General features: G+C 44.2%; 1 protein-coding gene across 1 annotated transcript; it reads left to right on the top strand.

Annotated features, from left to right (window-relative positions):
* Positions 1-5464: 5464 nt before the first annotated feature.
* napgb (N-ethylmaleimide-sensitive factor attachment protein, gamma b) lies at positions 5465-58993 on the top strand. Its single transcript, XM_070896204.1, has 12 exons — positions 5465-5850; positions 19348-19415; positions 22112-22196; positions 25930-25947; positions 30554-30584; positions 32931-33040; positions 45771-45837; positions 48726-48796; positions 49945-50023; positions 52289-52368; positions 55147-55276; positions 57731-58993. The coding sequence occupies exons 1-12, from the start codon at positions 5798-5800 to the stop codon at positions 57869-57871; spliced, it is 933 nt and encodes a 310-aa protein (XP_070752305.1). The 5' UTR covers positions 5465-5797; the 3' UTR covers positions 57872-58993.
* The last annotated feature ends 5392 nt before the right edge of the window (positions 58994-64385 follow it).

A 64385-nucleotide genomic window follows, 5' to 3' on the forward strand; every position in this document is an offset into this window, starting at 1 on the left:
GGAAGCCCATAGCGAGGCTAGTTTACGAGGCAGAGGAACCAGACGAGGGGTCTGCAAGGCAGGGTGATGCTTGGGGCAAAGCCATGGATGCCAAAGTCCAGCGGGTTCATGTGGCAGACGTCCACAGCTCGTATACCAAAACGCCACCTATGATGATGAAAGTTCTATTAAATGGCATCCCGGTACACATGGAGCTGGACACAGGAGCCAGCCAGTCACTTATGAGTGCCCAACAATTTGAAAAACTATGGCCACTCAAAGCTAACAGGCCCAAACTGGAACGCATTGACACACAGTTACGGACGTACACCAGAGAGATCATCCCAGTACTAGGCAGTGCAAACTTGGTGGTCACACACAATGGATCGGAGAACCGGCTGCCACTCTGGATTGTCCCGGGGAATGGTCCCGCGCTCTTGGGGAGGAGCTAGTTAGCCGAGATGAACTGGAAATGGGGTGGTGTGCACGCCATTTCATCTGTGGAACGAAGTTCATGCTCACAGGTCCTACAGAAATTCGAGCCACTCTTTCAACCAGGTGTCGGGACTTTTAAGGGCACCAAAGTAGTGATACGCACACCTCGGACGCCAGACCAGTGCACCACAAAGCCAGAGCCGTGCCATATGTGATGCATGAGAGAATTGAGAGTGAGTTGGACAGGCTGCTAAGAGAGGGCATAATTTCGCCTGTTGAACTCAGTGACTGGGCAAGCCCCATCATTCCTGTCCTTAAAGTGGATATCTTGGTCAGGATTTGTGGCGACTACAAGGCCACCATCAACCGAGTGTCACTACAGGACCAATACCCGCTTCCGAGAGCAGAGGATCTTTTTGCCACGCTGGCAGGTGGCAAGCTGTTCACCAAGTTGGACCTTACTTCAGCCTACATGACTCAGGAACTGGCTGAAGAATCCAAGCTTCTGACCACCATCACTACGCACAAGGGGCTATTCGTTTACAGCAGGTGTCCGTTTGGCATTCGTTCAGCGGCCGCTATCTTCCAGAGGAACATGGAAAGCTTGCTTAAATCCATCCCTGGAACAATCGTATTCCAAGATGACATCCTAATCACGGGTCGAGACACCGAGGAACACCTCCACAACCTGGAGGAGGTGCTACCCCAACTGGACCGGGTAGGCTTGCGACTAAAGAAGTCCAAGTTTGTGTTTTTGGCCCCAGAGGTTGAGTTTTTGGGCAGGAGGGTTGCTGCAGACGGGATCCGGCCCACTGAATCCAAAACGGAGGTGATCCGTCGTGCGTCCAGGCCCGGCAACACATCGGAGTTGCGGTCATTTCTGGGACTACTGAACTACTTCGGGAACTTTCTACCGAACTTAAGCACATTGTTGGAGCCGCTGCACGTGCTCCTGCATAAGGGCTGTGAATGGTTTTGGGGGGACTGTCAAGAACGGGCTTTCAATCGAGCACGGAATCTGCTTTGTTCTAACAAGCTGTTGACCTTGTACAACCCCTGTAAGAAACTGGTTTTAACGTGTGATGCATCATCCTATGGGGTTGTGTGCATGTTGCAGCTGAGTAATGATGAGGGCCAACTCCAACCTGTGGCTTATGCCTCCAGGTCGTTCTCCTAGGCAGAACGGGGTTATGGGATGGTTGAAAAGGAAGCACTCGCATGTGTCTATGGGGTGAAAAAGATGCATCAGTACCTTTTCGGCAGAAGGTTCGAGTTAGAAACGGACCACAAACCGTTAACATCCCTGTTGTCCGACAGCAAGGCTGTCAATGCCAATGCGTCAGCTCGCATTCAGCGGTGGGCCCTCACGCTGGCTGCGTATGACTACACCATACAGCACCGGCCAGGCACCGAAAATTGCGCTGACGCGCTCAGCAGGCTCCCACTGGCGACCACAGAGGGGGCGTCGGAGCAAAGAGCTGAGATGGTCATGGCCGTTGAGGCTTTTGACACAGCAGGCACCCCCATCACAGCCCACCAGATCAAAATCTGGACCAACAGAGATCCCCTCCTATCGCTGATAAAGAAATGTGTCCTGACCGGGGATTGGGCGCCCGCACACGGAGCGTGCCCCGAGGAGGTCAGGCCGTTCCACAGACGGATGGACGAGCTCTCCATCCAAGCCGACTGCCTGCTATGGGGCAACCAGGTAGTCATGCCCCAGAAAGGAAGGGAAGCATTCATCAGGCAACTCCACAGCGAGCACCCAGGCATTGCCCGATCACATGTATGGTGGCCAGGAATTGACTCAGACCTGAAACACTGTGTTCGCAGGTGCACGACGTGTGCTCAGGTGGGAAATGTCCCCAGGGAGGCCCCACTCAGCCCGTGGCCCTGGCCCACCAGGCCATGGTCACGTGTTCACGTAGACTACGTGGGCCCGTTCATGGGGAAAATTTTCCTGATTGTTGTCGATGCATACTCGAAATGGATCGAGTGCATCAGATTGAATTCGTGCACGACATCCACCACTGTGGAGAGTCTGTGTACGGTCTTTGCGACCCACGGGCTGCCGGACATCCTTTATTAGCGACAACAGCCCGTGTTTCACTAGCTATGATTTCCAGGAGTTTATGTCGGGTAATGGTATCAAACACGTCAGGACAGCATCGTTCAAACCGGCTTCCAATGGCCAGGCAGAACGTGCGGTTCAAGTCATAAAACAGGGTACACTCCGGATTCAAGGACCCTCCCTTCAGTACCACCGATCGGCCTCCTGCTGGCCTATAGGTCCCGGCCGCATTCGCTCACGGGAGTCCCGCCCGCGGAACTACTCATGAAACGCACGATTAAAACGCGGCTGTCCCTCATTCATCCAGTCCCGTCAGACATTGTTGAGGGCAAGCGCCAGTCCCAAATCGAGTGCCATGATCGCAATGCAGTGGGGAGATGCATAGAAATCGATGACCCTGTATTCGTTCTCAATCATGTTTTAGGACCCAAGTGGCTTGAGGGTACTGTAATTGGCAAAGAGGGGAATAGGGTCATAGTGGTCAGACTTAACAATGGGCAGATATGCCACAAACATCTGGACCAGGTAAAGAAAAGGTTCAGCATGGACATTGAAGAACCTGAGGAAGATCATGAGATGTTACCCACACCACTGCCAGTGAACGAGCAACAAGGACATTCACCAGCATGCACAGTCCCTGCGGCCAGCCCGGACAGGCCGGAATCACCACAGGTGACAGAGATGCATGCCAAGGCCCAACAAGCAGAGCCCCAACTGCGGCACTGCACGAGAGAGCGTCGACCGCCTGAAAGACTCAATCTTTGACCCAAAGACGTTGGCGGGGAGGTGATGTCATGTTTGTAACCTTCACATAACTGTAACCCTTATGTAACAATACTGTACACTGTATACACCTGAGTAATGCACACCTTGACCACAGGGGTGAACTTGTGGGAGACACTCCTCACCTGGTCATCCAGGTATATAAAGGGAGGTCCCACGCAGGGTCAGCACTTCTTGGTCCTGGGAATAAAGGTTCAGGTCACGTAATGACTTTGCAGAATGTGCCTCGTGTGATTCTACAGTAAGGTGTAAGAACACTACAGAATGCATAATCATGTCATCCAGTACGTCCACGGCAACCATAGAGAATCTCAATGTCATGTTCGCGACACATGGTCTGCCTGACATAGTGGTGAACAACAATGGGTCGTGCTTCACCAGTCAGGAGTTTCAGGAGTTTGTAAAACTTAACGGCATAAAACATGTAAGGTCAGCACTGTTCAAGCCTGCGTCCAACGGGCAAGCAGAACATGCAGTACAAATTATCAAGCAAAGCATGAGGAGAGTAACCCAAGGGTCACTGCAGACCCGCTTGTCTTGCATACAGCTGAGTTACAGGACAAGACTCCACACACTCACAGGGGTCTCGCCTGCTGAACTCATGATGAAAAGAGGTCTCAAGACCAAGTTATCGCTTGTACACCCAGTAATCATGTTGACTACAGAAGACAGAGTCAACAAGTGTACCACGATCACGTGACTGTGTCACGTGAGATTTCTGTTAATGATCCTGTATATGTGTTGAATTATGGTCAGGGTCCCAAATGGATCGCTGGTACGGTCATGGCCAAGGAGGGCAACAGAGTATTTGTTATTAAGCTCAAGAATGGGCAAACTTGCAGGAAACACATGGATCAAACAAAGCTGAAGCACACAGACGAGCCAGAGCAGTCGACGAAGAAACCGTCGACGACCAACCAACCTACCAGCAGTCTTCAGTGGACTCAAGGGTCATCAGTGAACCCGGAATTTCCATCACGGACTTGTTCAATAAAAATGGACTTGCAATTCCTGACATTGCCACTGCCACCCCCAACAAGTCAGCCATCCAGCCACTAGCCACAACAGACTCCGCACATTCACCCAAGGCCGGAATCGAACTGAGACGGTCAACCCAGGAGCGTAAAGCATCGGACCGTCTCAACCTGTGAAAGACTGTGATAAGATCTCAGAGGAGGATATTGTCATGTATGTACATGCTGTTTGTAGCCACCAGATGGCGTCATTGTTGGAGGCCACTGAGCAGCACGCACATGGTGCTGCTCTGGTATAAAAGGCCAGCCATTTTGTGAGTCACCTTGGGACTAAATAAAGCACAGGTAAGGTCGTACCTTGCTTAGTTAAACAGTACTCAGTTTGAACCTTTATTGCATACTTAACAGAGTCCATGATCAGATCAGCCATGATCTTATTGAATGGCAGAGCAGGCTCGGGGCCTATTCCTGCTCCTATTTCTTATGTTCTTATGAAAGAGGTGTAGCAGACTCTTCAGTGGTGCACATGGGAACCATCTTGAACATGCTGTGCTTAATGTGCATTGATGATGATGTGATGACTTCAAACTTTAATTTTCATGACATCAATAAGATAAGGAGGGAGATAGCCTATATACTTCACTTTTCTGATAATGTCTGCCAATGTTCACTTGTCAGGAAACATGGGTGTAAATTCCCTTTGGTAAGAATGGGATAGAAACTAGTTGGGATGGTATGGGGGGCCTGCTATGTTTAATATTTTGAGCGTAAATGTACCCCAATCATAACTGGCGTAAGTGCAGGAAACTCGCATTCTCTGGTTTTATTATAAAATGGGGCGGAGCAATGCATAATTAACTAAATGGGATTACATTGGAGGCAACTTGCGACCTGCGTAAATAATTGATGGCAATTCGCTGGTAGTGATGCTCTGATGTAAAAAAAACCGTGAAATGCCGTCAGATGCGCCACGCCTTGCACCAAAAAAAAATTACCATCAATTCCAAGCTGCCTTTGCTCCACAGGCTGCATTGCTGCAAGATCAACAACATGGGCAGGAGGGGGCACTGCGTTCCTTTGCTGGCTGCAAAATCCCCACCTCGCGCGAGCTGGTGGGACCACTAGAGGGGCGGATGGGTCTGCGCCTGCGCCTGCGCGGCTGTGGTGGTACACCAGGGGGCAGTCGGGTCTGCGGCTGCGCAGCTGGTGGGACACCCGTGGGCAGACGGATCTGCGCCTGCGCGGCGAGAGGGACAACCTTGCACGAGAGCGATGGGCCGCCGTCAAATTCTTTTTTGACCATTTGGTTGCGTCGCAGCGCGTCCAAACGGCAAGGGAACCGGGCGAGACTCCGTAGTATCGCGCGAAGTGGGAGTGGGGGAGGCCAGTGTTGTCGTCAAGCCGAGGGATTTTGATTTTTTTAATCCGGTCATTTAACCAACAACAAAAAGACGCCGAGCCTGTCGTCCGTCCGGAGAGGGACCGTTGAATTCGCGTCTGTTTTATTTTTTAAACTGGGGGGAGGGAGAAAAAGCGAGAAAGAGAGGCACGCGTGATGGCTCAGAAGATAAACGAGGCGTTGGAACACATCGCGAACGCTGAGAAATGGTAAACGAGTCAAGCGGCCGTGGTGAATGCTTTTCCCTCAGCGGTTCGGGCGGGCGCTGGCCCCAGAGTTTCGGGCTGTCCACGGTTACCGGCCGCATCAGATGCAGCGGAGCGGCTCGCGCGGGCCCAGCAGCATTCTGGGAGTTGTAGTCTTCTGCCCCTTTGGCTGTTGCTGTCCGCCACCGGCTGACGCACTACAACTCCCGACAGCCTTCGCGCACTGGTGTGTTTCCTAGTCTGGTTCTGCTCTGAAGATGATCAATGCAGATGCGGAAACATAGAAAATAGGTGCTGGAGTAGGCCATTCGGCCCTTCGAGCCTGCACCGCCATTCAATGAGTTCATGGCTGGTTCATTCCTTCAGTACCCCTTTCCTGTTTTCTCTCCATACCCCTTGATCCCCTTAGCCGTAAGGGCCATAATCTAACTCCCTCTTGAATATAGCGAATGAACTGGCATCAACAACTCTCTGCGGCAGGGAATTCCACAGGTTAACAACTCTCTGAGTGAAGAAGTTTCTCATCTCAGCCCTAAATGGCCTACCCCTTATCCTAAGGTTATGCCCCCTGGTTCTGGACTTCCCTAAAAACCTGAACCTTCTTCCTGCATCTAAGCTGTCCAGTCCCGTTAAAATCTTATACGTTTCTATGAGATCCCCTCTCATCCTTCTAAACTCCAGTGAATAAAGGCCCAGTTGATCCAGTCTCTCCTCATATGACAGTCCCGCCATCCCTGGAATCAGTCTGGTGAACCTTCGCTGCACTTCCTCAATAGCAAGAACGTCCTTCCTCAGATTAGGAGACCAAAACTGAACACAATATTCCAGGTGAGGCCTCACCAAGGCCCTGTACAACTGCAGTAAGACCTCCCTGCTCCTATACTCAAATCCCCGAGCTATGAAGGCCAACGTAACATTTGCCTTCTTTACCGCCTGCTGTACCTGCATGCCAACTTTCAGTGACTGATGAACCATGACACCCTGGTCTCATTGCACCTCCACTTTTCCTAATCTGCTGCCATTCAGATAATAATCTGCCTTCATGCTTTTGCCCCCAAAATGGATAAACTCACATTTATCCACATTATACTGCATCTGCCATGCATTTGCCTAAAAGGCATTCGATAAGGTGCCACACAAAAGGTTACTCCAGAAGATAAAGGTACGTGGAGTCAGAGGAAATGTATTAGCATGGATTGAGAATTGGCTAACTAACAGAAAGCAGAGAGTCGGGATAAATGGGTCCTTTTCAGGTTGGCAATCGGTGATTAGTGGTGTGCCACAGGGATCGGTGCTGGGACCACAACTGTTTACAATATACATAGATGACCTGGAAGAGGGGACGGAGTGTAGTGTAACAAAATTTGCAGATGAAACAAAGATTAGTGGGAAAGCGGGTTGTGTAGAGGACACAGAGAGGCTGCAAAGAGATTTAGATAGGTTAAGCGAATGGGCTAAGGTTTGGCAGATGGAATACAATGTTGGAAAATGTGAGGTCATCCACCTTGGGGGGGAAAAAAAAACAGTAAAAGGGAATATTATTTGAATGGGGAGAAATTACAACATGCTGCGGTGCAGAGGGACCTGGGGGTGCATGAAACTCTTTTTGGAGTTTACCTGCAAAACAAAAACATTAATCGGTGCCACCCGCCCTGGATGACACACCAGACATTTACAAGGCCCTCTTTTTTTTTTTTCCTTTTTTTGGGTTTTTTTTTTGGGCACTAAAATCAAATTTTCCTTTTTCCAGTGCCCCCTATAAAAGGGGAGGGGGACACTAAAAGCACCGGCAATTAAAACAAATTAAACTTTAAAACGTAATATCAAATTAAAATTTGGTTGCCGGGCGTGATGATGCACTCCAGTCCCTCCGGTGCCCACCTCTCGCTGGGGGTGCATGAATCCCCCCAAAAAAAAGTTAGTTTGCAGCTGCAGCAGGTAATCAGGAAGGCGAAAGGAATGTTGCCCTTCATTGCGAGAGGGATGGAGTACAAAAGCAGGGAGGTCCTGCTGCAACTGTACAGGGTATTGGTGAGGCCGCACCTGGAGTACTGCGTGCAGTTTTGTTCACCTTACTTAAGGAAGGATATACTAGCTTTGGAGGGGGTACAGAGACGATTCACTAGGCTGATTCCGGAGATGAGGGGTTATTTTATGATGATAGATTGAGCAGACTGGGTCTTTCGTTGGAGTTCAGAAGGATGAGGGGTGATCTTAGAATCATTTAAAATAATGAAAGGGATAGACAAGGTAGAGGCAGAGAGGTTGTTTCCACTGGTCGGGAAGACTAGAACTAGGGGGCACAGCCTCAAAATATGGGGGAGCCAATTTAAAACCGAGTTGAGAAGGAATTTCTTCTCCCAGAGGGTTGTGAATTCTCTGCTCAAGGAAGCAGTTGAGGCTAGCTCATTGAATGTATTCAAATCACAGATAGATTTTTAACCAATAATGGAATTAAGGGTTACGGGGAGCAGGCGGGTAAGTGGAGCTGAGACCACGGCCAGATCAGCCATGATCTTGTTGAATGGTGGAGGGGCTAGATAGAAACATAGAAAATAGGTGCAGGAGCAGGCCATTCAGCCCTTCTAGCCTGCACCGCCATTCAATGAGTTCATGGCTGAACATGAAACTTCAGTACCCCCTTCCTGCTTTCTCGCCATACCCCTTGATCCCCCGAGTAGTAAGGACTTCATCTAACTCCCCTTTGAATATATTTAGTGAATTGGCCTCAACTACTTTCTGTGGTAGAGAATTCCACAGGTTCACCACTCTCTGGGTGAAGAAGTTTCTCCTCATCTCGGTCCTAAATGGCTTACCCCTTATCCTTAGACTGTGACCCCTGGTTCTGGACTTCCCCAACATTGGGAACATTCTTCCTGCATCTAACCTGTCTAAACCCGTCAGAATTTTAAACATTTCTGAGGTCCCCTCTCATTCTTCTGAACACCAGTGAATACAAGCCCAGTTGATCCAGTCTTTCTTGATAGGTCAGTCCCACCTATCAGTCTGGTGAATCTTCGCTGCACTCCCTCAATAGCAAGAATGTCCTTCCTCAAGTTAGGAGACCAAAACTGTACACAATACTCCAGGTGTGGCCTCACCAAGGCCCTGTACAACTGTAGCAACACCTCCCTGCCCATGTACTCAAATCCCCTTGCTATGAAGGCCAACATGCCATTTTCTTTCTTAATCGCCTGCTGTACCTGCATGCCAACCTTCAATGACTGATGTACCATGACACCCAGGTCTCGTTGCACCTTCCCTTTTCCTAATCTGCCACCATTCAGATAATAGTCTGTCTCTCTGTTTTTACCACCAAAGTGGATAACCTCACATTTATCCACATTATACTTCATCTGCCATTCATTTGCCCACTCACCTAACCTATCCAAGTCACTCTGCAGCCTCATAGCATCCTCCTCGCAGCTCACACTGCCACCCAACTTAGTGTCATCCACAAATTTGGAGATACTACATTTAATCCCCTCGTCTAAATCATTAATGTACAATGTAAACAGCTGGGGCCCCAGCACAGAACCTTGCGGTACCCCACTAGTCGCTGCCTGCCATTCTGAAAAATCCCCATTTACTCCTACTCTTTGCTTCCTGTCTGACAACCAGTTCTCAATCCATGTCAGCACACTACCCCCAATCCCATGTGCTTTAACTTTGCACATGAATCTCTTGTGTGGGACCTTTCGAAAGCCTTCTGAAAGTCCAAATATACCACATCAACCGGTTCTCCCTTGTCCACTTTACTGGAAACATCCTCAAAAAATTCCAGAAGATTTGTCAAGCATGATTTCCCTTTCACAAATCCATGCTGACTTGGACCTATCATGTCACCATTTTCCACATGCGCTGCTATGACATCCTTAATAATTGATTCCATCATTTTACCCACTACTGAGGTCAGGCTGACCGGTCTATAATTCCCTGTTTTCTCTCCCTCCTTTTTTAAAAAGTGGGGTTACATTGGCTACCCTCCACTCGATAGGAACTGATCCAGAGTCAATAGAATGTTGGAAAATGACTGTCAATGCATCCGCTATTTCCAAGGCCACCTCCTTAAGTACTCTGGGATGCAGTCCATCAGGCCCTGGGGATTTATCGGCCTTCAATCCCATCAATTTCCCCAACACAATTTCCCGACTAATAAGCATTTCCCTCAGTTCCTCCTCCTTACTAGACCCTCTGACCCCTTTTATATCCGGAAGGTTGTTTGTGTCCTCCTTAGTGAATACCGAACCAAAGTACTTGTTTAATTGGTCTGCCATTTCTTTGTTCCCCGTTATGACTTCCCCTGATTCTGACTGCAGGGGACCTACGTTTGTCTTTACTAACCTTTTTCTCTTTAAATACCGATAGAAACTTTTGCAATCTGCCTTAATATTCCCTGCATGCTTCTTCTCGTACTCCATTTTCCCTGCCCTAATCAAACCCTTTGTCCTCCTCTGCTGAGTTCTAAATTTCTCCCAGTCCCTGGGTTCGCTGCTATTTCTGGCCAATTTGTATGCCACTTCCTTGGCTTTAATACTATCCCTGATTTCCCTTGATAGCCATGGTTGAGCCACCTTCCCTTTTTTATTTTTACGCCAGACAGGAATGTACAATTGTTGTAATTCATCCATGCGGTCTCTAAATGTCTGCCATTGCCCATCCACAGTCAACCCCTTAAGTATCATTCGCCAATCTATCCTAGCCAATTCACACCTCATACCTTCAAAGTTACCCTTCTTTAAGTTCTGGACCATGGTCTCTGAATTAACTGTATCATTCTGCATCCTAATGCAGAATTCCACCATATTATGGTCACTCTTCCCCAAGGGGCCTCGCACAATGAGATTGCTAATTAATCCTCTCTCATTACACAACACCCAGTCTAAGATGGCCTCCCCCCTAGTTGGTTCCTCGACATATTGGTCTAGAAAACCATCCCTTATGCACTCCAGGAAATCCTCCTCCACCGTATTGCTTCCAGTTTGGCTAGCCCAATCTATGTGCATATTAAAGTCACCCATTATAACTGCTGCACCTTTATTGCATGCACCCGTAATTTCCTGTTTGATGCCCTCCCCAACATCACTACTACTGTTTGGAGGTCTGTACACAACTCCCACTAACGTTTTTTGCCCTTTGGTGTTCTGCAGCTCTACCCATATAGATTCCACATCATCCAAGCTAATGTCTTTCCTAACTATTGCATTAATCTCCTCTTTAACCAGCAATGCTACCCCACCTCCTTTTCCTTTTATTCTATCCTTCCTGAATGTTGAATACCCCTGGATGTTGAGTTCCCAGCCCTGATCATCCTGGAGCCACGTCTCCGTAATCCCAATCACATCATATTTGTTAACATCTATTTGCACAGTTAATTCATCCAACTTATTGCGGATACTCCTGTTCCTATTTCTTATGTTCACTCACCTAACCTGTCCAATTCATCTTGCAGCCTCTTAGCGTCCTCCTCACGGCTCACACCGCCACCCAGTTTAGTGTCATCTGCAAACTTGGAGATATTACACTCAATTCCTTCATCTAGATCATTAATGTATATTGTAAAGAGCTGTGGTCCCAGCACTGGGCCCTGCGGCACTCCATTAGTCACTGCCTGCCATTCTGAAAAGGACCCGTTTATCCCGACTCTCTGCTTCCTGTCTGCCAACCAGTTCTCTATCCACGTCAGTACATTACCCCCAATACCATACGCTTTGATTTTAAACACCAATCTCTTGTGTGGGACCTTGTCAAAAGCCTTTTGAAAGTCCAAATACATCGTTCACTTAAATGGACCTGCGGCCCTTCTCTCTCTCCCACCATTGCACCTTCCATGTGTCTCTTGGCCGTATGACCGACTCCTGCTCCTGTTTTGTATGTTCTTCTTGGGTCCATTACAGTGCAATTTCATCATCATGGGCAGTCCCTTGCTTCCACACCAAAAAAAGATGAGTTCACGGGTGTTTCAATGAAGGACCTAATATTGCAGATCCCGAACTACATGTTGAAGGGTGGAAGGTGCCTGTGCGTGGAATTTTTTACCGTGGTGGCCGTTGCACACCAGCCACCACACGGGCTTGACAGAGCTAGGCCTTGGTCCAGTGGCAAGGATTAACCAAGACGACTGGAGACCTGCTCTGCTGCACAGGCCCAGTGCGCGCACACAACACAGTGTGGGCTGGACCGTGCTGCCCCTGGGCCGAAGCCTCTAATGGGCCTGAACTCACTCCTCTCCTGGGCCCCGATCACGTCGCTCCACGGTCTCTCGCCGCTCCTTTGCCCCAACCTCGCCGCTCCTGCTGTACCTGCCCACGCTCCAATCAGCGACCCAGACCTTGATGAAGTCCAATCCAGTTGTCCTCTTCGCTGCTGTCGCCCTCCTGCACCAGCTCGCACTGTACCTTGCAGTGGCATGACCGCCATGCTGTCCATGGCCGCCGCTCACCACTCCTTTTATGGCCCCGACTTGCCGCTGATGGTCTCTCGCAGACTATCAGCGGCAGGTCGGGTCCATAAAAGGAGCGGCGGCTTGGAGCAGCGGGGAGTACAATTTATAGGACTGGTGTACTTGTAATGCAAACGTGGTGGCCATTAACCGGTCCAGGTAGCGGGCGGTCGAGGGGGTCGTTCAGCCCGACTGCCTGCCTCTCTTTCATGGTTAAGTTTGCGCCAGGGTGTCCCTGGAAATGGAGCAAGCGGTGTCCATTAGTAAGCTCACAGCCTTCTGCGAGAGGTGTGCACCGGAGCGACTGGAGTGCATCATTACCCCCGGCAACAAAATTTTAATTTGATTTAAGTTGCAGTTGGTTTTATTTGGATATTTGTGGGCTCTCGTGCCCTTGCCAAAAGGGGCATTTGATTTTATGCTCTGCTTAAAATAGTGTAATGCAAATGTATCCTTAAATGCTTTTTGTCCCGGCCAATATTAATCCCTCAACCAACAACTAAAATAGATAATTTGGTTGCCGTGTTTTGCACATTATAACAGTGACTACTCTTCAAAAAGTACTTCCTTTGAGTCCGGTGGTCGTGAAAGGTGCTATATCAGTGCAAGTCTTTCTTATCTTTCGGATGAGACTTTAAACTGAGGCCTCGTCTGCCCCCTCTTGTGTATGTAAAAGATCCCTTGGCACTATTTTGAAGAAAAGCAGGGTAATTATCCCTAGTGTCCTGGCCAATATTTATCTTTTGATCAACATAACAAGAAGAGATTATCTGGTCATTACTGTTTGTGGGACCTTGCTGAGCACAAATTGGCTGTCACGTTTCCTACGTTACAACAGCACTTCAAAAGTACTTCATTGGCTGTAAAGAGCTTTGGGACCCCCTGAGGTCATGAAAGATGCTGTATAAATGCAAGACTTTCTATTCTTTTAGCCCCACTAAAGTGAGTTTGTTATTCTGTGTCCTGGCCAATATTTATCCCTCAATCAACATTACTAAACAAAAAACGATTATCTGGTCATTATCACGTTGCTGTTTGTGGGAGCTTGCTGTACGCAAATTGCCTGCTGCATTTTCTACATTGTGACTGCACTTCAAAAAGTACTTCATTGGCTGTAAAGAGCTTTGGGACCCCCTGAGGTCATGAAAGATGCTGTATAAATGCAAGACTTTCTATTCTTTTAGCCCCACTAAAGTGAGTTTGTTATTCTCAGTGTCCTGGCCAATATTTATCCCTCAATCAACATTACTAAACAAAAACCGATTATCTGGTCATTATCACGTTGCTGTTTGTGGGAGCTTGCTGTACGCAAATTGCCTGCTGCATTTTCTACATTGTGACTGCACTTCAAAAAGTACTTCATTGGCTGTAAAGTGCTTGGGTTGTCCAGTGGTCGCAAAAGGCGCTACATAAATTCAGGTTTTTCTTTTTTAATCACTACCCTGCCCTGATGTCCATTCTAAGTAATAAGAACTCACTGACATCAGTTTGTCTTTTATCTTTTTAAACAAGACCTTCGCGGCATACTTTAGTGCCTTGCATTATATCTTTTCTGTGCCATTTATATATGAAGTGTATATGGAAATGTAGGGGATGGGAAAAGATAAGTTTATCCTCTTAATTCAGTCCTCTTAACACGAAAGATCAGCTTCATGGCTCTTGCCACTTTCAGGGCTTAATGTTTTATTTTTATCTTGGTATCCAGATGACACAATATTCCAAGTGCTCTGAGAAATATAGTGGATTTCTTGTCGGTGATCTTTACATATATAATGTCCATTTTAGAATTGGATAAATAATTGAAGGGCAAAAATTTGCAGGGCTGAGGGAAAGCATGGGAGTGAGACTAATTGGATAGCTTTTCCAAAGATCCGGCACGATGGTTGAATGGCCTCCTTCTGTACTGTATCTATGATTCTGTGATCACCAGTGGTGGTGTACATGGAGACCCAAGACCAAGCATAGTCTTGAGGTTAGATAGTGTTTAAGGGCAGAGAAAAATACAGGTTTAATTCAGTCCCCATTTTAAAGTCATTAATCTGTCCTTGTTTTCATATAATATTTAATTATTATTAAGTTAAATAACAAAATATGCAACAAGCTGAGAGAGTTACTTTATCATATACACTGGAGAGAATTGCTGGAATATTAATGCTGCACAACATCATTATGGAAAGAACCATATACCATTTGTAGGACAGAAATAACAGGAGGAGCAGAAAGATGACGACAAATAATCTTTATCTACTAGCTATCAAGTACCTTCATTTCTTTAGGTTGCAATTAGAGAAGGATATTGGATCAGTTTGGGTTAAGTGTACAAAGATACTCAAGCAAACATGTCTTGTACCGTTGACATAATATCTCTGCCAACTTGGTTCAGTTGGTAGCACTCTTGCTTCTAGAGATAGAAGGTTATAGGTTAAACTCCTTGACTTGAAACTGGTAGTGCTGGGTTAGAATCACAGAATGGTTACAGCACAGAAAGCCATTCGGCCTGTCGAGCCCGTGTCGGCTCTGTTAGTCCCTTTCCCCGTAGCCCTGCAAATACTTCAGATACTTATCCACCTCCCCTTTGAAAGATAAAATTGAGTCTGCCTCCACCACTCTTTCAGGCAGGGCATTCCAGATCTTAACCACTCGCTGCGTAAAAAAGTTGTTTCTTCCATCGCCTTTGGTTCCTTTGTCAATCACCTTAAATCTGACCTCTGGTTCTTGACCCTTTTGCCAATGGGAACAGTTTCCTTCTATCTACTCTGTACAAACCCCTCATGATTTTGAACACCTCTATCAAATCTCCTCTCAATCTTCTCTGCTCCAAGGACAACAACCCCAGCTTCTCCAATCTATCAATGTAACTGATGTCCCTCATCCCTGGAACCATTCTTGTAAGTCTTTACTGCGCCCTCTCTAAAGCCTTCCCATCCTTCCTAAAGTGCAGTGCCCAGAATTGGACACCTACTCCAGTTGAGGCCGAACTAGTGTTTTATAACGTTCATCATAACTTCCTTGCTTTTGCACTCTATACCTCCTATAGAATACATCTAGTAGTGCAATGACACCTCTATTGTTCTTTAACGCTAGTCATATCGATTCATATCCTTGACCCATCCAGGACATCCTCCCTTTCCAGCATTGTAACCTTTCACAAGTCAGATGAGAAGGACCTTTTGGTTAATTTTAATTCATTTATCCAGAGAGATCCTAATGTTCCGTTCATGCATCCAATTGTTTCTTAAATGATTCGGGGTTCTTGCTTTCACTGCTCTATATGGAAGTTTATTCCACATGTTGATCATTTTGTGTGAAGTAGAATTTCCTGACATCAGTCCTAAATTTGCCTTTAACTAGTTTGAACCCATGTCCCCTCATTCTGCTCCTGCAGTTTAATTTAGAGTAATATTCTGGGTTAACTTTTTCTATACTCATAACAATTTTATATACCTCCTATAAGAGCACCTTTCAGATATCTGCTTTCCAGGCTGAAAAGCCTAATATGCTCTCCAGTCTTTCATCATACCTCCTCTTAGTTTAATATCATATCATCTCTAAATTTGGCCACTTTGCCTTGAGTTTTTAAATCTAAGAGAAAATAGTGGTGCCAGTACAGAGTCATGAGATTCCACCCCTCATTTCCAATATAACTCCTCTAATAGAGTACTCACTGTTTCCTACCCTTCAGCCAATTTTTTATCCATTTCAACAGTTTTGAGTCTAATAAGCCTCTTGTGTAGAATTTCATGGGAAGCCTTTTGGAAGTTGAGGTGTATGACCGCTTAATACTTACTACAGTTCACTTGGATTATGATTTCCTTTCAGATGAAACCTTAAAGCAAGGCCACGTTTCTCTGTCCAGGTGGGTGTAAAATATTCCATGGCTCTTTGTGAAGAGCAGGGAGTTCTCTCTGTGTCCTGGCCAACCTTCCTATTACTGCCGAATAAAATAGAATCTCTGGTTATTCATCTCATTTGCTGTCTGTGGAACCTTGCTGTGCGCAATTGGCTGCTGTGTTTGCCTAAAGAGCAAACATGACTGCACTTTAAAAACAATTGGTTGTAAAGTGCTGAGTCATCCTCAAGACAAGCTAAAGTCCTAATATAAATGCAAGTTTGTTTGTTCATATGCTGATAAAGTTAAGTTACCGGTGGCAGTCTCCATCTATAGCTGCCTACATTTTTGTACTTATTCTCACCTACCACTTATTTTGCTTCAAGTCTGACATGTTCTTGCAGATATCCCTCCAACTTACACAAGTACATTTCCATGTTGACTTCCAGAGTGATGGCCTCCCATACCTGCTTACCCTTTGGATACTAATGGATACCTCTCTGCACCTAGAATAGTGGAGGTCAAGCTTTTGTCCTCGTGTGCTGAATAGCTGTGCACCATTGAGTCTCTGGCCACATATAAAGTTTAAATTCAATGGTTTCTTTAATTTTCTCATATCCCAAGTTGCTCGTACTAACCGAGCTTGATGTTCTGATTGAGAATTAATCCACCAGTGAGGTAACAGCTTATAAACAACCCTTTCCAATCCTCCAGGCCTGCACAATTGAAACTGGATGAAGCAGCAAGTAATAAGTGCCAATCAGACTAATTTTCAGCTCAAGGACCGGATTGGTAAATGGCTATTAAACTAGTTGAGCAGCATTCTTGCAGATGCTGATTTGTGATCCAGTTATGCTTTAGTTTTAGCACTTGCTAATGCACCCAAACTTAAAGTTGAGTTCCTGTGAGAGTTAATTTTTTTACCTTTTTTAAAAAAAAAACTTCTATTTTAAGTAGTGCTTTTAACATAGGAAAATGTTCCAAGGTGCATCACAGGAGCGTAATTGGACAAAAGTTGACACTGTGCCAGGAGAGGTTTAGCGAGCAAATTCAGATCTTGGGGCCGATACAGTTGACGGCACGGCCGCCAATGGTGGGACGAAGGGAGTGGGAGATGGACAAGAGGCCAAAGTTGGGATAATAATTTAAGATTCTATCCGCACTGAGGAATTTCACTCCCACTATGATTGATTGGTTGCTAAGTGTACTAAACCTGTGGATTAGTGCTAATTCTTTGTGATTGTAGTATTTTTGCAGCAAAACCTGTATCTCGCACCAAAATTTGGTTAAGACTGAATACTTCAGTTCATAATATTTCATAATAAATTGTTATAGATGCTGAGCAATAAAAATAACCCAGCTATCTGAAAGCATGAGTTTTCTTGCGTTGTGCTAGTAACTTAATCAAAAAATTTTTAAATGGTAACTAACATAGTTTTGGAGACTTGTTGCATCAAAGGCTGTTAATATAAAACCAGGAGACCTAAATTAAGAACAACATTGGTCACAACAATAGAACCTAGCCCATTACCAAAGCTTTTGAATCATAGAATGATACAACACAGGAGGCCATTCAGCCCATCGTCCCTGTGGTAGCACTATCCAATTAATCTCAGTCCCTGCTTTTTCACCATAGCCCTGTATTTATCCAATTCTCATTTTGAATGTTACTATTGAATCTGCTTCCATCACCCTTTCAGGCAGTGCAATCCAGATTACAGCAACTTGCTGCATAAAAAAAATGTTTTCTCATGTTGTGATGTCAACCTATGTTCAATTGGTAGCACTCTTGCCTCTGAATCAGAAGGTTCAGGGTTCAAGTCTCACTCCAGAAACTTGAATGCAAAAATCTAAGCTGACATTCCATCGAAGTACTGAGGGAATGCGACACTGTCGAAGGTGCCATCTTTTGGATGAGATGTTAAACCGAGGCCCCGTCTGCGCTCTCATGTGGGCGCAAAAGATTCCATGGCACCAATGTTCCCTTTAAATTTCTCTGGACCTCTCGCATAGCCGATTCGCCAGCTTTTCAATGCAAAACACTGCTCGTTTCTGGTATTTTGAATCGACCACACAGCCCCTTGAAGGGGCCACGCGCCCCCAAAAAATAAGAGGGAAAATTGCATGACACTATTTCGAAGAAAAGCAGGGGAGTTATCCCCTATGTCCTGGACAATATTTTTCAGTCAATCAAAATCATTGAAAAAAAAAATGATCTCGTCATTGCCACATTGATGTTTGTGGGAGCTTGCTGTGCTCAAATTGGCTGCCACGTTTCCTGAATTTGCAACAGTAACTATACTTTAAAAGTATTTCATTGGCTGTAAAGCACATTGGGATGTCCTGGGGTTGTGATTGGCGCTATATAAATGCAAGTCTTTCCTTTTTCTTTCTCATGTCGCCTCTGGCTCTTTTGCCAATCACCTTAAATCTGTGTTCTTTAGTTGCCGACCCTTCTACCACTGGAAACCGTTTCTCTTACTCTTATCAAAACCATTCATGATTTTGAACACCTCAATCAGATCTCTTAACCTTCTCTGCTTTAAGGAGAACAATCCCAGGTTCTCCTGTCTCTTCACAGACGGAAGCCCTCATTCCTGGTACCATTCTAGTAAATCTCTTCTGCACTCGCTCCAAGGCCTTGACATCCTAAAGTGTGGTGGCAAAAATGAAACACAATACACTAGCTGAGGCCTAACCAGTGTTTTATGAAGGCTTAGCATAACTTCCTTGCTTTGTACTCCATGCCTCTATTAATTATGTCAAGAATCCCGTATGCTTTTTTTAACAGCCTTCTCAACTTGTCCTGCCACCTTCAAAGATTTGTGTTTATAGACCCCCAGGTCTCTGTTCCTGCACCCCCTTTCAAATTCGACCATTTAGTTCATATTGCTGCTCCTCATTTTTCTTATCAGAATGCATCACTTCACACTTTCTGCATTCAATTTTATCTGCCACATGTTTGCCCATTTCACCAGTCTGTCTATGTCCTCCCTGAAGTCTGTTACTATTCTCCACATTGTTGCCGACATTTCCGAGTTTCATATCATCTGCAAACTTTGAAAGTCCAGGTCATTAATATACATCAAAGAATCATTGTATGAGTATTTTTACTACAATCCCAATTTCAATCTAATGTAAACCTGTTCTTGTAGCTGTGAAAATATATTAACGCACTATTAAAGTACATGGAATAAGATTCACAAGATTGATCCTGTTTTATTTGCAGTCTGAAAACAGGCTTTCTAAAGTGGAAACCCGATTATGACAGTGCAGCATCTGAATATGCAAAGGCAGGTAAGAGACGCTCTTAATATCTGAAGTTACTTTGTGGGGTTTCAATCTCGCAGTTTAAGTTGATCTCATTCTAAAATGTAGCTGTTCCCTTTGTAGTGTGTTACTGTAATCAACACTGGGTTCCTTTTTATGCAATAAAAGCTACACGTTATTTTAATGGTTTGTGTGATAATTATATGTAAATCCATGGCTGACTTTTCAGGTATTATGTTAAGATTTTGGAATTGTAACGTCCATAATTTAAAATGCAGTGATTTTTCTTTTTAAGTTTACAATTGGAAAAACCTCTGTTAAACCCACAATTGAACTTTTTGATAAAATAATGTAAGTTTCTTTCTTTCTTTTATACTGCTTACTGAGCCATTCTTTGAGAATTGGTTACAACTATTTAAAAAAAAAAACACAATCCTGTTATGAACAGATGTGAGTTGTGCAAGGATGTACGGGAGGAACGTGGTCGTTCATGCAGTACCTCAAAGACACTTTTTTGCCACGTGAATTACATTAATTACAGGCCTGGAAAAAAATCCCCTTGTTTTAACTTTGTTCTGGTAGTGGTTAAGATAAATCTCAGAATGCTGCATGCCATGTTATGTGCATGGCAGAAAAGTCTGAAAGTAGAGTTCAACTTTCACAGAGTTTGGTTTGGAGTTTCCGCTCATGTTATTCTGGCTCCCCAGCGTACATTAAGTGGACTCGGGTGGCAAATGTTTCAAGAAACACTCTGTTGGGTCTCCACAGCTTTTCTGGATTTCCTTCCAGAAATGCCAGGAGATGACAGTATGTTTGTTAATATATGAATGTGCATACTATGATAGTATGCAAATGACTTGGAGTTCAGTCTCTGTGCTCAGACGCATGCGTCGTCCGCGTACTGTCGCTCGAAGACAGAGGTTGGAACGGTCTTGGATCTGGCCTGGAGTGTGAGGTGGAGCATTGTAGTGAGGAAGATTGAGAAGAGGGTTTGCGCGATGACGCAGCCCTGCTTGACCCCGTCCGGACGTGGATTGGGTTTGTAATAGATCCGTTGGTCGGGATCACGGCATGCATGTCGTCGTGGAGCAGGCGGAGGATGGTGACGAACTTCTGGGGCAGCCGAAACGGAGGAGGACGTTCCATAGCCCTTACGGTTGACCGTGTCATTGGCCTTTGACCAGGCCAACATCCCCAGCCTCGAAGCACTGACCACACTCAACCAGCTCCGCTGAGCGGGCCACATTGTTTGTATGCCTGACACAAGACTCCCAAAGCAAGCGCTCTACTCTGAACTCCTACACGGCAGGCGGGTCCAAGGTGGGCAGAGGAAATGTTTCAAGGACAACCTCAAAGCCTCCTTGATGAAATGCAACATCCCCACTGACACCTGGGAGCCCTGGCTAAAGACTGCCCTAAATGGAGGAAGAGCATCTGGGAAGGCGCTGAGCACCTCGAGTCTCATCGCCGAGAGCATGCAGAAACCAAGCGCAGACAACTGAAAGAGCGTGCAGCAAACCAGGCTCCCCACCCACCCTTTCCTTCAGCCATTGTCTGCCACACCTGTGACAGAGACTGTAATTCCCGTATTGGACTGTACAGCCACCTGAGAATTCATTTTTAGGATAGAAGCAAGTCTTCCTCGATTTCGAGGGACTGCCTATGATGATGAACCATTTTGGTAGGTCACCAACATCATAGAAACATAGCATCATAGAAGTGACAGCACAGGAGAAGGCCATCTGGCCTATCACACCTCTGCTAACACCAGCTCTGTGGGAATGATTCTCTTTGCCCTTCTAATGATAGTGAGTTAATGCCCCCTTACAGTAAAATCTGCAACCAATGGAAACAAACTTTCATTATGTACGCCCTGAAAGTATTTCAAAATATTGAAAACATCTTGGATTCCCCCCTTATTGGGGGGGGGGGGGAGGAGAAGACCGAATTTATTTTTTTGAGCCTTTCTTCATAAACATAGCCACTTATTCCTGGTATTCTAGTGGATCTTTGCTGTGCCTTCCAGAGCTCTAATATCTCTTCTATAAAGCAGGGTCCAAAACTACATGCAATACTCCCATTATGTTCTAACGAATGCCTTGTACAAAATTCAACATCATTGCTTTGTTTTTATATTCACTGCCAGTGATGATGATGATGAGTATGCAAATGATGAAAATACACCATCCAATGCCATAACAGCATTGAGTGCTGTTTTGTCCTTTTAGTCCATAGTCGCTGTGCTCAGCAGAGTGGCTTTAAACATTAAAGGGCCAAAAAGCTTAAGGTGCCTCTTTTGAAAATTTTAAAACATGATATTTTTTAATTTATCAGCTATCAAGAGGCTGCCAGCGACCCATCCTGCAGATTCCCTAGCAGAGTCTGGGAGCTTGCTTAAAATCGACAAAGTGACCTAACCCCGGAAAATTGGTTAGCATCAAGCTTGCGTCTTTATGCGAGTTCTGCAAATTCTTTCTTTTTAGTTAAAACTCATGATGCACTAAAGATACGTCCGGATTCTGCAATAGCGGGCCATCCATGCTTCTGTATTACTGTGATGCATATTGTAGGGAGAGGGAACTGAGTAAATGAAAATTGCTACTATATAGCTTTTTGTTCACTCTTGACCCTTCTCCATTAGGAGCTAGAAAAAAGCTGGTTCCTTTTCACTATAATGAGTTATAACAAATATATAATTCCTCTTGTATTCTGTTTCTGTACAGCTGTTGCATTCAAAAATGCGAAACAATATGACCAAGCGAAGGATGCCTACCTACGAGAAGCCGAGTCACACCAGAACAACAGGGCGTATCCTCTTATTAGGTTATTGAAGAATAACCGACCAGCTGCTTGAAGCAAACACTTCTTCGTTTTATAAAGTATTATTTTAAAATATTTTTTGCAAAAATACTGATCATAGTTTTTAAGGAAAGTAAAGTATATCAGAGGATGTTATAAAGCCTTCAGTTCTGTACATACCAACTGCTAAATAAGAAATACAGTGGGAGTGAATTTCTGTGGGTGCTTGTTCACCATTACTTTGGCTGAAGAGCCATGAAAACCCCGAGGAAAATGGTGCAAATGCTGTTATCACTGCTGATATTTCACTGAAGTTATGGTGGATGAGCAGGAGAGCCCTCGGGGAAATTCACTCCTAGTGTTCTTTCGAATAGATGCCTGTTGAGTGTCATTTATAAGCTGCATTTTGTATTTAAAAATATTTCAAATTTGGTTTTAAATTGGTCAGCCTTGCAGCTTCCTGCTCTAAGAACCATCTCATTTACATTGCTGATGGCTTTGGGAGCAAGTAGGCAGAGGCATTGCCTTTCTCTGACTGTCTGTTGAAAGTGTCAGACTTGGCTCTGGTAGCAATTTGGCCTCTGAATCAGAAGACTGTGGGTTCAAGCCTCACAGAGACTTGAGCATATAATCTAGGCTGACAATCCAGTATAGTATTGTCAATTTGGAAGGATAGACAGAATGGAAAAGGAGATGGGGTAGCTTTGTTAATAAAGAATGAGATCAGTGCAGTAGTGAGAACAAAGAAATGGCAGACCAATTGAACAAATACTTTGGTTCTGTCTTCACGAAGGAAGACACAAATAACCTTCCGGAAATACTAGGGGACCGAGGGTCTAGCGAGAAGGAGGAACTGAAGGAAATCCTTATTAGCCAGGAAATGTTTTAGAGAAATTGATGGGATTAATGGCCGATAAATCCCCGGGGCCTGATAGTCTGCATCCCAGAGTACTTAAGGAAGTGGCCTTAGAAATAGTGGATGCACATTGGTGATCATTTTCAAACAGTCTGTCGAATCTGAATCAGTTCCTATGGACTGGAGGGTAGCTAATGTAACACCACTTTTTAAAAAAGGAAGAGAAAAAACGCGGAATTATAGACCGGTTAGCCTGACATCGGTAATGGGGAAGATGTTGGAATCAATTATTAAAGATGAAATAGCAGCGCATTTGGAAAGCAGTGACAAGATCGGTCCAAGTCAGCATGGATTTATGAAAGGGAAATCATGCTTGACAAATCTTCTGGAATTTTTTGAGGATTTAACTAGTAGAATGGTCAAGGGAGAACTAGTAGATGTGTTTTTGGACTTTCAAAAGGCATTTGACAAGGTCCCACACAAGAGATTGGTGTGCAAAATTAAAACACGTGGTATTGGGGACAATGTATTGACATGGATAGAGAACTGGTTGGCAGACAGGAAGCAGAGAGTCGGGATAAACGGGTCCTTTTCAGAATGGCAGGCAGTGACTAGTGGGGTGCCGCAGAGTTCAGTGCTGGGACCCCAGCTATTTACAATATACATCAATGATTTAGATGATGGAATTGAGTGAAATATCTCCAAGTTTTCAGATAACACTAAGCTGGGTGGAGGTGTGAGCTGTGAGGAGGACGCTAAGAGGCTGCAGGGTGACTTGGATAGGTTAGGTGAGCGGGCAAATGCATGGCAGATGCAGTATAATGTAGATAAGTTTTGGGTTATCCACTTTGGTGGCAAAAACAGAGAGGCAGAATATTATCTGAATGGCAACAGATTAGGAAAAGGGAGGTGCAACGAGACCTGGGTGTCATGGTAATCAGTCATTGAAAGTTGGCATGCAGGTACAGCAGGCGGTGAAGGAGGCAAATGGCATGTTGGCCTTCATAGCTAGGGGATTTGAGTATAGGAGCAGGGAGATCTTACTGCGGTTGTACAGGGCCTTGGTGAGGCCTCACCTGGAATATTGTGTTCAGTTTTGGTCGTCTAATCTGAGGAAGGATGTTCTTGCTGTTGAAGGAGTGCAGCGAAAGTTCAGCATACTGATTCCCGGGATGGCAGAACTGACATATGAGGAGAGACTGGATCGACTGGGCCTGTATTCACTAGAGTTTAAAAGAATGAGAGGGGATCTCATAGAAACATATAAAATTCTGAGGGATTGGACAGGTTAGAGGCAGGAAGAATGTTCCCGATACCGGGGAAGTCCAGAATCAGGAGTAGCAGTCTAAGGATAAGGGGTAAGCCATTTAGGACCGAGATGAGGAGAAATTTCTTCACTCAGCGAGTTGTTAACCTATGGAATTCTCTACCGCAGAGAGTTGTTGAGGCCAGTTCGTTCGATATATTCAAGAGGGAGTTACGGCTAAAGGGATCAAGGGGCATGGAGAGAAAGCAGGAAAGGGGTACTGAGGTGAATGATCAGCCATGATATTGAATGGTGGTGCAGGATCAAAGGGCCGAATGGCCTACTCCTGCACCTATTTTCTATGTTTCTATACCTGCCTTTGGCTCATATCCCTTAATACCTTTGGTTAATAAAATGCTATCAATCTCTGATTTAAAATTAATAATTGAGTTAGTGTCAATTGCCATTTGCAGAAGAGAGTTCCAAACTTCTACCACCCTTTACGTGTAGAAGTGTTTCCTCATTTCACTCCTGAAAGACCTAGCTCTAATGTTTAGACTATGACCACTAGTCCTAGAATCCCCAACCAATGGAAATAGTTTGTCTCTACCCGATTTGTCCGCCTTGATATCTTGAGAACTTCGATCAGATCACCCCTTAACCTTCTAAATTCTAGGGAATACAACCCTAATTTGTGTAATCTCTTCTTGTAACTTAATCCTTGAAGTCCAGATATCATTCTGGGAAACCTACTCGCTCCAAGGCCAATAGATCCTTCCTAAGATGTGGTGCCCAGAACTGAACACTGTACTCCAGGTGTGGTCTAACCAGTGTTTTGTATAGCTGTAACATAACATCTACCCCCTTGTATTCTAGTCCTCTAGATATAAAGGATACTCTTCTGATATGCTGGCCAACATTTATCTCCCAACCAAAAAAAGTGTAGGAGGTGGTGGCAGCTAAATCTTCAAACATGCAGGTTTTGGACTTGAGTTGTCTCCGAGCCCTGAGCTTCTTGAGTTGCTTCAGCATCAGTTTCACCTCAAGATTCATGCATTGTAGCCATAGTCAACAGCAATATGTATTTCACAAATTTCAGGACAAGCGGCTAAATAAAATGGAGGTGAATTTCCGCAGGGTTTCTCCTGCTAGTTGGCAGAAGAGCTGCAGAAACGAGGTAAACACCATGGAAATCCACCCCCATTGTTTTCAGAACAACTTCCTAAGCACTTCTAGGACATGCCTCTTACATACACTATCCAGTCATAATATAAAAATTGCTTGCTTTTCAGAATTGAAATGTGGTATTAGCATGATTGTGAAGTGCTATGAATTAAATGGGCGAAACAATATATAAGGTTTTGATTGTTTGACAAACTTTTTTAAAAAAGCAGTGAAACACAGTTAATTTTGTAAGATCCTGAACTTAGCACAGTAATGAAAATGGCTTCATAAACTCAGTGAGCCCTTAAAGGTACTAATGTCTTCTCGTTGCCATATTTTAAGCAGTTCAAGATCCAGATGAGAAATTGGTCTGTCTGGTGAGGTCGAACTGCGTAGTTGAACTGGTAATATGTGTAATGATTTGTCTTTGTTGCTGACATTGTTGATCGTCTTCCTTAACTGTCTCTTCACTCTAGTTTCTTCCATGCTGCTAAGTAAGTACCGTTCTAAGTTCCGACTCTGTTTATTTTCATTGCATCACAGAGTTGTAGTTGCATTCATATAACTGAATGAAACCTAGTGTAAATGATGAAGTTGAAGGCTAACAGGTTCAAATCTGATTTTTCTTTCCCTTTTGTTGGGATTGATTTCCACGGGCTCGACGTGCTGTAACAATTCTGTGGGCTCAAAATTTGCCAGGAATTGCTCTGGGTTTTTTTTTGAGCATCTTGATTTTTCTGGAGTATCTTTAAAAATCGCCATTTTGCACCTTCAATTTGTGCCAGTGTAAGTGAGTTAGTTACAATTTTTTTTAGTTTAGTTTAGTTTTTCTCAAAAGGGGGCGTTACCAGCCACCTAAGAGAGTTTTGGCCATTTAGGTCACTTTGGCCAGCCAATAGTTACTCCAAATCTACTTAGGCCAGCGTATGTGACCACTTCAACCTTTGCAAGAAAACCCTCGCAGAGAGTTAAGAAATCAGCGCAGGTAGGTACATCGGAGGCCAGCAGAACTTAATGACTTGACTAAAGAATGTGTATAGGATCAAACAGCTGTACAAGACATCAAACTTTGCAAAGTTAATTTACTGTACAACAGAAGCATTCATGGAAGCTTATACTACAAAAATGAAAGAAGTAAAAGATAGTTGAATTCAATTGCCCTAATCTCACAACTAATTTAAACAACTATTTGTTTGCAATGATTATACTGGGCCAAAATTAAGCCCATATTATCGAAATAAAGTCTATTTCAATAAATAAGATATTCTCTGTGTTCCTTCGTCACTTATGTTCTTCTGTCACAATAGCCCAGCCCTGCCCGCCCGCCCCTATCCCCTGGCCGAGTGGCCGATCGATGCGATTTCTAGATGATTAAAGCTGCAAATCAAATACCCCTACTCACAGAAACATTTACTGGTATCGGGTCCCACGCTGCAGCAACACACTGAGAGGTTAGGGACGAGGAGCTACTGCGCATGCGGCACACTCCACTGCACAAGTGCAGACTTCCCGGCACTGTTTTCAGTGCTAGACGCTGGCTCCGCCCCCGACTCGACTGGCCACGCTGCACGAAGACCCGGGAGAGGCCGAACAGCGGCCAAAGTGGGGAGCAATTTTTTTTTTTTTTTTTTTTGAGCACTTTTCAACGCAGAAAAGCGCTGCATCTCCGGTGAGTGTGCCCAAAAGGGTGGGCCAATTTTGAGCCCTTTGATTCTATGATAAGATTAGGGATTTACAGAAGACGGGTAGACTGTAGACCACATTAGTTTTCAACAAGCTGGTCTAGTGCAAGTCTACAGAGAGGATTGTCTGATTGTGCCTATATTTACAAACCTCAAGTTCCACAAGACTTTGATTTCATGCTCTCTCTTTCTTGTACATTTGACTTCAGTTACACCTATTACTGCTCGGTGACAAAGATCCATTTTATTTAATTTTGAGGGCAAACTCTCTTTTTCTCATGGTCCAGCTTTTTAGAAGTGCTCTTGTCCATGACAATAATAAGAAAAAGATATTGCAAATGCCATATATATTTTCATTCTGCAGTGTCCTGCTCTCATGCAGTTTTTGCTCTCATGCAGTTTCTCACCAACTTTCTTGCTGTGGGATTGTAAAGTATAGAACAAGAAAAGGACGTTGGGCCCCATTTGCATCTGATCTTTTCTACAGGCTGTGTGCAACTCACTGTTGTGAACTTTATCTCAGTTTCTCACTAACTAGTTCACTGATTTCTCATTCTAGGTTTTGTGCAAATGGGGACCCATTGATTGCTCTAATCATGCAGGTTCATACGAATCACTTTCATCCCATAGGTTTCTAGTTGAAAGTGATAGTTTTGCTCAGAGCATGAGGTTAGAAGGAGAAATTAAGGAATCAATGTAGGAATAAGGGGCCCAAGTTTCCACACGCGCCGAGAACGGCGCAGTCCCGACCTGGACGCCCGTTTTTCGCGCCACAAAGTGCGCCTAAAAAAATCCTCCGTATTCTCCACCTACCTGCAGGTCCTCTGGCCCTCGGCGCAGCCAGCACGAGCTGTGGGGGGGCGGAGCCAGGTCCCTGCACTGAAAACAGTGCCGGGACCTCTGCACATGCGCGCGACAGTGGGCACGCAAGTGCAGTAGCTCCAGGCGCCCGAAGCACGCAGCCCCTAGCCCTGGCCGAATGGCCTCACTGGGGCTGCGTGAATAAGGCTCATCCCACGGCCAGCTCCTGCTTCCCCCCCCCCCCTCCCCGGCCTGACCGCCCCCCCCCCTCCCCGGCCTGACCGCCCCCCCCCCCCCCCCTCCCCGGCCTGACCGCCCCCCCCCCCCCTCCCCGGCCTGACCGCCCCCCCCCCCTCCCCGGCCTGACCGCCCCCCCCCCCCTCCCCGGCCTGACCGCCCCCCCCCCCTCCCCGGCCTGACCGCCCCCCCCCCCTCCCCGGCCTGACCGCCCCCCCCCCCTCCCCGGCCTGACCGCCCCCCCCCCTCCCCGGCCTGACCGCCCCCCCCCCTCCCCGGCCTGACCGCCCCCCCCCCTCCCCGGCCTGACCGCCCCCCCCCCTCCCCGGCCTGACCGCCCCCCCCCCCCCTCCCCGGCCTGACCGCCGCCGCCCCCTCCCCGGCCTGACCGCCGCCGCCCCCTCCCCGGCCTGACCGCCGCCGCCCCCTCCCCGGCCTGACCGCCACCGCCCGCTCCCCAGCCTGGGGGGGCGGGGAGGATGATGAACGGGAGTGTGGGGGGTGGATGAACGGGAGTTGGGGGGGGGGGTGGATGAACGGGAGTTGGGGGGGGGGGTGGATGAACGGGAGTTGGGGGGGGGGGGGTGGATGAACGGGAGTTGGGGGGGGGTGGATGAACGGGAGTTGCGGGGGGTGGATGAACGGGAGTTGGGGGGGGTGGATGAACGGGAGTTGGGGGGGGTGGATGAACGGGAGTTGGGGGGGGTGGATGAACGGGAGTTGCGGGCGGTGGATGAACGGGAGTTGGGGGGGTGGATGAACGGGAGTTGGGGGGGGGGGGGGGATGAACGGAAGTTGGTGGGGGGGATGAACGGGAGTGGAGGGGGGGGATGGGGATGAACGGGAGTGAAGCGGGGGGGGGGGATGGGGATGAACGGGAGTGGAGTGGGGGGAGCGGTGAGGAGGCTGAACTGCAGAGCGTCGGGCTGCGAGTAGCTACTGCACATATACGCACACTCTAGCGCGCATGTGCAGAGGTCCCGGCACTGTTTTCAGCACAGGGGCCTGGCTCCGCCCGCCCACACCTTGTGCCGCGCTATGCTGAGGCCGGAGAGTCACAAGGTAAGTTTACGGCGCCCTTTTTATTCCAGAAAGTCGGCGTACCTTTTGGAGGTGCGCCGTTTTTACGGAGGGTGGAAACTTGGGCCCTATAGGAGGTTAAACCTTAGAGACTTTCATAAGAAACTAAAGATTTAAAATTATCTGATGCATTGGGTAAATCCCTCTGTACTGTTGCTGAGACCATAGTGTTGCCATGACTATTCTGTAACTGAGCTTTCTAAACCAGGCTTACAGATTTTTTATTTTTTGGACAACACAAGTTTCTCCCCAGTAATGATGACTTCCTGAAAACCTTTTTAACCCAATTTCTTTCAATACAAGAGGCAGTCTTTCGAGACTACATTTAGAAATCAAATTGTTAAAGAACTTACTTTAGAATATTTGATTCCAGTTGTTTGCAAATATTTTTCTTTAATAGGGAATGCTGATAACATAATTAAGGAAAATATAATGTGTCTAACTCTGGTGATATTGGAGAATTAAATCAACTTCAGTAGTTAATCATTAAACTAGATGATTTGGCAATCTTGTCCCTACAATGCATGTATGTTAACCGCTTCACTTCCTGTCAAGTCTGTAACCCCCTTCAAGCCAGTTTTGTTCTGCAAAAAGCTATTTTGTTTCAATTTTACTCAAATTGTTGTGCTGAAGGTGAGGGAAATCTGTACTAGGACATTTCCCCACTTTTGGATTCCACTATTGGTATTGTGCATCTCGCCTCTGAGTCAGAAGGTTGTGGGTTCAAGTCCCACTCCAGAGACTTGAGCACACAAATCTAGGCTGATACTCCACTGCCAGACTGACTGAGTACTGCACTGTCGGAGGTGCCGTCTTTCAGATGAGACGTTAAACCGAGGCCTTATCTACGCTCTCAGGTGGATGTAAAAGATCCCATGGCACTATTTTGAAGAAAAGCAGGGGAGTTATCCCCGGTGTCCTGGCCAATATTTATCCCTCAATTAACATAACAAAAACAGATTATCTGGTCATTAACGCATTGCTGTTTGTGGGAGCTGCTTGTGCGCACATTGGCTGCCACTTTTCCCACATTACAACAGTGACTACACTCAAAGTACTTCATTGGCTGTAACGCGCTTTGAGACGTCCAGTGGTTGTGAAAGGCCCTATATAAATGGAAGTTTTTGGTTTTTTTATTACATGGATTAGTACATCCTGTACTCTACCTGGGACTGCATCAGCTATCGTTATGATCTGAGTGAGACTGCCAGCTTGTACTAAATTACAGCCAGTTTTGTGGTGTGGACTCGCGTTGAATTGTATCTTCGTGCTGTGATTTCTTTCTCTCTTTTCTCCACAGAGCATTTGAACAGGCTGGAATGATGCTAAAGGTTGGTCCCTTGGCGTTTTTTTTCAATTCTAAAATCTCAGTGATTTATCTCCTTTTCTTAAAATAAAGATACATTTTTCATTACAAGCAGGTAATGTGTAAAATTCCTTTTTCGACTAAAAAGTAAGAATATCCATTTTCTCTGTGATTAACCTGCTAACAATATGTCAGAAATGACCAGCTATGAAATGTGGGATTTCTAAGAATGCAATTTTGTTGGCGTGGACTTATTTAGGGAAGAAAATGTATTTTTTTTTTTATTGAGAGAAATCTTGCTGTCTATGTTTCAGATAACTTTGTCCATGTGGGTACTGTCATTGGGGTTCATTGTCTTTGACATGCAATCCTAACAGAAGTGATATTACAGTTGGTTCCACCCTGCCCTGACACTAAAAGCATCTCAATAATAGATAATCAAGGGGCTATATGCAGGGGGGCACTTAAAACAATCACTATCACTAGAGAAAATGTACTAAGCAAACTAATGGGACTAAAGGTTGACAAGTCCCCTGGACATGGTGGCCTGCATCCCTAGGGTCTTAAAAGAAGTGGCTGCAGAGATAGTGGATGAATTGGTCGAAATCTACCAAAATTGCCTGGATTCTGGAGAGTTCCCAGCAGATTGGAAAACCTTAAATGTAATGCCCCTATTTAAGAAGGGAGGGAGACAGAAAGTGAGAAACTATAGACCAATTAGCCTAACATCTGTCATTGGGAAAATGCTGGAGTCCATTATTAAAGAAGTAGTAGCAGGACATTTAGAAAATCATAATAGTCAAGCAGATTTAGCATGGTTTTATGAAAGGGAAATCATGTTTGACAAATTTATTAGAGTTCTTTGAGGATGTAACAAGCAGAGTGGATAAAGGGGAACCAGTAGATGTAGTGTATTTGGATTTCCAGAAGACATTTGATAAGATGCTACATAAAAGGTTTCTGCACAAGATAAGAGCTCACAGGGTTGAGGGTAATATATTAGTATGGATAGAGGATTGGCTATCTAACAGAAAACAGAGTCTGGATAAATGGGCCTTTTTCAGGTTGGCAAACTAACTAGTGGGATGCCACAGGGATCAGTGTTGGGGCCTCAACTATTTACAATCTATATTAATGATTTGGATGAAGGGACCGAGTGTAATATAGCCAAATTTACTGATGATACCAAGATAGGTGGGAAAGCAAGTTGTGAGGAGGACGCAAAGAATATGCTAAGGGATTATAGATAGGCTAAGTGAGTGGACAAAAATTTGGAAGGTGGTGTATAATGTGGGAAAATGTGAGGTTATCCACTTTGGTAGGAAAAATAAAAAAGCAAATTATTATTTAAATGGAGAGAGATTACAAAATGCAGAGAGATCTTGTACATGAAACACAAAAAGTTAGCACACAGGTACAGCAAGTAATTAGGAAGGTAAATGGAATGTATGTCTTTATTACAAGGGGGATGGAGTATAAAAGTAGGGAAGTCTTGCTACAACCATAGTTGGTGAGACCACACCTGGAGTACTGCGTACAGTTTTGGTCTCCTTATTTAAGGAGGGATATACTTGCATTGGAGGCAGTTCAGAGAAGGTTCACTAGGTTGGTTCCTGAGATGAAGGGGTTGTCTTATGAAGAAAGGTTGAGCAGGTTGGGCCTATACTCATTGGAGTTTTGAAGAATGAGAGATGGATCTTATTAAAATGTATACGATTTTGAGGGGGCTTGACAAGTCTAGATGCGGAGAGGATGTTTCCCCTCATGAGGGAATCTAGAACTAGGGGGGCATAGGTTCAGATTAAGGTGTCGCCCATTTAAAACGGAGATGAGGAGGAATTTCTTCTGAGGGCTGTGAATCTGTGAATTCTCTACCCTAGGGAGCTGTGGAGGCTGGGTCATTGAATATATTTAAGGTGGAGCTGGACAGATTTTTGAACGTTAAGGAAGTCAAGGGTTATGGTGAGCGGGCAGGGAAGTGGAGTTGAGGCCAAGATCAGATGTCATGATATTGAATGGCAGAACAGGTTCGAAGGGCCAAATGGCTTACTCCTGCTCCTATTTCTTACGTTCTTATGCCCTGATGAGAAGCAGTTAGGCATGCACCCTATCCCAAGTACTGCTGCTCATTCATGTATTCACCAAACATTTTTTTAAATTTCCACATGGAACTTTAGCTCTGAAGAATTGTAAGTGACGGTGTGCCCCTCTTCACTTTCAGAGTCAGTAACCAATTTACTCTCCTCTCCTTGCTGCAAGGCTGAAAATAGGTCTGGCTGAGCGTGAGCTGGTGTTCTGTGATGCTGAAAAGGCCAAATGAGTGTGAAGGTTGCCTAATGAAATGTGTGTATAATAGAATTTTTTATAATAGGAAATGCAAAGGTTGCCAGAAGCAGTTCATCTCATTGAGAAAGCCAGCATGATGTTCGTAGAGAATGGAACGCCCGACACTGCTGCCATGGCACTAGATCGTGCTGGAAAGTAAGAAATATAAAACAATAATAATTAAGCTATTCATGATTATATATAGTACAAAAATGTGATGCTGGCATTTAGATGAAAGATTACAAATTTCTGATACTTGCTGTAACTACCATTTTGAAGTATAATGGGAGAAATAGTCTACACCACTGCAGACTGTACATTTTACTTCTACATAAACCTCTCGGGTACATAATGAGGATTACTTTTACTGTGCAGTGCTGTTGTTACACTTGAAGATAGGTGAACAATTTATACAATAGTAACAGTGCAAATATCTTAATCTAAGCTTTAAGCAGTCTCAAGTATAGTGAATATAAAACGGCATCCTCCTGTTGAACACCGATATTCTCACTTGCATCATCACTTATAAAAACTGATTTAAAATATTTATTTAATATCTCTGCCGTACCTTTATCCTCCACAACTGGACTCTTTCCGCTTCCCTTGAATCAGTGGTAACACTCCCACCTTTGAGTCAGAAGGTCACGAGTTCATGGCCCACGCCACAAAATTGAGCACATGATCTCAGCTGACACTTCAGTGCAGTATTGAAGGAGTGCTTCACTTTTGGATGTGCTGTCTTTCGGATGAGATGATAAACTGAGGCCCCATTTGCCCTTTCAGATTGACATTAAAGATCCCATAGCACTATTCAAAGAAGAGCAAAGAGTTCTGCTGGTGTCCTGGCAACAACTCATCTAAGGTTACTTCTACAGCATCTACCTCACCTGTGACCTCTACCACCAAGAAGGATTAGAGCAGCAATGTCGTGGGAACACCATCACTTCTAAGTTCCCTTCAAGTTGCATACCATTCTCACTTGGACATTTATCGCCATTCATTCATCATCACTGAATCAGTATATATCTAACACCATTGTGGGAATACCAGCAGGACAAAGACTAGCAGTTCAAGGAGAGGGCCAACTACCACCTTCTCAGCGCAACTATAGATTGGCAATAACAGTCTTGCCAATATTGCCCACATCTTGATAAATGTTTTAAGAAGTTTTATCTCGCCTGACCTGAAGGCCTCTTTCTTTCCCTCTGATATTTTCTCTGTTTATTTCAGCTAAACCCTCTGCTTCGATTCCAACAGCTTTATTAATCCTACTCTTTCTCTCTGGCATAGCAGGCGAAGCAATCCAGAGCTTGCCTTTTTTCAGTTTAGTACGAAACTCCTTAAACTCCTTCTGTAAGACCTCAAACGTACTTTAATCTATGGTTAAAACGTGGACGAGGCTGCTCTTCCTCCTGTCCAAGAAGTTTTTCCAGCTGTTCTGTGATGTCCCTCGCCTTGACATCAGGAAGGTAGCATACCATTCGGAATTCTCAGTCATGACTGCAAAAAAAGCTGTCGATTCACTTGCTGATAGAATCTTTCACTACTAGCAATCTCCTATTCTGTAGTCTATCTGCTTGTCACCCAGGTAGTTCTGACTTTACTTGGATACATAGAATGTAATAGCACAGAAACAGGCCATTCAGCCCAACCAGTCCAATGCCGGCGTTTATGCTCCATTTGCACCTCCTCCTCATCTAACTCTATCAGCATATACCCTCTATTAGAAAAGGTTAATTAATACCCTTGTAGTAAAGGGGCCTTTAGCGAAGAGTGACCATAATATGATAGCATTTATATTGAGTTCGAAAGTGATTTATTTCAATCCCAAACTAGGGTCATAAATCTAAACCAAGCAAACTATGTAGGTATGAGAGACAAGTTGGCTAAGCTAGATTGGGAAACTACATTAAAAGGTATGACGGTAGAAAAGCAATGGCTAGCATTTAAAGAATTAATGGGGGTAAAATTGCGGTCGAAGGCTTCCTTCGTACGAACGTCTCCGACCCGAAAAAAATCTACGAAAGTACCTGGTGGTCCCAGAGGAATGTAGGATCCCGGTCGGAGGCCTAGATTTTCTGCACAGCGCATGGGGAGATGTCTTTCAAGTATGTATGTACGTACGTACGTACGTACGTACGTGTTGGAGTCACGTGGGCCTGGACCACCAATCACTCTGCCGTATTCTCATTGATAGAAATGGAAACTCCCTTTGTACGAGTTCCCTTTACTATCAATGAGAATAACCCCCTAAAACACCGAAACACAGCATAATAAATAAAACGCTCATATTTAAAATTATTTAAATGTTTTAAGAGGAAAAAAATATACTTTTTGGAATTTTTTTTTTACATGTTTTAATAGGGTTAAAATAAACTTACCTTAATGGACAGGCTTTTTAATATAAAAATTAGTTTATAAATTTAATTTTTATGTTTTAAAAGTGTTACGCTGGTAAAAGTAAGCTATGTGCCTGCTTATACCATCCGTAAAGGTTTGAAGGACATTCACTGGGCGTGAGTTGGGCAAATAGCTCAATCTCTCCCGCGTGTATGTCCTTCTCCCAGGGATGAGGAGGATCAAAAAAGCCGGTTTTCGGCACATGCGCTCCCGAAAAAAGGCTTTTGGGAGGCCTCGTCGGGTCTGTGCGCACTTCGTACGGACCCGGTGAGGTCGGAATTTCTAGCCCAATACATAATTTACAACAAATATACATTCCTTTAAGGCACAAAAACCCCACAGGAAAAGTGGCCCAACTGTGACTAACAAGAGAAGTTAGATAGTATTAGATCAAAGGAAGAGGTTTATAATGTTGTAAGTCTGAGGATTGGGAGGATTTTAGAATTCAGCAAAGGAGGACCAATAAATTGATAAAGAAAGGGACATAGAATATGAGAGTAAACTAACGAGAGACATAAAAACAGACTGTAAAAGCTTCAATAGGTATGTAAAAAAGAAAAGATTAGTGAAAGTAAATGTGGGTCCCTTACAGGCTGAGACAGAAGAAATTATAATGAGGACCTGATGACCGACATGCTAGGGTTTTGAAAAAGGTGGCTATAGAGATAGTGGATGCATTGGTTGTCATCTTCCAAAATTCCATAGATACTAGAATAGTTCCTGCGGATTGGAAATTAGCAAATGTAACCCCACTATTTAAAAAAAGGAGGGAGAGAGAAAACGGGGAACTACAGGCCAGTTAGCCTGACATCAGTAGTAGGGAAAATGCTCGAATCTATTATTAAGGATGTGGTAACAGGGCACTTAGAAAATATTAATAGGATTGGGCATAACCAACACGTATTTATGAAAGGGAAATCGTGTTTTTTGAGGTTGTATCTAGCAGAATAGATAAGGGGGAACCAGTGGATGTGGAGTATTTGAATTTTCAGAAGGCATTTAATAAGCTGCCACACATGAGGTTATTAAACAAAATCGGGCTCATGGGTTTGGGAGTAATATACTAGTATGGATTGGTTAACAGACAGAAAACAGAGAGTAGGAATAAACGGATCATTTTCGGGCCAGCAGGCTGCAACTGGTGGGGTACCGCAAGGATCAGTGCTTTGGCCTCAGTTATTCACAATCTATATCAATGATTTGGATGAGGGTTCCAAATGTAATATATCCAAGTTTGCTGATGATACAAAGCCAAGTGAAAATGTAAGTTGTGAAGAGTATGCAAAGTGACTTCAAAGAGATAAAGACACCCTAAGTAAGTGGGTAAGAACTTGGCAAATGGAATATAATACAGAGAAATGTGAATTTATCCACTTTGGTAGGAAAAATAGAAAAGCAGAGTATTTCTTAAATGGTGAGAGATTGGGTTTTATTGGCATTCAGAGGGACCTTGGTGTCCTTGTACACGAATCATTGAAAGTTAACATGCAGGTACAGCAAGCAATTAGTAAAGCAACTTGTATGATGGCCTTTATTACAAGAGGATTTGAGTATCTGCAATTATATAGGGTCCTGGTGAAACCACACGTGGAGTAGTGTGTGCATTTTTGGTCTCCTTACCTAAGGAAGAATATACTTGCCATCGAGGGAGTGCAAGGAAGGTTCACCAGTCTGATTCCTGGGATGGGGAGATTGTCCTATGAGGAGAGATTGAGTCGACTAGGCCTATCTTCTCTAAAGTTTAGAAGAATGAGAGGTGATCTCATTGAAACATAAAATCCTTATAGAGCTACGATAGATACAGGGAGGATGTTTCTCCTGGCTGGGAGTCTAGAACCAGGGGTCACAGTCTCAGAATAAGGGGTCGGCTATTTAGGACTGAGATGAGGAGAAATTTCTTCACTCGGAGGGTGGTGAATCTTTGGAATTCTCTACCCTAGAGAGCTGAGGCTCAGTCGTTGAGTATATTCAAGACAAAGATTGATAGATTTTTGGATATTAAGGGAATCGAGGGATTATGGGATAGTGCAGGAAAGTGGAGTTGAGTTAGAAGATCAGCCATGATCTTATTGAATGGCGGAGCAGACTCGAGGGGCTGAATGGCCTGCTCCTGTTCCTATTTCTTATGTTCTTCTTCCCTTCTCCCTCATACTTGCCTAGCCTCCCCTTAAATGCGTCTATACTATTTGCTTCAACCACTCCCTGCAGTAGCGATTTCCACATTCTCGCCACTCTCTGAATTCTCTTTGATTTCTTGTTGACTATGTTGCATTGATGGCCTCTTATTTTTTTACTCTTTCCCACCAGTCTTTCCTCTATCAAAACTTTTCACAATTTTAGACAGTTAGTGTTGTGTATCTGTAAAGCATGCACTGCCATGTTCCGCCACCAGGGAGCTCATCCCCTGAAGTCCCAAGGGATCCCAGCATCCCTTGGGAGTACTGTATATAAGCCAGCTCCTAAGGCCTGTTCCTCACTCTGGAATGTCTTATTAAAGACTGAGGTCACTGTTACTTTAACCTCCCTATGTGCAGCCTCATCTGTGTTAGGAACACAATAACTGGCGACGAGAATACGAATCCAACGCAAAGATGCAGCAAATTGTGGGCATCCTGGAGACGTTCTCGGAGGGTGAGGACTGGGAAGCACTATGTTGAACGGCTAGACCAGTACTTTGTAGCCAACAAGCTGGACGGAGAAGTAAGCGCTGCAAGAAGGAGAGCGCTCCTCCTCACAGTCTGCGGGGCACCGACCTACAGCCTCATGAAGAATCTTCAGGCTCCGGTGAAAACCACAGATAAGTCATATGAGGAGCTGTACACTGGTTCGGGAGCATCATAACCCAAGGGAAAGCGTGCTGATGGCGAGGTATCGGTTCTACACGTGCCAGCGATCTGAAGGTCGGGAAGTGACGAGCTAAGTCGCCGAGCTAAGGCGACTTACAGGACAAGGTGAGTTTAATGGCTACCTGGAGCAAATGCTCAGAGACTTTTTTGTACTGGGCATTGGCTACGAGACCATCCTACGAAAACTTTTGACTGTCAAGACATCGACCCTCTGTAAGGCCATTCCGATAGCACAGGCGTTTATGTCCACCAGTGATAACACCAAACACATCTCTGCTAGCACTTGTGTGCTGAATGTTCATAAATTAACTGGAACTGTGTTTGCGAGCAGAAATGTACAGGGCAGAACCCACGAGTCTGCACCTGCCAGCAAGCCTCAGGTGACCCAGATGACTGAGTCCCCAACAAAGGATGAATGCAAGTCAATTCACACCTTGTTGGCATTGTGGAGGCTTCCATTCAGCCTATTCATGCCGCTTCAAAAGGTATGTTTGCAAGAGCTGTGGAACAGGGGGCATCTCCAACGAGCTTGCAAACGAGCAGCAAGCTCTGCAAAACGTGCTAACCACCATGTGACAGAGGGAGATCGGTCCATGGTGGATCAAAGCAATTTCGAGCCTCAGAGAAGTACACTGGGTGCACACATTTTCAATGAAATGTCCACCTATAATGCTAAACGTAAAATTGAATGGCTTACCCGTAGCCATGAAACTGGACGCTGGTGCTAGCCAATCCATCATGAGTAAAAAGATGTTTGAGAGACTGTGGTGCAACAAGGCATTCAGACCAGCCCTGAGCCCCATCCACACGAAACTGAGAGCGTACACCAAAGAGTGTATCACTGTCCTGGGCAGCGCCATGGTCAAAGTCACCTATGAGGGCACGGTGCACGAACTGCCACTCTGGATTGTCCCGGGCAATGGCCCCACACTGCTTGGAAGGATCTGGCTGGGCAAAATCCGCTGGAACTGGGATGACATCCGAGCGTAATCACATGTCGATGAGGCCTCATGTACCCAGGTTCTTAATAAATTTCCTTCCCTTTTTGAGCCAGGCATTGGAAACTTTTCCGGGGCGAAGGTGCGGATCCACTTAGTCCCAGAGGCACGACCCATTCACCACAAGACGCGAGCGGTACCTCACATGATGAGGGAGACAGTGGAAATCGAGCTGGAAAGGCTGCAATGCGAGGGTATCAGTGGAATTCAGCGAGTGGGCCAGCCAGATTGTTCCAGTACTCAAATGTGATGGCACGGTCAGGATTTGCGGCGATTATAAAGTAACTATTAATCGTTTCTCGCTACAGGACCAATACCCGCTACCTAAGGCAGACGACCTATTTGCGACGCTGGCAGGAGGCAAGACGTTCACCAAGCTCGACCTGACTTTGGCCTATATGACGCAAGAGCTGGAGGAGTCTTCGAAGGGTCTCACCTGCATCAACACGCACAAGGGACTATTCATCTACAACAGATGCACGTTTGGAATTCGGTCGGCTGAAGCAATCTTCCAGAGAAACATGGAGAGCCTACTCAAGTCGGTACCACACATGGTGGTCTTTCAGGACGACATAATGGTCACGGGTCGGGACACCGCCGAGCACCTACAAAACCTGGAGGAGGTCCTCCAGCAACTGGATCGTGTAGGGCTGCGGCTGAAGAGGTCAAAATGTGTCTTCATGGCAACGGAAGTGGAGTTTTTGGGGAGAAAGATTGCGGCGGACGGCATTCGGCCCACAGACGCCAAGACAGAGGCTATCAGGAACAAGCCCAGGCCACAGAATGTCAAGGAGCTGCGGTCGTTCCTGGGACTCCTCAACTATTTTGGTAATTTCCTACCGGGGTTAAGCACCCTTTTAGAGCCCCTACATGTGTTATTGCGCAAAGGTGAGAACTGGGTATGGGGTAAAAAAACCAAGTAATTGCTTTTGAGAAAGCCAGAAACATTTTATGCTCCAACAAGCTGCTTGTATTGTTTAACCTGTGTAAAAGATTTGTGCTAGCATGTGTCGTGTCGTCATACGGAGTCGGGAGTGTATTACAAGCTAACGTTGCGGGGAAGTTGCAACCTGTCGCCTATGCTTCCAGGAGCTTGTCTAAGGCCGAGAGGGCCTACAGTATGATTGAGAAAGAGGCATTAGCGTGTGTGTTCGGGGTAAAGAAAATGCATTAGTACCTGTTTGGCCTCAAATTTGAGCTGGAAACCGATCACAAGCCCATCACATCCCTGTTCGCTGAAAACAAGGGGATAAATACTAATGCCTCAGCCCGCATACAAAGGTGGGCACTCGCGCTATCAGCGTATAACTATACCATCCGCCACAGGCCAGGAACCGAGATCTGTGCGGATGCTCTCAGTCGGCTACCATTGCCCACCACGGGAGTGGAAATGGCGCAGTTTGCAAACTTGTTGATGGTGGCGCAGCCCGAAGACTTTTTGATGGTCATGGAATCGTTTGGAAATGATATATCACCTGTCACGATCCGCCAGATTAGGACTAGGACCAGCCAAGATCCTCTGCTGTCCCTAGTAAAAAACTGTCTACTGCATGGGAGCTGGGCCAGCATCCCCGTTGAAATACAAGAGCCAATCAAGCCGTTCCAGCGGCGAAAGGACGAGCTGTCCATTCAGGCAGAGACTGCCTGTTGTGGGTTAACCGCAGAGTGCTACCAAAAAAGGGCAGGGAGACATTCATCTCGGATCTCCACAGCACACACCCGGGTATAGTAATGATGAAAGCGATAGCCAGATCCCACGTGTGGTGGCCCAGTATCGACTCTGACTTAGAGTCCTGTGTACGGCAATGCAGTGTATGTGCTCAGTTGAGCAACGCGCCCAGAGAGCCACCACTAAGTTTGTGGTCCTGGCCCTCCAGACCATGGTCGAGGATCCATGTCGACTATCCGGGCCCATTTCTCAGTAAAATGTTCCTGGTGGTGGTGGATACTTTTTCAAAATTCTTGGGGCATTGGAACCGGTTCTGGGGGAGGTGGGACCAGTACAAACCGGACGGTCTGCACCTGGGCAGGTCCGGAACCAATGTCCTAGGGGGAGTGTTTGCTAGTGTTGTTGGGGAGGAGTTAAACTAATATTGCAGGGGGATGGGAACCTATACAGGGAGACAGAGGGAGACAAAAAGGAGGCAAAAGCAAAAGACAGAAAGGAGATGAGGAAAAGTGGAGGGCAGAGAAACCCAAGGCAAAGAACAAAAAGGGCCACTGTACAGCAAAATTGTAAAAGGACAAAGGGTGTTAAAAAAGCAAGCCTGAAGGCTTTGTGTCTTAATGCAAGGAGTATCCGCAATAAGGTGGATGAATTAACTGTGCAAATAGATGTTAACAAATATGATGTGATTGGGATTACGGAGACGTGGCTCCAGGATGATCAGGGCTGGGAACTCAACATCCAGGGGTATTCAACATTCAGGAAGGATAGAATAAAAGGAAAAGGAGGTGGGGTAGCATTGCTGGTTAAAGAGGAGATTAATGCAATAGTTAGGAAAGACATTAGCTTGGATGATGTGGAATCTATATGGGTAGAGCTGCAGAACACTAAAGGGCAAAAATCGTTAGTGGGAGTTGTGTACAGACCTCCAAACAGTAGTAGTGATGTTGGGGAGGGCATCAAACAGGAAATTAGGAGTGCATGCAATAAAGGTGCAGCAGTTATAATGGGTGACTTTAATATGCACATAGATTGGGCTAGCCAAACTGGAAGCAATACGGTGGAGGAGGATTTCCTGGAATGCATAAGGGATGGTTTTCTAGACCAATATGTCGAGGAACCAACTAGGGGGGAGGCCATCTTAGACTGGGTGTTGTGTAATGAGAGAGGATTAATTAGCAATCTCATTGTGCGAGGCCCCTTGGGGAAGAGTGACCATAATATGGTGGAATTCTGCATTAGGATGGAGAATGAAACAGTTAATTCAGAGACCATGGTCCAGAACTTAAAGAAGGGTAACTTTGAAGGTATGAGGCATGAATTGGCTAAGATAGATTGGCTAATGATACTTAAGGGGTTGACTGTGGATGGGCAATGGCAGACATTTAGAGACCGCATGGATGAATTACAACAATTGTACATTCCTGTCTGGCGTAAAAATAAAAAAGGGAAGGTGGCTCAACCGTGGCTATCTAGGGAAATCAGGGATAGTATTAAAGCCAAGGAAATGGCATACAAATTGGCCAGAAATAGCAGCGAACCTGGGGACTGGGAGAAATTTAGAACTCAGCAGAGGAGGACAAAGGGTTTGATTAGGGCAGGGAAAATGGAGTACGAGAAGAAGCTTGCAGGGAACATTAAGGCGGATTGCAAAAGTTTCTATAGGTATGTAAAGAGAAAAAGGTTAGTAAAGACAAACGTAGGTCCCCTGCAGTCAGAATCAGGGGAAGTCATAACGGGGAACAAAGAAATGGCAGACCAATTGAACAAGTACTTTGGTTCAGTATTCACTAAGGAGGACACAAACAACCTTCCGGATATAAAAGTGGTCAGAGGGTCTATTAAGGAGGAGGAACTGAGGGAAATCTTTATTAGTCGGGAAATTGTGTTGGGGAAATTGATGGGATTGAAGGCCGATAAATCCCCAGGGCCTGATGGACTGCATCCCAGAGTACTTAAGGAGGTGGCCTTGGAAATAGCGGATGCATTGACAGTCATTTTCCAACATTCCATTGACTCTGGATCAGTTCCTATCGAGTGGAGGGTAGCCAATGTAACCCCACTTTTTAAAAAAGGAGGGAGAGAGAAAGCAGGGAATTATAGACCGGTCAGCCTGACCTCAGTAGTGGGTAAAATGATGGAATCAATTATTAAGGATGTCATAGCAGTGCATTTGGAAAATGGTGACATGATAGGTCCAAGTCAGCATGGATTTGTGAAAGGGAGATCATGCTTGACAAATCTCCTGGAATTTTTTGAGGATGTTTCCAATAAAGTGGACAAAGGAGTATCAGTTGATGTGGTATATTTGGACTTTCAGAAGGCTTTCAACAAGGTCCCACACATGAGATTAATGTGCAAAGTTAAAGCACATGGGATTGGGGGTAGTGTGCTGACGTGGATTGAGAACTGGTTGTCAGACAGGAAGCAAAGAGTAGGAGAAATGGGTACTTTTCGGAATGGCAGGCAGTGACTAGTGGGGTACCGCAGGGTTCTGTGCTGGGGCCCCAGCTGTTTACATTGTACATTAATGATTTAGACGAGGGGATTAAATGTAGTATCTCCAAATTTGCGGATGACACTAAGTTGGGTGGCAGTGTGAGCTGCGAGGAGGATGCTATGAGGCTACAGAGTGACTTGGATAGGTTAGGTGAGTGGGCAAATGCGTGGCAGATGAAGTATAATGTGGATAAATGTGAGGTTATCCACTTTGGTGGTAAAAACAGAGAGACAGAATATTATCTGAATGGTGACAGATTAGGAAAAGGGAAGGTGCAACGAGACCTGGGTGTCATGGTACATCAGTCATTGAAGGTTGGCATGCAGGTACAGCAGGCGGTTAAGAAAGCAAATGGCATGTTGGCCTTCATAGCGAGGGGATTTGAGTACAGGGGCAGGGAGGTGTTGCTACAGTTGTACAGGGCCTTGGTGAGGCCACACCTGGAGTATTGTGTACAGTTTTGGTCTCCTAACTTGAGGAAGGACATACTTGCTATTGAGGGAGTGCAGCGAAGATTCACCAGACTGATTCCCGGGATGGTGGGACTGACCTATCAAGAAAGACTGGATCAACTGGGCTTGTATTCACTGGAGTTCAGAAGAGTGAGAGGGGACCTCATAGAAACGTTTAAAATTCTGACGGGTTTGGACAGGTTGGATGCAGGAAGAATGTTCCCAATGTTGGGGAAGTCCAGAACCAGGGGTCACAGTCTAAGGATAAGGGGTAAGCCATTTAGGACCGAGATAAGGAGAAACTTCTTCACCCAGAGAGTGGTGAACCTGTGGAATTCTCTACCACAGGAAGTAGTTGAGGCCAATTCACTAAATATATTCAAAAGGGAGTTAGATGAAGTCCTTACTACTCGGGGGATCAAGGGGTATGGCGTGAAAGCAGGAAGTGGGTACTGAAGTTTCATGTTCAGCCATGAACTCGTTGAATGGCGGTGCAGGCTAGAAGGGCTGAATGGCCTGCTCCTGCACCTATTTTCTATGTTTCTATGTTTCTAAAATGGATTGAATGTGAAATAATGTCGGGAAGCACCGCCACCGCCACCATTGAAAGCCTGAGGGCCATGTTTGCCACCCACGGCCTGCCTGACATACTGGTCAGTGACAACGGGACATGTTTCACCAGTGCCAAATTTAAAGAATTCATGACCCACAATGGGATCAGACATGTCACCTCAGCCCTGTTTAAACCAGCCTCCAATAGGCAGGCAGAGCGGGCAGTACAAACCATCAAACAGAGCCTTAAAAGAGTCACAAAAGGCTCACTCCAAACCCGCCTGTCCCGAGTACTGCTCAGCTACCGCACGAGACCCCACTCGCTCACGGGTGCCCCCGGCTGAGCTACTCATGAAAAGGACACTTAAAACCAGTCTCTCGCTGGTTCACCCCAACCTGCATGATCCGGTAGAGAGCAGCAGGCAGCAGCAACAAAATGTAAATGATGGTCGCGCCATTGTGTCACGGGAAATTGATCTGAATGACCCTGTGTATGTGCTAAACTATGGACATGGTCCCAAGTGGATCGCGGGCATGGTGATAGCTAAAGAAGGGAGTAGGGTGTTTGTAGTCAAACTAGACAATGGACAATTTGCAGAAAACACCTGGACCAAACGAGGCTGCGGTTCACAGACTGCCCTGAACAAGCCAAGCAGACACCACCTTTTTCGAGCCCACAACACACGCCCAAAGGATCAACGACACCACGCCGGACCAGGAAATTGAACCCATCAGCCCAGCAAGGCCAGGCTCACCTAGCAGCCCTGCAGGGCCAACAACACGCCAGCCCAGCGAGGGCACAGCCAACACACCAGAACAGACATTTGTACCAAGGCGGTCCACCAGGGAAAGAAAGGTTCCCGACCGCCTCACCTTGTAAATAGTTTTCACTTTGACTTCGCGGGGGTGGGGGGGGGGTGATGTTGTGTATCTGTAAAGCATGCACTCCCATGTTCTGCCACCAGGGAGCTCATCCCTGAAGTCCCAAGGGATCCCAGCATCCCTTGGGAGCACTGCATATAAGCCCCTAAGGCCTGTTCCTCACTCTGGAGTGTCTTAATAAAGACTGAGGTCACTGTTACTTTACCTCCCTGTATGCAGCCTCATCTGTGTTAGGAACACAATAGTTAGGTCACCCCTCAGCCTTCTCTTTAACAGAAAGGAGACCTAGCCTGTTCATCCTTTCCTGATAGTAATGTACAATGAAAAGATGCTTTATAACCCTAGATATTTATTCCTTGAGAGCAGCATTACGGGAACTTAATAATAATTGTCACATGGAAGGGTCTCAAGTAATCATTCGTTCCCTCCCTCTGCACTGGATTAAATCATGGTTCCAATGAGGAACGAACATTGTTCTAAATTACAGAACTACCCAGTATCTGTGTTGGTACGTTTTATAATAATATTAACAGATAAAAAGGCAATGCCAGGTTATGAAACGGGGTAAAAACCTTTTTGTTCTGTTTCAGGCTGATAGAAAATGTAAACTTGGAAAAAGCTGTTCACCTTTACCAACAGGCCGCTTCAGTGTTTGAGGTAAGTTGCGGATAACTATAAAGACGAATTAAATTGCTGGTTTAAAAATCCAGATTGTTTTTTTGCCTTTTTTTTCCAGTTTGTATTTTTAGCATCAAAAACCTGGAGAAAATCAGGGGTAGAAATCAGCCTAATAAAAGGATAAGTTCAGAGAAAATCAATAATAATTCAGTTTTATTTTGAACGTCAGTAAGCCTCAGAAAATAAGACTGACCAGGCACAATTAAGCTAAATTACAACTCGTAATTATTTACATCGTTCACAGAGACCACTTTTATGGGACTCGATGACAGTTCCAAAAATCCTGATAGTTGCATTACAATATGTTTGCCAAGATTGGTTCTTCTGGAATCTTCAATGTAGTCAAGTCTGGAAAATATTCTGTCAGCATCAGCTGAGACAGATAGGATACTGAGCATGAGAGAAGTGGGTAAAATGGGGTTTCTTGGAATAATCCAAGACTAATTTTTGTTGGTTTTAAACAGCCTCTGAGCAATATGATCAAGTGAATTTACCACAAGCTGCTTCTCTTCCCGAATTTGGTGTGGAAAGTTGGGTCCAGAGATGTGTGAATATCATGCTAGTGATGTTATTTCCCTCATTGCGTACATACATCATCACATACCATGACTAGCAAGGTGCGTGCACATCTCGGAATTCCCTAGAATCAGGAGATTTCCCCTGTTTGCGACCAGAATTGGGCAAAAATCAACAACAAATTGCATTTATATGGTACCTTGATGTCATCAGGCCATGGCTTTGATATGTTAATTAGGCCCCGTCTGCCTTTTGAGGGTGTTTCGAGTTTCGTCCATTGCCTGATTTCTGCATTTTACAGAAATGAGGGTCGGAGTAGAATCAGGATGCCTGATATTTTAAACTCCCTGCCAGTCAGGAGGTTGGCGGGGAATAGGCTCCCAAGGGAGCAGTTCATATTGATTCATTCAAGTGCAAATGAGAAAGATTTCTTTTGGAAAATGTTATTTTGGATTCAGTATAGGAGTAATTATAGACATGATGTGTGATTTGTGTAGCATACTTGAGAGGAACAGGTGACTTTGGCCCTATGGTTCCTAAAGCTCTCCACCTCTGGTATTTTCTTCTGGTTATATCAGTGTTTGTTGTAGACTAATTAGTAGAGATTGATTGCTATGATTAGCCAACTTCTCAATTATTGTTGTATCGTGCGACTACCTGGATGGTAGAATGCGAACTAGATGGACCATGGTCTTTTTGTCTAGCAGTTCCCAATACTGGCAGTGGAGGATTCCAGGAAAACGGTGTAGAAGTAGAGCTGAGTGTTGAGTGGAAGCTGACCTGATGTCTGCAGATGGGATCCATCCTTGGTAGACTCCAAGTGTAGTAGTGTGGGTTGGAAAGATGAGCCATTGCTGGAGATATTCTTGCGGTGATCGAATAGGTGAGAGTGGAACCAAACTAGGGCATCCCATTGAGCTGGCCGGCTGGGAATAGGCATGGAGGAGGATTGTGTGGTCGACTGTGACAAAGGCTGCAGCGCAGTCGAGGAAGGAGGTCACAGTCACAGATTGTCACTCATGACTTTAGACAGGTTTGTTCCAATGCCTATCGAGGTAGAAACCCGATTGGATAGATTCACAAAAGGGTGGGTAAGAGAGATGGGCATGGATTTGGGAGGCAACAACACATACAAGGACATTGGAGAGAAACGGGAGATGGTGGCAATAACCTGGAAAAATCTGGGAATTCATCACTGACAATTGTTTTTAAAAAGATTTTAAAAGTCTCGAAGATAACTCATTAAGAATGTACACTGCATGTTGTGATTAAGTTGCTGTGTAGATGATTATAAAATGTTTGTACAAATGTACAGGGTATTGATGAGGCCACACCTAGAGTACTGCGTACAGTTTTGGTCTCCGTATTTAAGGAAGGATCATCATCATCATCATAGGCAGTCTCTTGAACGAGGATGACTTGCTTCCACATGAGTTTGCAGATGTTTCAATGAAGGACCCGATGTTCCAGTCCTGAACTCCAATTGAGGGAGTGGATGATGCTTGTGCGTGGATTTTCTTAATGTGTGGTGACCGTTGCACATCAGCTACCACACAGGCGTGACAGAGCTAGGCCTTTATCCAGTGACAGGGGTTAACCAGGACAACTGGAGACCTGCCCTGCTGCACGGACCTAGTGCGCACACGTATCACAGTGTGGGCTGGCCCGTGCTGCCACTGGGCCCTCGGCTCTTCTGGACCCTCATTCGCCGCACCTCCGCCACAATCTCGCGCCGCTGCTCCGCCACAAACATTTGGCGGAGGAGCAGTGAGGGATCGTGGCAGAGGTGCAGCGAATGTTAATGAAGGATATACTTGCATTGGAGATTATTCAGAGAAGGTTCACAAGGTTGATTCCGGAGATGAGGGAGTTGACTTATGAAGGTAGGTTGGGACTATACTTACTGGAGTTCAGAAGAATGAGAGGTGACTATCTTATTTGTTTCGATAATGAGGGGGCTCAACAAGGTGGATGCAGAGAGGATATTTCCACTCATAGCGGAAACTAAAGCTCGGAGACATAGTCTCAGAATAAGGGGTCACCCATTTAAAACTGAGATGAGGTGGAATTTCTTCTCTCAGAAAATTGTAAATCTGTGGAATTCTCTGCCCCAGAGAACTGTGGAGGCTGGGTCATTGAATATATTTAAAGTGGAGATAGGCAGATTTTTGAGCGATAAGGGAATAAAGGGTTATGGGGAGCGGGCAGGGAAGTGGAGCTGCGTCCATGATCAGATCAGCCATGATCTTATTAAATGGCGGAGAAGGCTCGAGGGGCCAGGTGGTCTACTCCTGCTCCTATTTCTTCTGTTCTTGTGCTTATTTTGTAACATTGGATTTTTCATTTGATAGAATGAAGAGCGTTTACGTCAGTCTGCTGAATTGCTTGGAAAAGTTTCACGGCTGCTAGTCAGGGCTCGAAGGTAAGACCCTTTTCACATACTACATTTGGCTAGCTAAAGACTTAAAATGAAGATAAGTGTAAGGAAGAGTGTTTTCGACTCATAAGCAATTCTCCCCTCCCATCTGTTTTTGACAAAGATGTAGCTGCAAATATTGCTCATTAGCATATGAGGGAGAAGGGAATAGAGAGTTATGCTGAGAGTGAGATGAGGAAAGGATGGGAGGAGGCTTGAGTGGAGCATAAACTGAATTGTTTGGGACGAATGGCCTGTTTCTGTGCTGTATATTCTATGTAATTCTTAATTATCTAATATTGCAGCACTCTATTTAGATAATCTTTACCCTAGTGACTCTTGTGATATCCGTTAGTGAAGGACCACATGTGTCCCAGAGCAATTAAGTTCACTTTTTAAAAAAAAAAAGTTTGGCACTTCAGATTGCCGAGGAATTGATCGCCTCCAGATCTGGCTGTGCAAGTGGTGTGTTTTTTTTTCAGGATCCTAACTGCAGCTTCCCAGCTGTGATCTTGAACTTATTGTAATAAAAACTTGTCTTGGGTCCAGCGATTCTGTGGTACCCCATTCCCAATTGTATTTGTTTCTCTATTGCTCATGCTGTTTTCAGTATTAAATTGTTTGCATTTACTATTTCAGAAATAGCCACCCACTGAGAGGTTGTAAAATGACTTTGAACACTGATTGACTAGTCTGAACTTATCACTTGTTTGGCAGAGTAATGCTGCCATCGTATTTGAAAAACATTGACTGATGAGTTCTAGATCATGGCTGGTGTAATTTAGTATGAAACGGTCATTTTTCTGACTCCTTCACTAGAGTACGGTGTCTGTTGTCCGTGTCACTCCTGAGTGAAGAGATATGAATCTTTTGATAGTCGTGTTGAGAACAGTAGCAGTGTTTAGTGATGCACATTACTTACATTCTCTTTTTTTAATATATATATCGGTGGAAAATGGAACCATGTGTTTGTGCTCGACTAGAATTATATTTTCAAATGCACAAGTAATTGACCGTAGTAGATATGTCTAGGGTTCTGATTATCTATGAAACAAATATTTGTTGATTGCGAGTATTTTTTATAATTATTGCCTTAACGTATAGGTTTTGTAAATGTTTTAACTGTTACCAAATAGCTTTTTTCTACTTTTAAGACTTGATGAAGCTGCAGTATCTCTCATGAAGGAAAAGAACATGTATAAGGAGCTTGAGAATTACCCAACATGCTTTAAGGTAAGCAAAGGTGATTTTCTTACAATGGGATTTGGAGTATTTTTCTTTAAATCTCTAAGTGACTGTTGCCGCTTCTCCTTTCTAATGAACAGTGTAATCGATAATTCTCTCAATATTCTAATGTCCTCTTGTAAGTTTTGGCTTGATCCTGATTTGGACACAATAAATTGAACGCACTTGATCTATTACACAATAAATTGAAAGAAAAGTCGATTACACCCATTGCATTGCCTACTCAAAATGCAATTAAATTAAATAGGTTAGCTAGTGGGATAGCATTTAGTACACAATCCTTTAAATACCAGTACTGGATTTGTATTCAAAATACACTGATGGAATAAAACATTTTGTTCAATGTAAATTTAATTTAGGGGGTCTAAAACCAATCCCTACTGAGTTGAGTGCAGTCACAAAGCAAAATTGCTCACAAATCAACATGAATTAATATTAAATAACAATCTTGCCCAGATGCCTTAAGAACATTTTCTGAGAGAAATGGGAACGTGCATATCCGGTAACGGGTGAACTTCTGAGATTATGGCTGGGACACAGTAGGAAGGAGTTTGACTTTGCATCTGTAAGTGCTGTACCTGACCTGAGCATATCCAGTACTCTCACTGAAATAATGACCCCAAGTTTCCACACGTGGCGAAACAGGCGCCCCTCCGAGCTGGGCGCCTGTTTTTCGCGCCGAAAACGGCACCTGAAAAAAAACGCGGTATTCTCGAGCTCCTTGCAGCTCGATGTCTGCTTGGCGCGGCGCACAGGGGGCGGAGCCTACCACTCACGCCGATTTTGTAAGTAGGAGGGGGCGGGTACAATTTAAATGAGTTTTTTTGGTGCCGGCAACCCTGCGCGTGCGCATTGGAGCGTTCGCGCACGCGCAGTCTGAAGTAAACATTGGCACTCGGCCATTTTTGAAAGTGCCTGCCCCTCCCGTCGGGACCGACGCCACACCGCTGCGTGAAAGGCCTGCAGCTCAACTGGAAGGCTGCTTGCTGCCTGCCTGCCCCTCCCGTCGGGACCAACGCCACACCGCTGCCTGAAAGGCCTGCCTGAAGCACTTTCACACAGGTAGGAACATGGTTTATGTTTTCTTTTCTTTGCTTATATATTTTTATTCAGGTTGGATTTATTTGTATAATATTTGTATAAGTATAACTAAGGATTGATTGTAGAATTTAATGACTTCCCTTCCCCCCCCCCCCCCCCACCTCGTTCCCGACGCCTAATTTGTAACCTGCGCCTGATTTTTTAATGTGTAGACAAGGTTTTTTCAAGCGTACAAAAATCTTCACTTGCTCCATTCTAAGTTAGTTTGGAGTACGTTTTCACTGTGGAAACTTTCAAATCAGGCGTCAGTGGCCGGACACGCCCCCTTTTGAAAAAAAAATTCTGTTCAAAAGTGAAACTGTTCTAGCTGACTAGAACTGCAGAAAACTTAAATGTGGAGAATTCCGATTTCTAAGATACTCCGTTCTACACCAGTTGCTCCTAAAAATCAGGAGCAAATCATGTGGAAACTTGGAGCCAATGTTTCATTCCCCGGGACTGAGCACAAAAATTTTAATATTATAAGCATAATTATAATATGGCTAAATATGTATCTCATTAAGACTATGTTACAATTTGTATCTTATCAATCTAGGAAAATTCTTCAATATTTTTGGTATTAGGGTAATACTCCTTTTAATTATGGTTGTATTTCTAATTGCATATTTTAAGACAAATAGGAAAGGTAAATAGGAAAAATAATTTGTAATGTTCATTGGATCAGTAACTGGCAGGCATAAATTTAAGATTACCTGCAAAGGACAAATGGCTTCAGTGGAAAGGAAAATCAGGCGGGATGTATAACAGGTGGCCAATCTGCTGCTACTCATTTAACGACCCGTCGATATAAAATTTAAACCCCATGGTCTTTCTGATAGATTTATGGTTGGATATAGCCGTGGTTACAATGTGCTCTACCAATGTGTTTTAACTTTGATCTCAGAAGATAGCTTTTGCTGCATGAACATAATATCCCCTGTTACACCAACAGGTCACATTTGTAGTGAAAATGTATATGATGACAGTCTTGGGGGGAAAAAACATAACTTTTTAAGAGCCAGAAATTTCTGGAACGTTTTATTTTATTCTCCACTTGTAGACGACTCATTTGAAATGTTTTACCTAAGGAAAATAAATCTGCTGTAACCACTATTTCTTCAAGTATTATTGCATTAATGAGTATTTAACCTTATTACTGCTTGTTTGCTCTAGAAAACAATTGCACAAGTGTTGGTTCATTTACATAGAAATGACTATGTAGCAGCAGACAAATGTGTTCGAGAAAGCTATAGGTAAGCATTAACAAATTGTTTTTGTGTCTCTTTCTCTTTTTGGTGAGGGGAGGAAATACTTTATTTCCAACTGAATAAAAATGGTAAAATTGGGGCGCAAGCTTGGCCCATTGAATTAGCACAAATCCTACTCGGACTAATAGCTTAAAGTCTTTGTTCGCTGGCTGAAATGTTCCTACTTGAAATGAGTATAGTCAGTTTCAATCTAGTCTAATGGGTGTAGCAATAAAGTGTCATTGTTATCAAATTATGACCATTGTTCACTGGGGAGGCCTTAACCCATAATGGTAGTTTGGGTAACACAGTGCATCAAAAGATAGGGGTTCAAGCCCCACTATGGACATGGGCGCATAATCTAGACTGGCAATCCGGTGCAGTACTGAGCGAGTGCAGTGTCAAAAGTGCTGTCCTTTGGATAAAATATTGGCTCGGATTTTGCAGTGGTAATGACGGCAAACTGTCAGCATTTGCCGTCATTCCCCACCTGAAACTGACCGTAACTTCAGGATTTAGCGCATGCACAGATAAACGCGGAAATCCTGAAGTTGCGGTCAGTCATTCCCTGTTCCACCGCAAGCTCCCCTTAGCCGGAAATCAGTGAAATCAGTTGAACTGACGAAAACTTAAGCTTTCTGCTCTAATAGCGCAGTTAAACACCCCATTAAAAGTTAAGCCTTGTTGGAATAGGCGTAACTGGGGTTTTAACAGTGTATTGACTGCTGAACAACCATTCTGGCCCTGAAAAATTAATTTTATATTTGTGGAATGTCAAATTTCTCCATTATGATAGACAATTGCTAGATTTTTTTAAATAATAAAGTTTATGATATTGCAGCTTCTACCTTAACCCCATGCGTATGTCCCAATCTTTATTTTGCTCGCTAAATTTTTTTTAAGTGAATTGAATCGGTGCTTTTTATTTCCTGGTTTACTGTCTGAGAATTCTTTAGTGTGATTGGCTGCTTAGACAGCTTGATGACATCACTGCTGCATTGCACTAGGGATACCCTTTTGACATTGCTGCAATCAATTTAAAGTCGAAAAACCTAAAGTTTTCACCGAAGAGATCGCAAGACCTTTGTGGTCATAGAAACATAGAAAATAGGTGCATGAGTAGGTCTTCGAGCCTGCACCACCATTCAATAAGATCATGGCTGATCATTCACCTCAGTACCCCTTTCCTGCTTTCTCTCCATACCCCTTGATCCCTTTAGACGTAAGGGCCATATCTAACTCCCTCTTGAATATATCCAATGAACTGGCATCAACAACTCTCTGCGGTAGGATACTTCACAGGTTAACAACTCTCTGAGTGAAGAAGTTTCTCTTCATCTCAGTCCTAAATGACTTACCCCTTATCCTTAGACTGTGTCTCCTGGTTCTGGACTTCCCCATCATCGGGGACATTCTTCCTGCATCTAACCTGTCCAGTCCCGTCAGAATTTTATATGTTTCTATTAGTTCCCCTCTCATCCTTCTAAACTCCAGTGAATACAGGCTCAGTCGCTCCATTCTCTCCTCATATGTCAGTCCTGCCATCCCGGGAATCAATCTGGTGAACCTTCGCTGTATTCCCTCAATAGCAAGAATGTCCTTCCTCAGATTAGGAGACCAAAACTGAACATAATATTCCAGTTGAGGCCTCACCAAGACCCTGTACAATTACAGTAAGTGCAAATTCCGGGCCATTGAATCAAGGCTTGCCTGTCTGCTCAAGTGATTGTAAAGGATCCTGTAGCAATATTTGAAGAGCAGGGCGCTCTCTTGATGCCTTGGCCAATATTTGCCTCTCAACCAATGTCACCAAAAACAGACCATCTGGTCATTCATTTATTTTCTGTTTAGTGGATCCTTTCTGTGTGCATTTGTTTACTGAATGCAATTCAAAAGTAATCCATTATTTGTAAAGCACTTCGGAACATCCCGAGGATGTGATCTAATATAAATGCAAGTTCCTTTTCTTTTAACTGTGGCAGATTTGCAAATTGAATATGTCAGACTGATTCGTTGAGAATACTTTTCTGAAATTGAGACAAAGAAATATTGTTCAGCGAACAGTTCAGAGCCCCAGGCTCATGGTACCTGACCTTGGAGCACGTGATGCTGAAACAGAAAGTGTCCAATTTCCAAGTACAGTACTCGAATCCTTCAGTTTGATGGCCACAAAAAATTCAATAACATTTTTTAAACTGCGCTATTATATTGTGTAGACCTAAACACATGTTTACTCTTGTAATCAGCCGTTTTCAGCTGCTGAAATGAACATAGTTGTCAACCCAAACAATAACAGTACCATTTCAAACCCTCATGCTCTTTATAAACAGCTAACGTATTTGTTCCCTTCATAAAATTCACTTGTGTAAAATTAATCTTTGTAAAATTTATTTATACAAGAAATATTACATGTTAGACTTTGGTTTTATCCAATTATTCATTTTGCACTCGGGTTTGTACTCAATTACAATATTGTGATCTTTTAATGAAATAATAATTATAATTGTAATCCTCCCCAGTTAAGGTACATTAGCAGAGTAAAAGCTCTCACACCTTTATTTCCATCCTTTCAGTGAGAGGTAAAATTAGGTAAAAAGAATAATTATTGATATTTTATGTTTTCTAAACCATTATCTTGCTGTTAAAATTGTAATACCTTTATATATCTAGTTGGGAGCTATACATTCCAGAGGACAATAAGAATGTGTGTGCTTGCTAGCAATTGTATAGGTAGCAGGTATAAATTACAAATGCGATTTCTGACCGAATCCTCCTTGTACACAGTATACCAGGATTTAACGGCAGTGAAGACAGCACTGCCTTGGAACAACTACTGGAAGGATTTGACCAACAAGACCAGGACCAGGTTTCTGCTGTCTGTACTTCACCTCTCTTCAAATACATGGATAATGATGTAAGTTTGGTTAACCCTGATGTTCTTGAGTGCCAATGTTTTTATATTCGAACATAACATAAGAAATAGGAGTAGACCACAAGGTCCTTCGAGTCTGCTCCGCCATTCAAGGTATTCCCATATCCCTTGATTCCCTTAGTGCCCAAGAATCCTATCGATCTCGATCTCGGTCTTGAATATACTCAATGACTGAGCATCCACAACCCTCTAGGGTAGAGAATTCCAAAGATTCATAATCCTCTGAGTGAAGATATTTCTGCTCATCTCAATTCTAAATGTGTGTCCCCTTATCTATGACCCCAAGTCTAGACTCTCCAGCCAGGAGAAACAACCTTTTGCATCTACACTCTCAAGTCTCCAAGAATTTTATGCATTTTATCTTGTAATCAACATGTTTTGCTTGAAATTCCCACCTTGCCAGCATTGCTTAATTCAAATTATTTGCTAATTCCATTTTTTTAGTGCAAAAATTACTTTGAATTGTCAGAATTAGAGTATCTACATTGGTTGTTGATGAACAGATGCCTCTTTTTATATGTTTTTAACTATAACTTTGCAGCTGTTCTAAAATTCAACTTTTTATTCTGTATGCTCTGCACACTGTGGGAGTATAAACTAGTTTAATAGGTTCAGGAAACGCCTGCAGACCATATGCTGAGCATGCACATAAAAAGGTTATCAAGCCGGATTGGGGGAGTCACAGCCGTGGTCATACTGAATAGCAGAGCAGGCACAAAGGACCGAATGACCTACTCCTACTTCTTATGTTTATAAAGCCCTGCAACATTGTAATAGATTTTTTTCCCTCAGTAAAAGATTCTTTGCTTTCACATCAGACAACTTGTCATCAAAATTTGGAACAAAGTATTTTGACAAAAGTAGGGATAGATTATATAAAATATCAAACATTTTGCTAATTTAGCCAAACTGTTAAGAATATTTAAGAACATAGGAACAGAAGAAATAGGATCAGGCCATATGGCCCCTCGAGCCTGCTCCACCATTCAATAAGAGCATGGCTGATCTGATCTTGGCCTCAACTCCACTTTCCTGCCTGTTCCCCATAACCTTATAGTGACTCCCCTATTGTGTTGCTTTATTTTGTATTGCACAACAAAATTAAAAATATTATAGTATGGTGTCCTTTTCTGGAAAAGAGTCAAAAGGAAAAAAAAATGTGCATTTTGTCATGCTCCCTAAGTGACCATATAGAGAAAATAAAGCCGGCAGGAAGAAGGGGAAAAGATAGAAAGTGGAATTATACATTTGGCACAGTGTGTGCCTGGATACATGATAGTCATATGGTGCCCTTTCAGTACTGAGGAGCAATGGGATTTAGGTGTGTCTGTACGAAAAATAACTAAAAGCTAGTGCACAGGTGCAAAAAGTAATTAAAAAGATTCGTGGAATGTTGGCTTTTATCTCAAGGGGCTTAGAATACAAAAGGGAGGAAGTGAAGCTTCAGTTGGTCAGATCCTACCTACAGTACTGGGCACTGAAAGTCACAAAATAAATAACTGACCTTTAGAACATAGAAACATAGAAACATAGAAAATAGGTGCAGGAGTAGGCCATTTGGCCCTTCTAGCCTGCACCGCCATTCAATGAGTTCATGGCTGAGCATGCAACTTCAGTACCTTTTGAGGCGGTGCCGTGCAGATTCACCAGAAGCTATTGATACAAAGGATAGCCCTGTATTAAGAGTCATGCACCTAGTGTTTCTTTAAATAATGTGGCTACTGTGAGTTGCTGGAGAATGAAGCCTTCATGGCTGCTTCGCAACAAATAGCCACTGACGTGCATGATGATATTTCTATGGCCAGATACCACCTGAAAATTAGTTGAAAAAAGAAAGACTTGGATTTATATAGCGCCTTTCACGACCACCAGACGTCTCATTACAGCCAATTAAGTACTTTTGGAGTGTAGTCACTGTTGTAATGTATGAAACCTTTTTACTTTATGAATGCAATGAGCGTGAGCTCTGATGTCCACATGGCTACCGTGTGAGACTCTGCACTCAAGGAACCCTGTCTGCTGTGCATCCTGTCCAGTTAATGTCTCCTGCAGAAAGAAGTGATTAAGCTGTTGCCCTTTGCAAACACTTCCATGTGTGCTATCAACTTACTTGGTATGGAAAATACCTTCTGGGGTGAGTTGAAAGGATCCAGTAGCATCATGCTGTGATAACTTTCACTTTTATGGGACAGCTCGGTATCTGGTGAAGCAGAGGCGACAGACAGGCCTCTTCTGATGAGCACAGTTCCCAGGGTAATAAAGCGTATGCCTCCAGGATTGTTTGCACTTTCTTGTGAACTTGCATACTGAGAACTAATAATTGGCTGATGAAAACCAAGCTTAAAATGTGTGTGCATTAGAAAAAAAAATTACTGTGACACTACATCAGACATTTGAATATTTTCTGTACCTGAGATTCTTTCATGTATTTCCTAGTATGCCAAACTGTCTCTGAGTTTGAGAGTCCCAGGAGGAGGAGGAACAAAAAAGTCACCTGTATTGCAACAAGAAGGTGGAGAATCTGCACAGGGAGCAGTTAATGAAGAGGATGATGACTACTCCTCTGGATTGTGCTAATTGTGGACAGATCTCTTGTTTGACATGTTTCAGGTCAAATTGAATTGCTTAGAGGTGAAGGCCAAAGCTCCGAGGAATCTCGACTCTTGCATAACTCCATATATGTTTAGCTGCCAACTTGTAATCTGTGAGATTCTGGTTTGCATAGGAATGACATGAGAACCAGATTGATTTAAAGATGACATTGTGAAGCATTTAGGCTTGGTGGCAGCATTTAGATTTGGCTAATTCTGCATTATGTATAATTTGTTAGATAATCTCGTGTGCTTTTTGGTTTGGAAATGTAATCTTAAAGGTGCAGTGTCTTTTGGTTCTAGCTAGACTATTTTAAATCAATGTAAAAAAATCTTGCTATATAAAACTTTCTCTTGTTAAAGACTTCCACACAAAATGTCATACAATCCTGAATCAAAGCAATTTATTATGTATTGTACCTGCCCAACATCCAATTTGTTTTTGGTGTATTAAGACATTGAATGATGACCCAGAACTTTGGAAAAATGCTAAATTTGGAAATGTTTAAAAATGTGTTCTGATTTAATTTTCCAAACAACATTGCAGCTTTGAAATTCTATTGTATACTGTTAACAAAAGGATACTTAAGGCTGCATATTGCCATCATTAAAGTGTTCCTTTTACATTTATCCCACAGTGTGGGAACATATGCTTAACAATTGAAGTATTTGTACATGTTCACCAATAGAATTCAGTATTTATGATTTATCATGTATATATGTGTTGTCTAATTCCATTGATAAACAACATGCATGTCTCTGCAATTGTCAGTTAATGTATCCAATGAGACTTGACAAACTTGCAAAAAGTTTTTTTTGTAAGTGCATTTTCAATGTTAGTCATTTAACCTTAAACCAACACTAAAAGCAACTGAAGATGTTGATGGAAATGACTTCAAGCTAATTTAAATATCACAAAATGAATAAAATATTAATAGTCCTTATCTTGCTGACACTGAGAAAACATCATGCAGGCCAGCAAATACTTCTTGTTGATGTTCATTATCTATCTGTGTTTGGCAATGATGTCGCAGTGTAAACATGAAAAAGCTGCTTTGTTGTGTATACAGGTTTTGAAATCTTGTCCAAAGTAAAGTATTGTACTTAACCTGGATTGTGTTTTTTTTCCTGCGTGAAAAGTGTTTTACTGAACCTGTTCCAGTTTATGCCATCTCCTAAAGTACTTTACTCATGCTCACCACAAAAGGTAGCTTCTTGTATTTATCACAATTTAAAGAAGCCTCTGAAAGCAGAGGTATTAATTCATGATCTTCATGGCGCGAAAACTGCAAGAGAAATGCAGGGAACAACACCAACCTTTACACATGACCTTCTTTGACCTCACAAAGGCCTTTGACACTGTTAACCGCGAGGGACTAGAGAGTGTCCTCCTCTGTGTCAGCTGCCCCCAAAAGTTTGTCACCATCCTCCGCTTGCTCCACGACGACATGCAGGCCGTGATCCTGACCAATGGATCCATCACAGACCCAAATCCACGTTCGGATCAGGTTCAAGCAGGGCTGCGCCATTGCGCCCAACCCTCTTAGAAACATAGAAAATAGGTGCAGGAGTAGGCCATTCGGCCCTTCGAGCCTGCACCACCATTCAATATGATCATGGCTGATCATGCAACTGCAATACCCCATTCCTGCTTTCTCTCCATGCCCCTTGATCCCTTTAGCCATAAGGGAATATATCTAATGAACTGGCCTCAACAATCTTCTGTGGTAGAGAATTCCATTGGTTCACAATTCTCTGAGTGAAGAAGTTTCTTCTCATCTCAATCCTAATTGGCTTACCCCTTATCCTTAGACTGTGACCCCTGGTTCTGGACTTTCCCAACATCGGGAACATTCTTCCTGACTAATCTGTCCAATCCTGTCAGAATTTTATGTATTTCTATGAGATCCCCTCTCATTCTTCTAAATTCCAGTAAATATAAGCCTAGTTGATCCAGTTTTCTTCATATGTCAGTCCTGCCAGCCCGGGAATCAATCTGGTGAACCTTCGCTGCACTCCTTCAATAGCAAGAATGTCCTTCCTCAGATTAGGAGACAAAAACTGAACAGAATATGCAAGGTGTGGCCTCAGCAAGGCCCTGTACAACTGCAGTAAGACCTCCCTGCTCCTATACTCAAATCCTCTTGCGATGCAGGCCAACGTGCCATTTGTCACCTTCACTTCCTGCTGTACCTGTATGCCAACTTTCAATGACTGATGTACTACGAATATCCAGGTTTCATTGCACTTACCCTTTTCCTAAGCTGTCCCCATTCAGATAATATTCTGCCTCCCTGTTTTTGCCACCAAAATGGATAACCTCACATTTATCTACATTATACTGCATCTGCCATGCATTTGCCCACTCACCGAACCTGTCCAAGCCTCTTAGCATCCTCGTCACAGCTCACACTGCCACCCAGCTTAGTGTCATCTGCAAACTTGGAGATATTACATTCAATTCCTTCGTCCAACTTATTAATGTATATTGTAAATAGCTGGGGTCCCAGCACTGAACCTTGCGGTATCCCACTAGTCACTGACTGCCATTCTGAAAAGGACCCGTTTATCCCGACTCTTTGCTTCTTATCTGCCAACCAGTTCTCTATCCACATCAATACATTATCCCCAATACCATGTGCTTTAATTTTGCACACTAATCTCTTGTGTGGGACCTTGTCAAAAGCCTTTTGAAAGTCCAAATATACCACATCCACTGGTTCTCTTCCTTGTCCACTCTACTAGTTACATCCTCAAACGATTCTAGAAGATTTGTCAAGCATGATTTCCCTTTCATAAATCCATGATGACTTGGACCGATCCTGTCACTGCTTTCCAAATACGCTGCTATTACGTCTTTAATAATTGATTCCAACATTTTCCCCACTACCGATGTTTGGCTAACTGGTCTATAATTCCCAGTTTTTCCCCTCCTTTTTTAAAAAGTGGTGTTACATTAGCTACCCTCCAATCCATAGGAACGGATCCAGAGTCTATAGAATGTTGGAAAATGACCACCAATGCGTCCACTATTTCTAGGGCCACTTCCTTAAATATTCTGGGATGTAGACGATCAGGTCCTGGGGATTTATCGGCCTTCAATCCCATCAATTTCCCTAACACAATTTCCTGACTAATAAGGATTTCCTTCAGTTCCTCCTTGTCACTAGAAACATAGAAAATAGGTGCAGGAGTAGGCCATTCGGCCCTTCTAGCCTGCACCGCCATTCAATGAGTTCATGGCTGAACATGCAACTTCAGTACCCCATTCCTGCTTTCTCACCATACCCCTTGATCCCCCTAGTAGTAAGGACTTCATCTAACTCCTTTTTGAATATATTTAGTGAATTAGCCTCAACGACTTTCTGTGGTAGAGAATTCCACAGGTTCACCACTCTCTGGGTGAAGAAATTCCTCCTCATCTCGGTCCTAAATGGCTTACCCCTTATCCTTAGACTGTGTCCCCTGGTTCTGGACTTCCCCAACAGTGGGAACATTCTTCCTGCATCTAACCTGTCTAAACCTATCAGAATTTTAAACGTTTCTATGAGGTCCCCTCTCATTCTTCTGAACTCCAGTGAATACAAGCCCAGTTGATCCAGTCTTTCTTGATAGGTCAGTCCCGCCATCCCGGGAATCAGTCTGGTGAACCTTTGCTGCACTCCCTCAATAGCAAGAATGTCCTTCCTCAGGATAGGAGACCAAAACTGTACACAATACTCCAGGTGTGGCCTCACCAAGGCCCTATACAACTGTAGCAACACCTCCCTGCCCCTGTACTCAAATCCCCTCGCTATGAAGGCCAACATGCCATTTGCTTTCTTAACCGCCTGCTGTACCTGCATGCCAACCTTCAATGACTGATGTACCATGACACCCAGGTCTCTTTGCACCTCCCCTTTTCCTAATCTGTCACCATTCAGATAATAGTCTGTCTCTCTGTTTTTACCACCAAAGTGGATAACCTCACATTTATCCACATTATACTTCATCTGCCATGCATTTGCCCACTCACCTAACCTATCCAAGTCGCTCTGCAGCCTCATAGCATCCTCCTCGCAGCTCACACTGCCACCCAACTTAGTGTCATCCGCAAATTTGGAGATACTATATTTAATCCCCTCGTCTAAATCATTAATGTACAGTGTAAACAGCTGGGGCCCCAGCACAGAACCTTGCGGTACCCCACTAGTCACTGCCTGCCATTCTGAAAAGTCCCCATTTACTCCTACTCTTTGCTTCCTGTCTGACAACCAGTTCTCAATCCATGTCAGCACACTACCCCCAATACCATGTGCTTTAACTTTGCACATTAATCTCTTGTGTGGGACCTTGTCGAAAGCCTTCTGAAAGTCCAAATATACCACATCAACTGGTTCTCCCTTGTCCACTCTACTGGAAACATCCTCAAAAAATTCCAGAAGATTTGTCAAGCATGATTTCCCTTTCACAAATCCATGCTGACTTGGACCTATCATATCACCTCTTTCCAAATGCACTGCTATGACATCCTTAATAATTGATTCCATCATTTTACCCACTACCGATGTCAGGCTGACCGGTCTATAATTCCCTGTTAGCTCTCTCCCTCCTTTTTTAAAAAGTGGGGTTACATTGGCTACCCTCCACTCCATAGGAACTGATCCAGAGTCAATGGAATGTTGAAAAATGACTGTCAATACATCCACTATTTCCAAGGCCACCTCCTTAAGTACTCTGGGATGCAGTCCATCAGGCCCTGGGGATTTATCGGCCTTCAATCCCATCAATTTCCCCAACACAATTTCCCGACTAATAAGGATTTCCCTCAGTTCCTCCTCCTTACTAGAACCTCCGACCCCTTTTATATCCGGAAGGTTGTTTGTGTCCTCCTCAGTGAATACCGAACCAAAGTACTTGTTCAATTGGTCCGCCATTTCTTTGTTACCCGTTATGACTTCCCCTGATTCTGACTGCAGGGGACCTACGTTTGTCTTTACTAACCTTTTTCTCTTTACATATCTATCGAAACTTTTGCAATCCGTCTTAATGTTCCCTGCGAGCTTCTTCTCGTACTCCATTTTCCCTGCCCTAATCAAACCCTTTGTCCTCCTCTGCTGAGTTCTAAATTTCTCCCAGTCCCCGGGTTCGCTGCTATTTCTGGCCAATTTGTATGCCACTTCCTTGGCTTTAATACTATCCCTGATTTCCCTTGATAGCCACGGTTGAGCCACCTTCCCTTTTTTATTTTTACGCCAGACAGGAATGTACAATTGTTGTAGTTCATCCATGCAGTCTCGAAATGTCTGCCATTGCCCATCCACAGTCAACCCCTTCAGTATCATTCGCCAATCTATCCTAGCCAATTCACGCTTCATACCTTCAAAGTTACCCTTCTTTAAGTTCTGGACCATGGTCTCTGAATTAACTGTTTCATTCTCCATCCTAATGCAGAATTCCACCATATTATGGTCACTCTTCCCCAAGGGGCCTCGCACAACGAGATTGCTAATTAATCCTCTCTCATTTCACAACACCCAGTCTAAGATGGCCTCCCCCCTAGTTGGTTCCTCGACATATTGGTCTAAAAAACCATCCCTTATGCACTCCAGGAAATCCTCCTCCACTGTATTGCTTCCAGTTTGGTTAACCCAATCTATGTGCATATTAAAGTCACCCATTATAACTGCTGCACCTTTATTGCACGCACCCCTAATTTCATGTTTGATGCCCTCCCCAACATCACTACTACTATTTGGAGTGTGTACACAACTCCCACTTATGTTTTTTGCCCTTTGGTGTTCTGCAGTTCTACCCATATAGATTCCACATCATCCAAGCTAATGTCCTTCCGAACTATTGCCTTAATTTCCTCCTTAACCAGCAATGCTACCCCACCTCCTTTTCCTTTTATTCTATCTTTCCTGAATGTTGAATACCCCTGGATGTTGAGTTCCCAGCCCTGATCATCCTGGAGCCACGTCTCCGTAATCCCAATCACATCATATTTGTTAACATCTATTTGCACAGTTAATTCATCCACCTTGTTGCGGATACTCCTTGCATTAAGACACAAAGCCTTCAGGCTTGTTTTTTTAACACCCTTTGTCCTTTTAGAATTTTGCTGTACAATGGCCCTTTTTGTTCTTTGCCTTGGGTTTCTCTGCCCTCCACTTTTCCTCATCTCCTTTCTGTCTTTTGCTTTTGCCTCCTTTTTGTTTCCCTCTCTCCCTGCATTGGTTCTCATCCCCCTGCCATATTAGTTTAAATCCTCCCCAACAGCACTAGCAAACACTCCCCCTAGGTCATTGGTTCCGGTCCTGCCCAGACCCTTGGTCCTCTAGTATTTCCAGAAGGTTATTTGTATCTGTCTTAGTGAAGACAGAACCAAAGTATTTGTTCAATTGGTTTGCCATTTCTTTGTTCCCCATTATAAATTCACCTAATTCTGATTGCAAGGGACCTACATTTGTCTTTACTTATCGTTTTCTCTTCGCATATCTCTAGATGTTTTTATGTTC

The sequence above is a fragment of the Pristiophorus japonicus genome, chromosome 1, assembly GCF_044704955.1.
Source record: "Pristiophorus japonicus isolate sPriJap1 chromosome 1, sPriJap1.hap1, whole genome shotgun sequence".
In the NCBI taxonomy this organism is placed as follows: domain Eukaryota; kingdom Metazoa; phylum Chordata; class Chondrichthyes; family Pristiophoridae; genus Pristiophorus; species Pristiophorus japonicus.

Bases quoted from the DNA above. Each gene is read 5' to 3' on its own strand.
- napgb (XM_070896204.1), top strand. From the start codon at position 5,798: ATGGCTCAGAAGATAAACGAGGCGTTGGAACACATCGCGAACGCTGAG. The intron at 33,041-45,770 runs GTAAGAAATATA...GTTCTGTTTCAG, and splicing joins GCACTAGATCGTGCTGGAAA to GCTGATAGAAAATGTAAACT. The intron at 48,797-49,944 runs GTAAGACCCTTT...TCTACTTTTAAG, and splicing joins CTGCTAGTCAGGGCTCGAAG to ACTTGATGAAGCTGCAGTAT.